General features: G+C 45.0%; 2 protein-coding genes across 3 annotated transcripts; both read right to left on the bottom strand.

Annotated features, from left to right (window-relative positions):
- Window positions 1-26,622: 26,622 nt before the first annotated feature.
- LOC119435789 (uncharacterized) lies at window positions 26,623-29,242 on the bottom strand. 2 transcript variants are annotated; one of them, XM_037702509.2, is made up of 5 exons: window positions 29,164-29,242; window positions 28,987-29,079; window positions 28,818-28,889; window positions 28,399-28,733; window positions 26,623-28,254 (listed from the first exon to the last, which is right to left on the bottom strand). In XM_037702509.2, the coding sequence occupies exons 1-5, from the start codon at window positions 29,225-29,227 to the stop codon at window positions 27,664-27,666; spliced, it is 1,155 nt and encodes a 384-aa protein (XP_037558437.1). In that variant the 5' UTR covers window positions 29,228-29,242; the 3' UTR covers window positions 26,623-27,663. The 2 variants fall into 2 exon arrangements, with proteins under 2 accessions (XP_037558437.1, XP_049515894.1); XM_049659937.1 differs by having other exon boundaries at window positions 26,623-28,733.
- A 22,355-nt stretch (window positions 29,243-51,597) lies between these two features.
- Window positions 51,598-56,869, bottom strand: LOC119435787 (DNA polymerase zeta catalytic subunit-like). Its single transcript, XM_037702508.2, has 2 exons — window positions 56,607-56,869; window positions 51,598-52,984 (listed from the first exon to the last, which is right to left on the bottom strand). The coding sequence occupies exons 1-2, from the start codon at window positions 56,852-56,854 to the stop codon at window positions 52,618-52,620; spliced, it is 615 nt and encodes a 204-aa protein (XP_037558436.1). The 5' UTR covers window positions 56,855-56,869; the 3' UTR covers window positions 51,598-52,617.
- Window positions 56,870-60,001: the final 3,132 nt, after the last annotated feature.

The following is a 60,001-nucleotide window of genomic DNA, read 5'->3' as shown; positions in this document are numbered from 1 at the left end:
CCAGGTGCAAAACCTGCATGCACGTTCAAGTGACCTTAGAATTAAAATAACGCAAATAGCTATACACACGAAGTGAAAACTAGCTTTACTTGCACTATCTTCGATGTAATTTATATGCTTGAGTGTTCCTTCTGTAAGGAACAATATATGGCGAAACAGGACAATCAATGAGCATCAGGCTAAGCGGACGTCGCGCGGACGCAGCTAAAAAGCTTCACAAAACCGTCGCCGAGCATTTCAACCAACCAGGCGATAACTTCGATGAACTTAAACTCTACATACTACAGTCAAATTTTCGTTCTGCGTGAGACAGTAAATATCGAGAATCGTACCTCATCTATAAGTTCAAGACATTGCAAATAATAGGCATGAACGTTTCAAAGGGAGCTTTAGAATATATTCGCTATGCTTCAAAGCATAGGCAACAGCACTTAGTTATTTTTTATTGAGTTGCTTAATTTTTTGTTTTTTGTTATTCGATTGTCAATAATATTCCAAGCTCCCTTTGCATTCACTCATTCGTTTCGTTCGTTTATTTATATATTTTGCCTTCCCCGCCTCCCTTTTTTTCCCCACGACCACCATTTTTCGGGCGCCACTTTTATTCTCTCTTTCAGACACGATAGTTTACTGACCTCCAGCGAAGCAGATACCGCCCCCCCCTCCTCTCCCCGTCGTCCAGGCCCCTTCCACAAAAAGCGGAACGTAAAATGACACGTCAACCGGCTAACACACGGCGCTGCCTCAAATTCCTCCACCGACTATCAGTAGCGCATTATCTTTCTTTTCAATTTTAACACACTCTCGCTCGTTACCTCTCCCCCCCCCGCCCTTCCTTCTCTCCTCCTTTAGAAGAACCCTACCTATGTATACTGTGCTGAGGAGAGCATACGCTGCCTTGAAGAAGACAAGTCCACGTGTCGAAACGCTGGCTCCTGCTCTTACCTTGTTCTCGTGCACACTAAGAAAAAAAAAAAGAGTATCCCTTACTCCCTTTCAAAGAGTCTGGACTCGTCACATATAAGACACACTTTGGGGGAGACACCCGAACTCTCTTTCGCCAGAGAGTCCCAAGACTATCTGTGATGTATATATACAAGGTGGTTACTTAACTCCTCATGCAGTAGTCTTGCACACTCTTTTCTAGTAGTCTCCTGGACCCTCTCAAGAGGGTCACATGACTGCTGCTGAGGGAGTCAGACGACTTAAGATAAAGGGTCACATGACTACTCCTTAGGGAGTCTGTTAACTATTCTAGATGAATCAGACGGCTCACGATAAAGGGTCACATGACGACTGTTGAAGGAGTCAGGTAACTATTCTTGATGAGTCTGATCACTCTATTGGTATGTGTCGCGTTACCTCTAGTGCGTTGTGCAGGACTCTTGCAAATAGAGTAAACTAACTAATCCATGCAAGTCATTCGACTCTTGCCTTGCAGTGTTTAGCCGCTTTCAAAATAAATCAAAAACTTTTGCCAACAGTGCAAAGTGACTATCGTGAAAAGACAACATAGAATAATAATAGAAGAATCCACTTTATTTCTAACACACAAGTTGGGGGCCCCCGAGGCAAAAAGCTGTCTCAGACAGCTTGACGGGACCTGGGGGCCTCCAGAGAGCAACATGCAGTGGATTTCACTAATTTGAACAATTATACAGTACACAGTACATACATACAATCATTATGAACAATTATTATAAACAATACATACAGTCATTGTGAAGAAGAAATGAACTTGCTCGATACAGGTACAGCATACATGGTGGACACTATCACAGAATGCATAAATACTGCAGGAAATGATACAGCCAGGAGAAGAAAAGACAAAAAGATCATTGCTTCATCAGGTAATCACGCACCTCTGATTTAAATGTGCCGACAGGGGCACTGAAATCGATGTGAGTTTTTAAGAGGTTGTATAGTGTTGGTATGCAGTAGTCCAGCCTAGATCTACCGTAATTTGTGCGTGTACGCGGAACTGGTATTAGCCTGTTACGTATGCTGTAGTCATACGGGCAATATTCTGTATCGCTTGGAAGTTTATTTTTATACATATAAAGATATAGTTTATAATCGTATAACTTAGACGCTTTCAACATATTATGTTTAATGAATAGGGGACCAGTGGGTAATTGGCTCGGGTGTCCATTAAAGTTCTCAAAGCTTGTTAGTACTTTCTTTTGGAGCCGCTCCAGTTTGTTATAGTTGGTGGTTGTTGTAGTACCCCAAACTAAAGTACAATATGAAAGACGTGAGTAAAAATTAGCATAATATATTGCATACTTTATTTTCATTGGAATTAATTCCCTCAGTCTGTAGAGGCAGCCAACTGCTTTGCCTAATTCAATCGTGAGCTTATTAACATGCATGTTCCAAGACATTGTTTCTTCGAACCAAACCCCCAAAAATTTTTCGGATGTAACGCGCTGCAGGGGCATTCCTTGAAAGTTTAGGGCGAGTTCGAAGCCACATTGTTTATTGAGCGGTATAAAAATAATGTATTTCGTTTTTTTAATATTTAAGGTTAATCTATTGGAGTTCAACCACTGTTCAAGGTTAATTAGGTAATTGTTTATCGTTGTGTTTAATTGAGCTAAAGTTGGTGCGGAAAAGAAAATATTAGTATCATCAGCATACATGACCAGTTTCGGAGAATTAGGCACATCACATAAGTCATTGATGTAAAGTATAAACAATAAGGGCCCCGGAATCGACCCCTGAGGCACTCCGTGTTTTGCCACAGCAGTCGGAGATGACAAGTCACCGACCTTCACGCACTGTATTCTATTGTAAAGATAATTATTTATGAGATCATGGGCGACGCCACGTATACCATAGTCGTGCAGCTTTGACAGTAGAATATTATGGTTTACACAATCAAATGCTTTCCTTAAATCGATAAACAAACCCACAGTAAAAAGTCTGTTTTCAATGTTGCTAAGAATTTCATCCTTGATTAGCAATAACGCCATTTCAGTAGATTTGCCTTTCTGGAAGCCATATTGTGAATCATTCACAACGCGGTATTTAGTGAGAAAGTTCCTGAGCCGTGTATTAATGACATTCTCAAAAACTTTGGACAAGATAGGCAGAACAGATATTGGTCGGTAGTTTGTTATATCACTGACGGCTCCACCTTTGTGAACAGGAGTTATACGCGCCAGTTTAAGGTCAGACGGAAATATACCAGTCTCTAACATTTGATTAATTATGAATGTGAGCGGTAAGGCCATGATAGACGTCACATGCTTAATAGGGACAGCGCTCAGGCCATCCAACCCGGCTGCTACATTGTTTCTAATTCTGGAAATGAAATTTGCGATTTCTTCTGCAGTAACCGGAGGAAGAATAATTGAATTAGCCAGTTTAGTACGTGCTAACAATGGCGTTTTAGTACAAACACAATGGCTACTCGGAGACACGTAGTCGCCAACACTGCGAAAAAATTCGTTCATTTTTGTTAGGGCATCTACATCCGTCCTGTCTTGAGCAAAAGCTGCAATATCAATCGAGCACTGAATCTTAGAGTTATTAGACAAATTATTGATTTCCTGCCATAATTTTCTTGGACTGTTGTATATTTTAGCAAACAGGGACTGATACTAGGATATCTTTGCCTTTTTTAATTCAGCGTTTAATTTATTGCGGTATGATTTGAATTCTGTGAGCAAGACAGCATCACGTGATTGAATGACTCCATAGCTAATCTGTCAAAAAGCACATGGCAGCTAGGTTACCAACAAAAAGTGAATATTCCATCACTTTGTTATTGTCTTCTGGAAGTGTCTTCTTTCTGGGCTTTTACATGCCAAAACTAGTTATGATTATGAGGCACGCCGTAGTGGAGGGCTCCGGATTAATTTTGACCACCTGGGGTTCTTTAACGCGCATCACAACGCAAGCACACACGCGTTTTTGCATTTCGCCTCCATCGAAATGCGACCGCCGCGGCCGGGATTCGATCCTGCTCCTGGAAATGTCAAATATATCGGTCAGCAGAGAATCACCATGAACACCAGACAGTTCTCTTTACTATTAAACTCGAATCAATGGCCAACAAAGCAAAACAGTTTTAAAGAAACACCCAATATGCACCTTGCAGCTGCATCTGCATGACACTGCAATGTCACTCTGAACCATAATGACACCATAAAATAGTATGTCACTCATGCAAAACTTCAATTCACCCTAACAGAAGTCATCATTTTATAATGTCAAAAGGTTCTTAAGCTAAACCTATTTCACTGTTCTCTCAGATGTATTTTTTGTAGAACTTAGGATGTAACCTCCTAAGCAAATACACATAAAATATAACAAAGGGCTACACTGGGGGGAAAAAGGAGAACCAGATAATGAAGTGCAATAAAAACAATCTCCCAACTTAGATTACATAATCTATGCAGTAAAAATGCAGACCGCAACTGGTTGGCAATCGATAATCCAATTTAACAGTAAAAACAGCTGTCTTACCTTATGGTACTCTTGTTGGCACTTTTCCCAGACAACCCGTGCATGTTTCTTAGCTTGAGTGGGATATTGATCTAAAAAACACCATAATAAAAAGTTGTGCACCAATTTTATTCTTTCGTACAATCTGCAACAGTGCATACAAACTTGAAAACTGACACTATTACAAAAACCATACAGCAATATTTAAGCTAAACATTTTATTTAAGTTGAAATAAACATGTTTTTTGAGGACTAAGTTTTTTTCAGCACTAAGTTTTTTAAGACACCAACAATTTCACTGATTGTAATAAGTACTAATACAAGATTTGCCATAAAGCAAACACTCTGGCAAAATATGTAGCGCAGGTAGCTGTATTTTGCACGACAAAGATAGCACAAGAATAATGAGGACAAGGAAAGAAGCAGACCAGGTGATAACTAAACTGTACCAAGCTACGCACATTCAACTGTAACAATACAATACACATGGTGCATGAAGAGCCAAAAGACACATAGCGAAAGTAGAGAAATGAGGAAGGCTTCTTTCACTCATCACAAGTCACCCTAAGAGCAGATTAGGTAACGGCTATAATTTACTCTCAGTAAATGCATTTTGTTACATTAGGTGCCACGCATTTGCATGTCACTCATATAATGTTCTTGTGATTATATAGAAGTTGTGTCGCTATGTTATAGTCTCCTATAACATAGCGACAGGTTCATTTCATTTTTTTTATTTACCCTAAAGGCCCATCGGGCATTACATAGGGGGGAGACATTTTTAGTACAATGAACACTAAAAGTTACATGCACACAACAAAGAATATAGCGGTGCTAATAACACTTGCATAAACGCTCTTGCATAATAAAGTATACATAGAATTCGTCCACTAAGGTGGGAATATGCAAAACGAAAAACGGAAATATTTACAGAAAGCAATACAGCAATTTCAACATGCAGATATTGAAGCGTGCGATGATTTATTTGATACATTATGACAAAATAACTGAAAAACACCGTAATGAAAGTTAGAAGACATGCCATTCGCACGTGTCAAAACTACCGAACATCTTTGTGGTTATGTCAATGGCTTTTGGTAAGCGATAAGAATTGATTTAGTGCTTCTGAAAATTTATCGGCATTTTCTTCTTCAGCTACTGATCTCGGCAACTGATTCCACTCCTGGATTGCCAAATGCAGAAAGGAAAAACGAAGTAGGTCGGTGCGGGCAAATGGTTGACGAACTTTAAAAGAGTGGTCCAAGCGTGGAAACATTGCAACTGGCGTTGTTATTATTGTGGCAGTGCAAGGTGTAGGGTTGTGATATATCTTATGAAAGAATATTAAACGAGACGCCTTCCGTCTTCTTTCTAGTGTTGCAAGGTCAAGGCTGTCTTTGATTTTAGATACACTTGAATAGGAAGAGTAATCCGACACGATGAACCTAGCAGCTTTTTTTTGTAATGATTCTAGCCTCTTCGTGAGGTATGCTTGATGAGGGTTCCAAATAACTGAACAATACTCAAGTTTGGATCGAACTATTGATTTGTAGGCAAGAAGTCTTGTGTCCTTATTAGCTTGGCGCAGTGTGCGTCGTAGAAAGCCAAGAGTCCGATTTGATTTTCCAATTACCCAGTCAATATGTGTGTTCCAGGTCAGATTAAAAGTTAAATCAACACCTAAATACTTAAATGACTCAACTGGTTCAATTGCCTCATTATTTATTGTATATGTGTGTGACACAAAGTTATTACAAGTAGTAAACCGCATTAGTTTTGTTTTCTTGGCATTAATATTCATCTGCCAATCACGGCACCACTCACTTAATTTCCACAAGTCATTATCTAATTCTTCACAATTGCTATACTCAGTAACAACATGATAAATAACGCAATCGTCAGCAAATAGACGAATTTTTGAATTAATACCAATGCGAATATTGTTGATAAAAATTAATAACAACGTTGGCCCCAATACTGAGCCCTGAGGTACACCAGACGTGACAGGCTCAAAGTTTGACAACCCTCCGTGGTTGCTCAGTGGCTATGGTGTTGGGCTGCTGAGCACGAGGTCGAGGGATCGAATCCCGGCCACGGCGGCCGCATTTCGATGGGGGCGAAAGGCGAAAAGACCCGTGTACTTAGATTTAGGTGCACGTTAAAGAACCCCAGGTGGTCAAAATTTCCGGAGTCCCCCACTACGGCGTGCCTCATAATCAGAACTGGTTTTGGCACGTAAAACCCCATAATTTAATTTTTTTAAGTCTGACACAACGTTTTCAATCACTACCGCTTGGTGCCTATCACATAGATACTCTTGAACCCAGTCAATGACTTTATTTTCTATTTGAAGAAGACTCATTTTATATATCAGACGTTTATGGCCAACCCTGTCGAAGGCTTTTTCAAAGTCAATAAAGACTGCATCAGTTTGTATTATTTCATGCAGGTTGGTGTGAATTTCAGTAGTTAGTTCGAAAAGTTGCGTCTCACAAGAGCGTCCCCGTTGAAAACCATGTTGGTTTGAAAATAGAATTTTGTTGTCGACCATATATTCCATAATTTGAAATATGTTCTAACAGCTTGCAAGTGACAGATGTCAAGGATATCGGACGATAATTTGTCATTTCATTCTTATCACCCGTTTTAAATATCGGCACCACGTGAGCAAGTTTCCATTCATCAGGGATTTGAGTCGTATCTAACGATTGTTGGAAAATAAGCGCAAGTGTAAGTGCCGAGTAATGCTTAGTAAGTTTTAGTAATTTTGTGCTAATACCATCGGGACCAGGACTCGAATATGATGGCAAACGTTCTATAGCTTTTTCAACTCCATTCGATGTTATAGTTATACGAGGCATTGGAGTGGCATCAAAATCAGGTGCACTATTATTGCTCATCCCGTCAATATTAAGGGGCTTTTCTTTCACAAAAACGCTGCAAAAATATGAATTAAAGGCATGCGACAAATCAGTTGCGCTCAAGGGATTACCATCCGATGAACATAGATGAGGTAATTCCTTCGAAGGCTCAGGGGATATCACCTTCCAAGATTTCTTTGGGTTGTTTTTCAGGAAGTTTGGCATGTCCGTATCAAAGAACTTGTCTTTGGAATCCTTAATTTTCTGCTTGCAAGTATTCGCCATGTTAAAGTATCCAATCCAATCGTTTTCTGCTTTGGTGCGGTATGCTTTTGCGTACAGACGTTTTTTCTTATTCAGGCAGCGTTTGACATCTCTGGTAAACCACTGTTTTTCTTTAGTCTCGGTGATCACCCTTTTTGGAACGTATATTTCCTGCAGCCTTTTCACATGATTTTGAAACAATGCCCAATTTTCATGAACTGAATGATCTTCATATGTCAACAAAAACTCTGAATAAAACTTCTCCATTTCGTTTTCTACCTTATCAAGATCAGCTTTAGAAAAGTCGTGTATTTCCTTAGTATGGGACTGTTGTTTATTGATTTTCGTTTTAATCAGACAGTGAATAACTCTGTGGTCACTTATCTGTTCCAGGACGTTTGCAGTAGCTTGATCGGGATGCGTAGTGATCAATAAATCAAGGATCACGTCACCACGTGTTGGCGTATAGATCAATTGCGTCATTTCAAAGAATGATAACATGTCAATGAAATCATTGCACTCCCGAGTTTTACCAGTATTACTTGGCGGTAGAGATAACCAATTGATACCAGGGTAGTTAAAATCTCCAGGCAATATAACCTGCGGATTAAATTTGCTTTGAACATAAGCAATGACATCGGTGAGCTCTTCAACAAAGTTTTCATGATAATTAGGGGGCCTGTAACAAGCACCTATTACAAGCGTTACATGCTGTAGATAGCACACGACCCATGAAGTTTCAAGAGGGCTATCAATAAAAACAGGCTTAGATCGAATGTGTTTTTTTACAGCGATCAGTACGCCAATTCCCTTCCCGTAGAGTCTATCTTTGCGAAACACGGAAAACCTGTTAGATATAAGAAGTTCACCGGTATCAATGTCTGGAGTTAGCCACGTTTCTGTGCCGATAATGATATCAGCAGAACACGTATGAACAAAATCATCCAGATAGTCTTGCTTGTGTATGATACTGCGGAAATTGGCATAGATTATCGAGCAGTTGGGCGCCTGCGTAGCTATTTACGAACGATTAAGTTGTCAGGGAGTTCGCTTTTCTGGAGGTATCGTGAAGACACTGTCAGTGACATCATCATATCGGTAACGCCTGTTGCCTAGAACAAGCGTATCGAAATGCATCCTCATTTTCTCGTTTGGGCCACGTTTCTCGCGCGCGTAGTCACGAAGTTTCTTTCGGGCTAACTGAACGCGCGGCGAAAAGTCTTCTTCAATCCAGACTAAGCTTGACTTTAAGTTTTTTAGTCTGAATGCATTGTCAAGGACTTGACTTTTTGTTTTATAACTAAGGAATTTACCAATGAGAGGACGGTTGTATCCTTCTCGACGGTGGCCAACACGATAAGCCCGCTCTATGTCACTGATTTCGACGCCCAGATGGTTCTTACAAAAATCAACAATTAATGACTCCGATACCTCGTAACTTTCCTTTTCTTTCTCAGGCAGGCCTTTGGATATCAAGTTCTTGCGGCGCATCCTATTATTCATGTCATCAACAAGTTGGACCAAATTTGCTTGAGTACCATTTTTACTCGAAAAAGTCGAAAGTTCATTTTTAATGGATCTAACAGATTCTGTGACATCAGGTATAGCAGTCGTGTTACTTCCAAATTCCCCAAGCGCTGTTTCCACCTTCGTAAGCCTTTTCTTGATGTCAGTGATACCCGTGTGGATGTCTTTAATCTTGGCAGACATTTCTTTCTGGAATTTATCTCCAGCTAAGTTAGCCTCCTTCAAAGCGTCAAGAACCTGGTCCACCTTATTGGGTCCTGGGTTCGTTTCCACGTCACCAGCACACACTACAAGTTGAGCGAGACAAAACAGCGCAACAACAATTCTACCGCGAGTACAGCACTTCAAGAGTAAAGTCGCAGCACTGCGAAATCGTGAGTGCGCTTTTCCCCGATGGAGCACCTTTTGGCTGAAAGAGCCTATGCGGCATCGGTACATGGCAATATCGACACCCATTCTATAAGAATTTCACACTAAGAAGAAAAAATACATCAGTGGGATTTGCGGCAAAAATGACACCCAGGGCCTTTTTGTAGGCTGGGCTAACGCCGGGAGCTGGTGCTCCCTCTTGTGGCCGATGTCGGACGTGATGACGCGCTACACTGCTGCTGGCTATCGCAATCGACGACAGCCACGTGTGATCCGTCTTGTGAAGGACCAGATGCGCGTGTGCGCCGGTACGTCACGACTCGTCCAAGAGCCCTACAAAAACGCAGACTTTGTTTAAGAACACGAATTGGCCGCAAATTCCGTTGAGTACAATCAGCAGGGCCTTTTTGTAGCTGGGCTAACGCCGGGAGCTGGTGCTCCCTCTTGTGGACGATGTCGGACGTGATGACGCGCTACACTGCTGCTGGCCATCGCAATCGACGACAGCCACGTGTGATCCGTCTTGTGAAGGACCAGATGCGCGTGTGCGCCGGTACGTCACGACTCGTCCAAGAGCCCTACAAAAACGCAGACTTTGTTTAAGAACACGAATTGGCCGCAAATTTTGTTGAGTACAATCAGCAGGGCCTTTTTGTAGCTGGGCTGACGCCGGGAGCTGGTGCTCCCTCTTGTGGCCGAAGTCGGACGTGATGACGCGCTACACTCCTGCTGGCTATCGCAATCGACGACAGCCACGTGTGATCCGTCTTGTGAAGGACCAGATGCGCGTGTGCGCCGGTGAGTGTGAAAAGCTACTGCTTTCCCACTCACCTACAAAAACGCAGACGTTGTTTAAGAACACGAATTGGCCGCAAATTACGTTGAGTACAATCAGGAGGGCCTTTTTGTAGCTGGGCTGACGCCGGGAGCTGGTGCTCCCTCTTGTGGACGATGTCGGACGTGATGACGCGCTACACTGCTGCTGGCTATCGCAATCGACGACAGCCACGTGTGATCCGTCTTGTGAAGGACCAGATGCGCGTGTGCGCCGGTACGTCACGACTCGTCCAAGAGCCCTACAAAAACGCAGACGTTGTTTAAGAACACGAATTGGCTGCAAATTCCGTTGAGTACAATCAGCAGGGCCTTTTTGTAGCTGGGCTGACGCCAGGAGCTGGTGCTCCCTCTTGTGGCCGAAGTCGGACGTGATGACGCGCTACACTGCTGCTGGCTATCGCAATCGACGACAGCCACGTGTGATCCGTCTTGTGAAGGACCAGATGCGCGTGTGCGCCGGTGAGTGTGAAAAGCTACTGCTTTCCCACTCACCTACAAAAACGCAGACGTTGTTTAAGAACACGAATTGGCCGCAAATTACGTTGAGTACAATCAGCAGGGCCTTTTTGTAGCTGGGCTGACGCCGGGAGCTGGTGCTCCCTCTTGTGGACGATGTCGGACGTGATGACGCGCTACACTGCTGCTGGCTATCGCAATCGACGACAGCCACGTGTGATCCGTCTTGTGAAGGACCAGATGCGCGTGTGCGCCGGTACGTCACGACTCGTCCAAGAGCCCTACAAAAACGCAGACTTTGTTTAAGAACACGAATTGGCCGCAAATTCCGTTGAGTACAATCAGCAGGGCCTTTTTGTAGCTGGGCTAACGCCGGGAGCTGGTGCTCCCTCTTGTGGCCGATGTCGGACGTGATGACGCGCTACACTGCTGCTGGCTATCGCAATCGACGACAGCCACGTGTGATCCGTCTTGTGAAGGACCAGATGCGCGTGTGCGCCGGTACGTCACGACTCGTCCAAGAGCCCTACAAAAACGCAGACTTTGTTTAAGAACACGAATTGGCCGCAAATTCCGTTGAGTACAATCAGCAGGGCCTTTTTGTAGCTGGGCTAACGCCGGGAGCTGGTGCTCCCTCTTGTGGCCGATGTCGGACGTGATGACGCGCTACACTGCTGCTGGCTATCGCAATCGACGACAGCCACGTGTGATCCGTCTTGTGAAGGACCAGATGCGCGTGTGCGCCGGTACGTCACGACTCGTCCAAGAGCCCTACAAAAACGCATACGTTGTTTAAGAACACGAATTGGCCGCAAATTCCGTTGAGTACAATCAGCAGGGCCTTTTTGTAGCTGGGCTGACGCCGGGAGCTGGTGCTCCCTCTTGTGGCCGAAGTCGGACGTGATGACGCGCTAGACTGCTGCTGGCTATCGCAATCGACGACAGCCACGTGTCATCCGTCTTGTGAAGGACCAGATGCGCGTGTGCGCCGGTACGTCACGACTCGTCCAAGAGCCCTACAAAAACGCAGACGTTGTTTAAGAACACGAATTGGCCGCAAATTCCGTTGAGTACAATCAGCAGGGCCTTTTTGTAGCTGGGCTGACGCCGGGAGCTGGTGCTCCCTCTTGTGGCCGAAGTCGGACGTGATGACGCGCTACACTGCTGCTGGCTATCGCAATCGACGACAGCCACGTGTGATCCGTCTTGTGAAGGACCAGATGCGCGTGTGCGCCGGTACGTCACGACTCGTCCAAGAGCCCTACAAAAACGCAGACGTTGTTTAAGAACACGAATTGGCCGCAAATTCCGTTGAGTACAATCAGCAGGGCCTTTTTGTAGCTGGGCTGACGCCGGGAGCTGGTGCTCCCTCTTGTGGCCGATGTCGGACGTGATGACGCGCTACACTGCTGCTGGCTATCGCAATCGACGACAGCCACGTGTGATCCGTCTTGTGAAGGACCAGATGCGCATGTGCGCCGGTACGTCACGACTCGTCCAAGAGCCCTACAAAAACGCAGACGTTGTTTATTAAATCTTGTGTTCAAGGGAAATGCTATTGGAAATGTGTTTATTTTACTTTTTGTACTACCAGGTTTGAAAATTAGGCCAATTAGAGAGTTCTTCAAGGCGATTTCATATATGTTTTTGTTTAGCTGCTACATTTATTCAGTTATATCTTAAACAATGGAACTTTCTTCTGTAGTAAATTTTCACAAAAATCATTGTGCTAACTTAGTTCTTTGTAGATGGCAAAGAGCCGATATCTATCGAAACATAACAACTTAGTGGGACTATGCAAGTAAAGCTCAGTACACTTTAATAATTTTTTCACAATCCCATGCAAATAAATTTGTGCCCTTACAATTGTCCGATACTAACGAAAGTTGGCATATATACTCTCCAAGGTATGTAGAATGCTAACATCTACTTGAAATTGCAATATCTTTCTAAATTATTTAAAGTGTCCTATTTTTGCATATTTTCAGTAATTTTACGTGCTGTTTGGGTAGATATCAGCGCTTTGCGGTGCACAACGAGTTGAATAAGATACAGCATGACGATTCTTGTGAAACTGTTTTATACATTAAAGTGCCCGCAGATACTTTGGCACTGTATAGGACATAACTAAAATAATTTAGCAACTACACAAGAACCACTGACATACTTAAAATCTACATATAAAACTATATAGAGCAGTTTTTTTGCAAATCTCCCGCACAAATAATTTTGAAAAGTTGTTTCGAGAAACATTTCGCCTGAATAAGTGGCTGCCAATGTATTATACCAAAGCGTTAGACAATGCCTTCAGGCAGACCAGACCGCAGGTAGTTTAGAAATTGCACACCAAAGCATCTGCATAGAAAGCCCCATGCCCTACTTGCATTCCTTTGTTCTTTCTTGCATTATGTTGTATGCCACCATTTGCGTCCCTTAACACTGAGTGCGCAAAAGCTTAAACACCCCATTATTACATTGAATTTTTTGCGTGTAAAGCAATGGCGTGTAAAGCAATGGCGACATCAACTGTGTTGAAAATAAACAAATATTTGTTGTCACAGTAATGAAACAAGTCATAAAATATATCACAAATTTGGAAATGAATGCAGAAAGAACCGTGCTGATTGTCAAATTAGTGTGACGAACAAGATATTTTGATGTTTATGATTCTTAGTTTAATTCACTTCCCGCTAATACATGGACTCTCAATGTAGTAGACTGACCCAGGCCTAGAAGGCAATATTTAAATCAGAAATAGATATACATCCCGCCACCACATGTCGGTGCTATGTCATCAGAAGCAAGTATCTATAGGCATATAGTCTGTAAAAAATATTTACACGATCTGTACCATTACTCTTGCATTCATAAATACTGAAAATTAGGTAATGTATTGGTCATCCAAAGCACTGCTGCAAACCTTCATGTTCGAGAAATGCAATTCTCAAAAATTGTAACACAACCAATGTGTGCATGAAACCTACAGAATTGTTGGCATTCGTAAGTGTGGCAAGCCTCTTTGCCACGCTGATGAATGCCAAGGGTATCATGGGTTTCGTGTCTCAAACGTCCACCAGTGCCACTGGTATCATTCCACTGAAAGGTAGTCACATTATTAACACACATATGATGGTCAGCCAGGTTTTCCTACTACAGTACCTGTTTTTTTTCACGCTCCTATGTTCTTTCCTTTTTCAAAAATAATGGGTGCTTGAAATAAAAGCTCAATTTTACTCTCGACCATCTGGGATTTCCTTTTGAATAATTCGAGGCCCTTCAATATCAGACAAATTATTATTTTCTGAAATATTTTTAGGTGAAACATTTTATTTACTGGCGCAAGTTGTATGTGAATTTTGTTCCAAGACACCAAAAGGCATAGCCAAGATACCGGCTTCATTAATGTGAGAGCAGAACAAATTTATCGTGCCATAGAGCGCTAGTTGAGTTAAATTTCTTGAGCGTTTTACAGCGCTGCAGATAAATAAATGCACAAAACATGATGTAACTCAACATTTTAGCCTTACGCATTACAAGAGTTAAGAACCTATCAGTTACATACACAATTACAAAAGAACTACGAGAAACTGGGCATACATACATATTTGATAGCAGGAGATGATGCTAAGAATTCCAAGAGAAAGGAAATATTAAAAAGTCGGTACTAAAAACACGTAACTTATAACAGGAGTATTTGCTAAGAATCCTAAAGAGCAAATAGAACATAAAGCCCAGGGAACACTCCATGCCAGTATTTGCCCATGGTTCGACAAGTAGGCACAGCTCGCGATGCTGTTTGGATAGATGGCAGCCGAGGTACAGCTGCGAAATAGGTGAAACACGTAGAAGGGTCACCAAACGTTGAATGCTGGGGCACAACAGGTTGCCTTGATCCCTGGCTTCCTCTGACACCGACGCGTAGAGTCTGATAATGCGTCCTTTCCAAGAGCCCTGGCTCAAGTGTGTGGCACAGCTCGGGTAAAACTTTACGGCAACCTCAAAAACAGAAGCCCACATCTATAAACACCAAAATATTCTTCACCATAGGACAAATCTGAAGCTTACCATCTACACATGGCAGATAATAAAAACAGACACAGGTCACCCGAGTGAAGGTACATAAATGTGCAAGAAGTATAAATAAATGTAAAGAACTACTTATAAGATGGAATGCTTGTCATTTTGTATTGTGTAAATCAATAATTTCACCTTGACGTAATGTCAAGTGCACATTACTTGGCCCTCCGTATGCCCCATTTCTATAAGAAGGCTATTGCATGCCAACTGTCCCAACCTGGCACTCGACCATCTGGGATTTCCTTTTGAATAATTCGAGGCCCTTCAATATCAGACAAATTATTATTTTCTGAAATATTTTTAGGTGAAACATTTTATTTACTGGCGCAAGTTGTATGTGAATTTTGTTCCAAGACACCAAAAGGCATAGCCAAGATACCGGCTTCGTTAATGTGAGAGCAGAACAAATTTTTCTCGGGAAAATGAAGAGGCCTTACACCTAAAATTGTATTCCTTGATCATTGGCTATTGTTCAGTTTATTATGGGCCGTTAAAAATGCAAAATGGCCTATTTTTATTTTCAGAGAAATGGCTTCTAGCAAAAGCTGTAAACTAACGTGATCCAAGTGCTCAGGACATGTACTGTGTACACAAAATGGTTTCAGAAATATATATCTCATGCAGAAGTGCACAAAAATGAGGATGCAATCGCAGAAAACTCAGTTTTGGCGTATGTTTATCCGCAGCTTTATCCGCAGCTTTATGTGGTAAAAATATGCCAAATATCATTTCTGAGAGCACACTGTAGTTCTTTCAAACTGGTAAAGCTTTATCAAAGTAGTTTTAGCGTTAGCCAAGGAAAAAAATTGTATAAGTGGCCTCCACTAGTATCAAAATGTGCATCGTGGTTCGTCTAATCCACATAGACGTTTAGCGGCTAAAATAAATAGCGTGGACTTCAGCATTGCTGCACTAATAGTGGGGCGTGGAATAGAGGAACTACTTCCAAGTTAATTCATTGCTGAGTGGCTACAAGCTGATTCAGTCAAGAAGACACTGCTGGAGGACATGTATTTACCTGCATCTTACCGTCTGCCATCGGCCTGCTTGGCATCACTAAGGCTGCCAACTCTCTAGTGGATGCAGTAGGGACAGGGTGGTGGCGGAAGGCAGGAGCAGGAGCCGCCAAGTTCTACCTGCAACAAATTTGCACAAATGTTCTAAGTCCTAACATGTCGTAATTTACAAATATGCAGCAGTTGTCCGAGTAATGTGGTTACCTATACAAATAAAGGTAAACAGTTAAGCTCCTACAACACAACTAGAACCCCGACAATAACAAAGCAGAACTTATGCTTATGAAAATGCCAGCAAAGACGAAAAAAGTGTGCAACCCGAGGTTGAGCTCATGCCATCAAGTGGTGTGCTAGTCAACTGCAAGCCTGCCATCTTAAAATGTCATTGTATACTTTTTAACCTGCATTAATCCAAGTTCAACATCTCTAGACATAAATACATTTTCAAGCTATTTCAATTAACTAATTTATATGGTCAATAATGCAATAAAGCGCAAGCAGCGAATGAAGCTGGCCAACCGAGTAGTGCTAACAAAGTGCTTCTCTAAATCTTATTCTTGTTTTTCTGCCTGTCTTGGCTCTAGCATTAGAATACAGAAAAATTTTCACATTCTTGACATTTTACCCTGCTACTTTTTATTACATAATGCATAATACTTCAGCAAAAGCAATAATGGTTCCTTTTAACGGTAAATTGTGGTATAACAAGGAATGTCACTGGAGCCAACACGCTGACAAGAGGACTTGTCTTATTCTCTTTGTCGAAACATTGGCTCCAGCAATGTTCTCCGTTCTATGACTCTTCATCATTTGAAGTCTGTGTTTTCCTGCGTGTGTACATATGTCCTTTCATTGTTGCATTGATGAAATTGTAATAACAGATAATTAGTAATCGTACCTGACGAAAAACTTTGGCTTGTTGGTAGATCAGGACAGAGTAACTGCGCAACATTGATACACGGACAAAGGAGGCTTGTTTGTCTTGTCTCCTCCAGCCATGCCTCGTCATTGAGTGATTACTCTGTCTCTATGTTAACGTATTACCGTTTGCACAATACTAAAATGAATAATGCAGGAATGAGGACAAAAAATTACAACATATAGCATCATACATCTAAGGAGATATGCCAAAGTGCCTGCTACGATTTCTCACCCATAATGTGCTCCACAAGATGGCTACTTCCTGTGGCTGTTGCCGCTTCTTCAATACCTAAAATAAAATACATTTCAGAATTACAAAAATATGCAGGACAACAGCAGTAGAGTAGGAGATCACACAACATTGTACAAGAAGGTACACTAATCTCTGATACATGACAGACGAAATTTTTAAAATTAAATTAGTAGAATACACCACACCTCATTATATTTCATTTACGCTGTCAGAGTTCCTTGGTACAAGAAAAAGTATTTCTGCATGGAAGCAGTAAAATTATACACAGAATTCTATTTTTACCACAAAATATCCTACAGCGATTAAGCCAACTACAGCTGTATGTACTTAAAATTGTTATACGTAATATAGCCTAGACAGGATTAACTTGGTTGGGTTCATATGCAGCTCACTGGGAGGTACAACTGTGCAATGAACTCATTTCTGCTTGCCAAATATACAAATACCAATATACTCGCATAAAAATACAAATGAAAGAACCCTTTGTTCCATAAAACGCAAGACAAAAAATAGAAAATGCAGTAATAATAACCTCCGCGTGCATGCCTAGGAATAGTCTGTGACTGCCAAGAGAAACGTCGCGCAAAATGTAGCCAAACCAGAAGGGCCGAGTACGCGCCGTTTGAAAACTCGAACAAAAGCTGATACACTCACCTGAGACGTTAAAAGGAAAATGGCACAGTCAGTTCCTGCTGGTAGGCTTTCGTATGCATCCGGCAGTCTGTGTGCGTTACGATCTCACACATCACAATGAAAGACGACGCAGTGCAGACCGCAACACTTCGGGTGCTTGCCACGGTCCGGCGAGCTGCACTTGTTCGATGTCGGCAAAGACGAAATCGGCGACACGCTGCTGCTGGCCGTTCTTGTCGTCGTAATCACGTAGCACGGAAAGAAGTTCCCACAGTGACTTGCCGTAACGTTTGGTTGCACTCGCCCCTAACGCAGCGCTTTCAGGGCCATTCAACAACGACAGCGAGCTCGCGCATGCATGTTGCAACACAACTACAAAATGGCGCCGTGCTTTTGATGGCTTCAGCTTTGGATGACTTTGGGGCCGCACAACACATGAACTAATTTCGTTTTTCTTTCCTCGCGTCGAAAAAAAAACGTTTTGCTCACCCATAATTTTGTTTCACGTACATGTTCACGAATGAAACATCCATGAATTTAAGCATGCGACTTGAGATACCCGCTACGTTCACTTTACAGAAGCAAAATTCGCTAGTCTGAGTCTGATTACGTTTGAAATATCTATTATAGGGCTTCGCAGCCTGCTCAAAGTGTGATAAAGACACGGCGTTACTCGATCTCTGTCGAGTGCAGTTTGCGCTAAAGTAAGGTAGACCTATTAAGACGCCCGTATTACAGTATATTCTAGTGCACATGAAGTTACCAGAACTGCATTTCCGGCACAAGTTCTTGCGTCTGTGTGCCGCTGTCACCTACTGCGGGCGTAAACATTCGGCGAAAATTACCCACATGTTTTCTAGGAAGGTTGACTCATGGCGTGAAAAACCAACGAGGTTGGTTTTTGAACAAACTAGCATGATATAATAAATTGTAGTATTTACCAATGAAAATGAAACTGTATACATTATGCGGCATATACAAAAAAATAGTTATGTAAAACTGGGTTGGTTCAAAGGGAGCTTCTTGATTTCTGTAATAAATGAGTGTAGTGTCAAATATTTTAAAACAAATGGCAGCGAGTTCCGTAATAAAAAGCGCTTGGATGAAGAGTTTGTTTGCCGTAGTTGGTTCGGACTTTGGGTAAGATGAGATTCTTGTGAAGAGCAACCAACGAGGTTGGTTTTTCATAAAATTTTCACGTTTATTGTGATAGCGATTATATGGACACAACCGGTGAAATTTATCTATTGCGGTTGCCGTGAACTTACGTATGAAGTCCAAGTGCGAAAAGATGGTATCCCGCGCCGTTGACTGCGCGCGTGAGAGCAATTGTTCGAGGGTAAGCCGAGATGGATAGTGGCTTGATGGGAGAGTAGCATAGCAACGACAGTAAAAATACAAAAATATAAACCACACAATAGAAAGACAGCAATAATACAATACAAACAGTAGAACAGAAGTTAAAACAATGAATCAGCATATCGAAACTTGAACCAATTTAACAGAAAATGGGCTTGATTAAATAGTTTCCTACGTGATTAACTAGCATGATATAATAAATTGTAGTATTTACCAATGAAAATGAAAATGTATACATTATGCGGCATATACAAAAAATAGTTATGTAAAACTGGGTTGGCTCAAAGGGAGCTTCTTAATTTCTGTAATAAATGAGTGTAGTGCCAAATATTTTTAAACAAATGGCAGCGAGTTCCGTAATAAAAAGCGCTTGGATGAAGAGTTTGTTTGCCGTAGTTGGTTCGGACTTTGGGTAAGACGAGATTCTTGTGAAGAGCAAATCCTGTGTTGTTAGTCTTGTCTAGTAAAGCAGTCAGAAAGAAAGAAAATGGGAATCTATCGTTCATATGCTTATAGAACCAGATACCTAGATTATATTTATTTGCGTCGGACACTGTAAGGGTATTATTGGCTTGTCATAAGTGTTTGGTGTTGGTTTAGTATCAGCTAAAAGTTATTATTTTGATTGCTCTATCCTGGACGATTTGTAGAGGCGCAGGGTGAGTACTGTACGTATTGCCCCATGTAATTATACAGTAGCTGATATGTGAATGAATGTATGCATAACGCATAGGACAATAGAACGGGATAAAAAGGGATGACCTCGAATGAGGATGCGTAAACCATAGGACAGTTTCTTTTTTACGTCAAAAATGTGGTGATGAAATTGTCAGTTTCTATCTAGTGTGACACCCAAATGCATGCACTCATCGCTAGCCTGGATGGAATACTGTGGCATGCAAATGGAAGGAACCGGAACTAATGACCGTTAATCTGAAGCAAAGACAATTAATTTAGTTTTAGCTGGTATAAATTGTATTTTGTTTAATTTACACCAGTGTACTATGTTGAGAAGGTCCGCACTAAGTTTATCTACTAGGCAGTTCATGCTTTGGTTACGCAGATTCTTTTTCTTTTTTTTTTGCCTTGTTGCATACCGCTGTTTTACGATGATGGAACCGTAGTTTCCCTTTACCCAATGCCTTCCTGAATGCCCTGTAAAGTACTCATTAAAAACATATACTTTCTTATAATAAACAAAAAAATATGCCATTAAGCAGAAACGGAAATGAGATGAGACAGGCGAACTTGTGTTTGCTGTAATAAACATTTCACTCATAGTGTTCATAAATCTGATATTGCCTACTTCAGCGGAAACTATATTTACGAGTTAATTATTGCATAATTTATCATTGCATGCTTCGCACACAGTTTCGCGATCCATCCAGCCTTGAAACTGTGGCGGGCATGCAGGCCACGGTACGCTGACGCACGCACGAGAACCCACGGATTTTCAACAATCCGCAATGAAACGTTTCTTAAATGTTGCTTAGCTTTAGCTAAAGCCTTCATTGTGTCTAGGCACGTTCAGTGATACTTCATCTTGAATATTTGCCATTGAACTGGCATGCTTATTCCTGCGAGCTAAGACTGTTCGTTGGCTAGAACAAAGCCAACACTCGATAAGTAGTTCAAAAGGTCGATGAAAGCGCTTAGTTGATGGCTGTTGATACTTTTAATGCGTAAGCATTCTTTGGCGTGTACCCCAGCGACATCTGTCAAGAACACGAAAGTGTCACACCATTTCTCTACAATATATTTGCATAAGTGGCGAAGTTAAAACATTAAATCGTTTTAATAGTGTAAATATAGATTTGTATTTTTAGAATCTATTAGGAAGGGATGCAAAATGAAAAAAAGTCACAGTGACGTTTCACCTCGTGAACGTGGGTTACACGCAAGCCGAGATGGGCGCCGACATGGACGCCGAGAAACGGAAAGGGTGCGAACGCGGTTGTGAACACTACATTGATCTCGATGGTGCGACGCCTGGCAGTGCTACAGCGACAGCGCATATTGCCACACATGCAAAGAAGAGACGCATGCACAGCGAGCACCACGGCGTCGAAGCACAAACGAAAAGGGCGCGCACGCCGCGATTCTTTTCTCCACATTCCGAAACCTTCATCCTCCGGTGCTCGCATACCTCGCAGCGACAAACATACTCTCGCCACTTTTATAGACTACTGATAGACTCGCCACTGATAGACTGATCTACGCTTGCGCGGGAAAAAAAATTTGCCGCGTATCTGCGTGCTTCGCTGCAAATGTCGTCGAAAAACGATAGTCTTCTGCCGGCCGTACTACATGAGTGCTGCTCTGATCCGCGGCCACCCGTAATGCTGTTCTCGTACCATTTCCGTCCTGGCATGAAGGTTTGTTTGAACAGATTGCATTTTACCGCATTATTTCATCAAGCGGCCATTTATGTTTTGCTCTGCCTCAGACAGCGCTTCCTTTATGTTGAATCGGCCGCATCTGGCTGGCATTGATAAAATTGAGGAGGCGCTGCGTGAGACATGGATGCCATCTGGCAATACATCGGGAAACATGAGCTTGTGCAGAGGGTTTCCTTCCTCCATGGCAGAGGGCGCTCGTCGGCGCGCAGTCGGGGAACGTCGTTCGTCGGCGCGCATAGCATGGCATTTTCAGCGCAGCTTAAGAAACTAGGGTCTTTAGAGTTACGTATCTATGTATTTTCTATAAAGGAACACACCTCCTAATACTTACCTACTGATGTTGCGCCTCAGATATGCGTAATATTTACTATGTGATCGATAACGTTCACAAGTATGAACAGCCGTACCAGTTTAAGTAGTGTGGACGGTAAGCAAGTGGTCCAACTTTGGCCGGGTGGCTGAATCGGGTGACAGACAGACAAACAGACAGACAGACCAAATTTTCAGCGTTTAAGTTCCCCAAGAAACACTATCGTCTTTATAAAAGAGATAACCCTTGTAGCCATGTCCACATGAACGCGCACTTTCCTTGAAAGCTGACTTTGTGGCATAACTTGTGTGCATGCAAAGAAGCCTGTTTTGGGTTTGCAGAATGAATGAATGAATAAATAAACCTTTATTTGAAGCAGTGAGTTGGCAGTCGAGGTGGGAGGGTCCCTTATTCCAGGAACCCTCTGGCTTGCATCGCCCTCCGGGCCCGGGCGACGAGTTCGCGCTGCTCGACCAGGTCCGGCTTGGAGATCGCAGCCTCCCACGTATCTGCGAGGAGGGTTTGCAGAGTATAAAAAACTGATGGAATAGTTATCTTGCAGATGTGATAATAGTGTAATAGTAGATGATTGGCAGCCTTTAAAATAGAAGAAACAAATTGGTTGCGTCGCCGCGTCGAGGTCGTACTACAAAGAATGAAAATAAAAATTGAAAAACCCTGTGGTGTGAAAAAAAAAACGGCTGTGACGGCCTTCCGGCTTATTTATACGATATTCCTACAAAATAATTGCATACTTGGTCAAGGTAACTCATCTAATCATTATAGTTATGTAATAGTAGATGATTGGTAGTGATGGGTAGGCATAGATATGCTAGCTAAATACGTAAGAATAAGCAAAGCAGGAGCCGGGTCAAACAATGTTTACGCATTAGTAGACAATTTTTAGAATTTCTGTTCCATTTTCTTTACTCATCTCATGACGAACTCTTGCCGAGATATACCACTTCTACATAACCACGTGAATGTCGTGAAAGTAAATGTGCAAAAAATGCGCATTTCCGAATCAATGGTCGCAAGCACGCGCTTTGCCCTTCGCATACCTTCAGACCATTTCCTAATCAGTAAGGACGCATGTAGCAAAGCCTTGCTTTTGTTGCCTTATCCGAGCCGCAGCAACAGTACCGGAGCGCGCGAAAGCCTCCCCGACGTGCGAAAGGCTCTCAGGTTCGAGCGCCGAGGTGCGGAGGGGGAGCCGGCCACGCCCACCACTGAAATTACGCTCTGTCCGTGCGAATGGGACGGCCCATAGAGTTTCATATTACTATAACTAGAGGGCAATGTGGCGCTGCGATCGTTCAACTATCATGGGAATGATGGGAAGTACAGGCTACGGATTGGTATTCTGTTGACTGGCGAACTAGTCTACACGTATTTTTTTGTCAGTTTTGGTTTCGCTAGTTTTGCTCCAAGCGCAGTTGCTACAATCAGTAGAACACGAACTTACTTGTGGTAGGAAAAGTTGCTGCTTCCTGGCTGTAGTCTGCTGTCGCAAAACGGGTAAGCGCAAAGCCACGACATAACAGTTGCTGGCTCGCACTTCAGAAGAAGCGGTACGTCAACATAAAATATAGGTGGTATTCACGTGACGTCACGGAAGAGCAGTCTGGCGGGCGCTGTAGCGGAAAGGGCAGAAGCTGCGTTGGCCACTATGAAACCGCCATATTTTTGGGGAGCCGGTGTCAACAAAGCCTATCTCCGCTGTTGAAGCGCTGACGATGTGTGTGTTTTTTTTACTTTAGGAGGAGTCACTAAAGTGCCTATCTCTTGCAACTTTGCAAGCATGAATGCCAGCCCCTCATTAATGCACTTAAGCACGTACGCGCAGAATTTAGAGTCCGGTGCGAAGGTGCGCTACGTCGAGAAAGTGGAGCTTTGCGGTGGCGTCGATCCACTTATGCTTACTGGCAAAGAGGCGTCATTTGATCTCGCGCTTGTACCCAAGGTAGAACTTTCTGATATTAAGGACTACCTTGTGCACGCTACAAGCTTCATAACTCACGAACAGCTGAAAGCAAGAAAATCCCTGGAGTCGCACAACTATTTGACCAGCGGCTTTGTTCAAGAACCCCAGCTGAGAAGACACGGCGAGCACGTCATTGTGCGCACGAAGGTAAGACAATCTAAAACGCTACATCAGCTAGTTGGTCTTTGTATTACCGGGTCGAATTGTAACGCTAACGGGTAATACTTGCCAATGTGTGTGACAGTAGTGTGATTCGTGTTCGGAATGTTTCGCTGCGCAGCGAAACATCGTAGCACTTTCTCAAGTTACTGCCAGCGAGCGGCACTTTTTTCATCGTTTATGTACCGTTGCTCCTTGATAGTAGATGAAAATTTCAGGAGTAGGCTTTCGCGCAGCGCAGCGTCCAGCAACGCAGTGCCTTCCGGAGTTAAGGGAGCGAAAACGATACCAAAGAAAATCGTTTGTACGCAACAAGTCAGCTACCACCATGCTGCACCTTTAGAAACACTTGCTGTTTAGCGGCTACTTCCAGCGGTTCACCTTGCTCCAGCCCCTCTCCCCCCCCCCCTTCCTTTTTTTTTGCAAATTCCCGTCACCTGCCCAAGCGTTTACTACGTTCTACAAATTATCGCTACCGGCGAGGCCGCGAGCTTTGCATACGTATGCGCAGTTGCGATTCGATTGTGCAAGCATAAAAACCACTCGCTGGTGTTTTGCTTATTTACACTCATGGATACACCTACATTAGTTTCACTCACTGCTGATTTAGTAACTCGCCTTGCTTTTTGTGCAGTGGGGCAACCTGTGTTCTCAGCATGCATAGAACCAGCAGCTAAATAGATCACTTCCTCCGTTTGCAGGTAAACCACTCCCAGGCAATTTCCACTCAGCCACTCGAGCCATGGCTTCTTGTCAAGCAGGATGGAATGGTCAAAGCTGCACACTGCACGTGTATGGCGGGTCTCGGCGAAGCCTGTTCACACATTGGTGCACTGCTCTTCTATTTAGAAGCAGCTTCAAACTTTCGTGATGGTCAGGCTTGCACTGATAAGGAAAATGCATGGCTGCCTCCATACTCAAGTACTGTGCCTTGTGCGCCACTTGCACACATCGACTTTGCGTCAGCTACCACCAAGAAAAGGCGGCTAGATGGACATCGATCATCATCCTCAAAGAAACCAGCCACCACTATTGAGAGGCCTTCACAGTGCGAATGGAAGGGCTTTCTCGACAGAATTAAGAAGGCTGGCAAATATTCTGCAGTGTTGGCACTGAAAAATGACTATTGCGAGGAGTTCATTCCTGTGCAAGTGAAGCACTCCACTGCTCTTCTCGGACACTTGGCAAGAGACAAGCCATTGTCAAGGGATGCGATGCTGGAGGAGTGCGAAATGTTTGCCCAGGCGTATGTTGTAGAGCCAAAGGTATTTATATTTCCATTGAAGGATAGCTTTATTGATATAAAGTAACTACATGTTGCATGACAGACAAGGCACTGCTAAAAGCTTGAAACTACCAGTGTTTACATTGCCCAACCTGCATGGTTGCTGCTAGCTAAGTGCAGTTTTGTGATCATGTACATTGAATTAGTGTGAAAAGTCATTGTATTGAAAATGCAGGTCTGTAAAGATGTGGAAGCGGCAACGAGAGGTCAGTCGGCCTCACCAACGTGGTTCGCCTTCAGAGCAGGCCGGGTCACAGCATCGACAGCCCACGCAGCTTGCCGAACGACCTTGACTCAGCCATCTGTGAGCCTGGTTAAGAAGATCTGCTACCCAGAGGAGAGCAAGTTTTCTTCTGCTGCAACTAATTGGGGCCTGCGCAAGGAGGACACTGCCAGGAACCAATACGTTGCTGAAGCATCCAGCCAGCACAAAGAGTTTGTTTGCAACAAGTCTGGATTGCATATTAGTTCACATGAGCCCCACATGGCAGCAAGCCCAGATGGCCTGATTTCTTGTGCGTGCTGCCAAGATGGAGTTTTAGAAATTAAGTGCCCATATTCAGCTGCTTGTGTAAAGGACGTTGTGACCCAGAAAAGTGGCTGCTTAGAAGTTGCTGCTAGTGATAATACACTAAAGCTGAAACGACAACATGCTTACTACACGCAAATACAAATGCAGCTTTTTGTTTGCCAGCGCAGCTATTGCGACTTTTTTGTGTGGACACCAGCAGATAGCCATCTTGAAAGAATCTTCCTGGATGCCGAATTTTGTCAAGGGGTCGTGAACAGGAGTAGGGATTTTTTCAAGATAGTCCTGTTGCCAGAGTTGTTATTTAAGACCTGGACAACATCTTCAGAGAACAAAAATGGGCCTGAAGACTCTTCTGATGACGGAGCACTGCATTTCTGTTATTGCGGTGGTCCAGAGTCTGGAGACATGGTAGAATGCAGTGGCCCAGACTGTGAGGGTAAATGGTTTCACTTTCAGTGTGCCAACTTGAAGCGCCCTCCGAAAGCGAAGGCTTGGTTCTGCAAGGGTTGCAAACCCCGAAAGTGATAAATATGCATATTTGTAGTCCTGTTATAGGTAATGTAAGTGCACACATGAAAGGACCTAGTGAACTTGTTCTGTGAAATTAGCCTTACAAAATATTGCTGCATACAAGGGGAAACTGAACAGAGTCATCAAACTGTTCACCTTATCACTGAATTTTACATAGCGAAGTACATTATGAAGGAGCAGTCTAATAAATGTGGAATCTTTGGATGACAGCAGGTATTTTTCATTCGCAGCAGTTTTGTTTCTATTGCAGTGTTTTCTCTAGCATGAGTGCTGCACACGTTGGGTCGCTGGGGTTCTTTGACATAATGGGCTCGGCATGTAATGCACATGGCAAAACATGGTGGATTAGGGTAGGAGCGGATTTCAAGGAACGAAAAGTGAACTTGTGCAAGACAAATTTAGGTGGAAAGATTAACTTTATTTCCAGTGCGACGAGGTTTATTGTTGCCGATAACGTTGCAATAACGTTACGTAAAGGTAGGCACTGCAAGGGCTTTTCGTAGCACGGGGCTCACTCGCGATCACGGCACGATACTTCGTCTTCCTCTTCAGTTGGCACATACACAGGGGCGGCCTCTGCTTCATTACACCAGCAGTTGTTTCCGTTGCAGTACATGGCAGATCCTTAGGTGTGGCAGGGCCCCTTCATTTAAAGGGGTTGAGACATCAAATTTGTGGCTTGCCCGTTGTTTGTTTCAAACGTTTCTTATTGCTCCATAAAGCATGATACACGCTGGAAGGATCATATATTCTCGGTAAATAATTTAATATCGCATTATTTATGTGCACCAATTTCGGTTTCTCGGCGCCGAGTTCGACAGTGACGTCACTGGCTAGGAAGCTTGGTCACGTGGGCCCACAAGGCTGTGACGCACGCACTGCTGCATCGTCTGCTCTCGCACACACGTTTTGTACCAGCGCAAGCAAACAAACCCACGCCGACAGTTTCCATCGCTAGCTGCGGCAGCTCCGATTCCGACTGCGTCTTCGTCCGATGCAGCTTATACTGCACTCTAGACTCGAGGCTTGCCCCGTGCTGTGGGTCACCGCTCATCGTACGTCGCTCTAATGTGGTATGACGTCACTAAAACATGTTACGCTTCCAACACAGTGACGTCGGTGTTAATCGCGCTAGCGATGGGTCTCGATCGCGAGAACGAGCATTTAGGCACTCTTTGGAAGCGAATTAAAATATATTTAACACGTTTGCTGTGTCGAACACTTCATGTTGAGTGTCCTTTCATACAGAGGAAGCCTGCAGCAGGCCTTTTATACCCTCAAAATTTGGTGTCTCAACCCCTTTAAGTAAAATTTAGATTTGGCGCATCCAGATCAGTCAACAGGCACAGCCGATTTGCTCAGATTTGTCAGCGCAGCACACACCGCAACAATTTTGTCAAGTTGTGTTAGAGTGTCCTCGCTTCGCACTGCTAGCAGATCAATAGGGATGGTGCTTGAAAGAATTTTGTACTTTCGCCTCAGCAAACCTATCACACGTTCGTTCCACGTGGATGCGCACATTCGCAATTTTCCTTGTTTTTTCAACCTCCCAGGCTGATAGCTGAGGTTTGCCCCTTGTGAATGCAGGAACCTCAAGGCGTGCACGATGAATGCCTACGGCATCACCAATCGTGAATCCTCTGTCGGCGAGCACCGTGTCACCTGGGAGAAGGTGGTTCAACATTCCACTCGACTCTGTTATAAGCTTGTCGCTTGTCCTGCCTCCCCACCCTTTGGAAATGAAAGTGATTGCTCCCTGAGGTGCTATTCCTATCAGATATTTTGCCGTGTTGTGGTGCTTATACCGCGACCACGTCTGTGACCTAGGGAGCATTGACGAAGGGCGCTCAATGAATATCTCGAAGCAGTCTATAATGACTGCCACACTCGTGCCAAATGCTTTTCTGAAGGCCATTGGCATGGTCTGCTGCAATTGTTCACGACTGGGCCAGTCCACCAGCTGTTTTAGTCGTACATGCATGGCCGCGATCCACCGGTTGACTACTCGTGTTGCTGTGGCTTGGCTGACCTGAAAGATAAAGCCAGTCACTATTATAAAGCAAACAGGGCCATCTTGCCACCAAATGTTAGCCCACGAGAGTATTATAACATATACGTGATGCCAACTGTAAATAAGTGCTCGCAACAATACAAATTCCACCAGTCCACTTACCTCAAATCTATACGCCAGGTCCTGCAAGGGCACTCCTAGTCGCAGCCTCACAAGTGTGAGCACAAGCTCTTCGAACTTAGTAAGCACATTGTTTGCGCTGTGCGACACACCACTCTCGAGAAGCGCGAACAGCGCTATCAAAACTGTGTAGCTTGGTAGGCCAGTGTAAAATTTTACACGGTTGTCGTCTTGCTCCAATGAAGCTTTAGACAACTGAAGTCTACGCAAAGAGCCCTTCACTTCGTTTAGCTCTGCACGTAGGGCCTGGTTGTCGCCTTCGAAGCTGTTTAATGCACTGCTTGTGATATCTGTTTGGGTTTCAGCGTCCTTTAGCACTGAAAGAAACATACAGACAATACATTACTACGCGTGTCATATTCAGGTGCAGGCTGCTATGAGATATGTGCCACTGTACTTACATGACGTGGTGTTCACTGAAGCTTCAGCCGTCGAAGTGGTGGCTTGAACACCAGCCTCAGAGAACTTCACATCTGATAAATAAATAAATAATGCAAGAATGTAACACTTGGACTCAGCATGTTGCTGAAAACCTCTGGTTTGCTGCAATTGCATGAATGCAGTACTCACAGGATGCGCCATCCACTGCAGCTCCAGCAGTAGAACCAGTTTCAGCTGAGACTGGGGCCCTGCCTACCTCAGGTGATGGCATGGATGGTGGGTCTGCGGTGAGGCATTAACAGTCATTTAAATTGTGTTCTTAAGGTGCTCAGGCCCTTTGCAACTGTGCAAACAAAGATCACTCACGAAATATGTCAGCTGCAGTATCAGCAGCTTGTGGTACAGTTGCAGCTGGTACTTGTTGCAGCATTGTTGGGCCTGCATTAAAGTGTTATCATTGGCATTTCGCAACCATCAACCTTGTTTCTGCAACAACTCGGGCGCATCAAAACTGCACATATCCTGTATACACACAATAAGGCGCCTACAGCTCCAGAAAGAGAAGCACCCAATAGGTCATGCTGGGCGACCGTCGGATATGCGACACTGCTTACTGCAAGAAATGGGGTAGATGATGGGCCACCTGCAGTGAGGTTGTTCTTGACAGAAAGACTAATCATGCAACAATTAACTGCATGAGACATATGTGACTCATTGCCTTGGTCATTTTGTACTGCAATGGGACTTGCAAGTGGTGTGCCTGCATAAAAACAAAGATGTTAAGACGCTGAATGTCATTAAAGGAAATATTCCCCTTGTATGAATCAGCCATTTTACTTGTGACAGTACTGTTCACAGCACTCTGCTGTGCATTCAACATTGTAGTCAAGGGTCGCAGCACTCTGCTATCGGCCTTTTGGACCACCTTTGGAGTCGCAGCCCTCTTGCAACGTCGCTGGTGCCTGAAATAAAATGTACCTCTCTGTAAAAATGTCTACGTTGTACTCATTACCACTACTTGCATTGATGATTCTACCTCTACAACTGCTTGCTCTTTGTCACAGTGCTGGCACCAGTTCTCACAATTTTGTATTCTCTTGGAAACTGAAACCCGCCTACTCTCTGCAGACACAACTATTCTCAAAATAATGCTAACTTGGAAGTAACTGATTGGAATGCATTACTTGATGACTATGTAACTTATACTACGTAACTGCAGTCGGGAGTGCAATATAAAACATAGCTGCTGTATCAACACAGTGTCCGCCAGCACCTCTTAGGTCTCAGCTATTTTTAAAGTCTGGGTTTGCTGTGCGCTACCAGAAAGAGCTCATACATACATATCTTTCTTCAGATCGAGTTGTTGACTTTGTGTCATACCCTAGGTGCAAGCTTGGCGCCCAGTCCGGGTTCGTCAGATCCATTAAGTAGGATGGCCTGCCTGCAAGTATGAACGAGACTGCGTTTGCACAACAAAACAAGTTCCTTGAAAACTGACGCATTTCTAACAAGAATAGCCACTGGTTGCAGTAGCAAGAAGTCTAGCCATTACTTGAGGCCACAACTGCACGACAACCAGCTTTTACACAAAAATCACGCAGTGTGCTAAGGGCTCTCGGGCAAAATAACTTCAAAGAGCAGAATCAGCAGTACGACAGGCTTCGCTCGTTTCCGGAACAATTACGCCAGCATCATAAACACGAACAGGCATGATGTCATAGCATTAGTTAATTTCTGGGGTTTTACATGCCAAGACCACTTCGAGTTCTTGCTTTAGCGCAACTCAGTTTGAGTATGAAGGAAAAAAGGGAACAGGTGACAGAATACGATGCACCAACTTGCCCAATCTACAGTACTTCTGAACCACTTCGAGGCACGTCGCAGCGGGGGACTCCGGAATGATTCTGACCACCTGGGGTTCTTTAACGTGCACCCAATACACGGTACACGGGCGTTTTTGCGGTTCACCCCATCCCATGAAAATGCGGCTGGCGTGGCCGGGATTTCGTACCGCGAAATCGCGCTTAGCTGCGCAACGCTCTAGCCGCTAAGCCACCACGGCGGGTGTCTTGGCATTTAGTGCAACTCAGTTTGAGTGAAAGGGAACAGGAGAAGGCGGCAGAGTAGCAACCACCGTGTTGTCTTTTACTACAGTTCACTACCTAAAGCAAGCCTTCAAACGTTATGCTAACCACATACGCTACAGCATCACTAGCATCGACCACGTGCAAGCCCTACCCTTCAAATTCGCGCTGCGTAATTTGTAGCAGAACGACAAATATGCACTCACCAGAAACGAAGTGCTCGCTGCAGACTTTGTAGTGGGTAGCGTCTGTATTAATGTCACCCCGGTAGAGGCGACGAAACCATTCCGCTCGACGCTTCGTTGAGATCTCTAAGGTCTGTCTGCATTGCCAACGAACAACATTCGGCACAGAAAAAAAACTAAGCTTCTTCGTGTTCTCACCAGAGTCAGTTTTCCGCCGCGACTCGTTGTTGCATCCGAACACAGCGCAATTAACCATGATTAAAATGATTGCCGAGGTCCTTGAGATTGCAATGCCTGCTGCTGCACTTCAAAGCACCACGAAACGAAAGCATTCCCCCAAGGATATGGCGGCCGGAAGCGGAAAGCTCGCCGCGCCGGCCTGAGCCCTTCCGGTCATGCTGCACGGAATCACAGTGTTGCTTACGCGTGAATACCACCTATAGGAGGGCAAGCGCATTAGAAGCACCAGTGGCGGCTACCTCATCTGTGTTTCCTCACTTCAACATTTTTTTAGGTGCGAACACGGTGGAAGAATATTTAGGTGTTGACACTGCTCGCGAGTGAGCGTCCAGATTATGTTCGGCCGCGCGCGGGCGCACCGAGTAGCTCTGCTGCGAGCAGATAGAGGGCGCCGCGGCCAGCGGTCCCAGCTTAGCGGCGCCGGCGGCTTGGCATTCCTCTGCCTCCGCTAAATTTTCGTTCATAGTGGAGCGAGTAAATCTCAAAGCGCGCAGGAAAATCGTTATTTCACATTAAAGTTATAAGTGTACCAGGCTTCGCTAACATGAAGTTCCTTGTGTAGGGCGTGGATGACGTGAACACGGAGCAATCGGGCAGCACTCAAAGCCCACTGAAGTTACCCCAGCGCGCACAATTTGTTTCGTCCGGTCTAGCCGTTCATCCAAGCATAAAAAAATGAAAGTGTTAGCCCACGTGCTACCCCTCGATCAGAAGAAAATAGTGACTGCACCAGAAAATGTATTTCATGCTTATCGCTGCTTCCATTCACACTCAGAAACCGTTCAATCATCGTTGCGCGAATTCAATGTGGCCGCGATATAAATTAAAAAATGAAACGGCGCAAGCTTGCGATATGCAATGCACTAGAGCAAGTGGCTGTTCATGGCTAGAACTTAAGATGAGAATGCACATCAGCTGTGTAAAAACTCTTTCAAATGAGAATTTATTAGGCGGGACGAAGGCAGGCGTCTATCTTGAATTAGAGCATCACTACCACAGTTTACTGATGAAAACCTGAGCAAATGCCTTTTTTATTCCAATTCCACTTAAGATAGACCGTGTATATTATTCATTGGGCTTTCTTCCATTGAGGACCGACTGGCTCTTGCAAGATCTAAAAAAAAAAAAAAGAGGTTACTTTCTTTTTTCTTAGATTACATATGAGAATGTGCCAATGTAAGCGTGTTTGACAATGCATGCTACAGCTTGTTCACAAATACACTTACACCCACCACACAATAATCCCATAGACCTTTTTTTTTTTTTGCATGGACACAATACGAAAAAACTTGTGCATGAAGCTGCTCGATAATTTTAATAGGGGATAACCATCCCAGAAGCTTGCGGTCTCATACACTCCCACAATGGAAAAATGTTGTACAAAAACATGCAAGCGTGTAATATACACCGCACGCGCATTGTAAAAGAAATTCAGTAGCCAGGATGGAACAAATTTGAAAATCAGGCACACATCTGCACAGAAAACAGCAGTATTTTACAGGGTGCACAAATATTTCAAAATATGCAAATGTCGCGTAGCTGGACACAATCATAGTAATGTTGTTGCCGTCCCTTGGAGATACTCAGTTATTTTTACATTCCGCCTAATTAGATAATTAGTCTTATTTATTGATCAACTTCTCAATTATTGCAATTAGATTAAAAGTGTCAATAAAAAAATTGTAGAGCAACATGAAAGTCTCCCGATACAGCTTTCTATTGCTCAATACGCGCTACGTAGAAGTGTTTTTCCGAGCATGAAAGAAGCTCACGAATACACGCAAAGTGCCTCGAGCGGCCAGTCGCGCGGCAATATTGCTGTATTCGCGGGTTTCGTTCACGCTCGGAAAACACTTTTATGTATCACGTTTTGTGCAACAGAGAGCTATATTGGGAGTTTTCCATGCTGCTGTACAATTCTCTCGTTCACACTTTTTATCCAATTATAATAATGTAATTAGGCGGAAAAAAAAGAATCTGAGTATCTCCAAGCGACGGCAGACATTACCTTGGTTCTGTCCAGTTACGTGACATTTACATATTTTCAAATCTTGGTGCATGATAGTAAACCACCCAGTATATATCTTGTACATGCAGCAAAATTTGCACAAACTACTGTGGCACACAGGAGGTTCTCTCTTCCGCAGCGGCTTTCGAGGTTTGTTTGACCGTGTGAGGTTCTTTGGACAGTTTGGAAATAAGGTGGGAATCCTTTTATCGAGCGCTCCGCGTAATATGCCCTCGATATCGTATCCTCTGAAAAATGGCTGGTGCAGACATGGTCGGTAGGCGTTAGAGTTCGGTGTGCCCTCAGATTTGCACGTCGCCACTGCTCTAGACGACCGCTGTCGGACGGCGCTTTGAATAAAGGCACACGCTCCGCACAAGTCAGGTATCCAGAATCCGCCTTTTGCATTGCGCTGTGGCGCCACCTTAGCGGGGCTCCGCGCGAAACAATATGTACGGCGTCGGGGCCCCGCGGGAGCTGAGGCACGCTGCAAGAAGCGAGCTGAAATGAGTTCGTGCATTTGTCAGTCGTTGTAATTTTCGTTTTGTGTGAGTGACCGCTTATTGGACAGGATGCCTAGGCCGGCAATGACTCTGGTGCGACTTAAAACCGCAAGTCGTCGATATATGATGACGGGATTTCGTGCAGCTACGCCGACAAAACCAGTCACCGTGCGATGTGCCTCTGAACGGATACATCGCACCGTAACGCGATTAACACAGCACCTACGCTTGTATTCCTGTTATTCATATTTATTCGTACCGAATATGAGTCCAAACATGCTTCGGAAGTTGAAATGCACGAACGTGAGCACTCGCCAGCCGCCCACATCAAGTTTAAGCTGGGGTCGATTCCGCTCAGCGGAGGTTAGCCGTATCCTATACAGCAGCCGAGTTCATGCATTTTCCACTGTTAGACCTGTACTGAACGTACGCTAATAGGATGATAAAAACTGCTTGTATAGCTGAGTCTTGACCACAGTGGCCATAGCTCTTTGAAGGGGCGATCGACACTGCGCCCAGAGTATTTATGCAACGCAAGAACGGTGCATTTGTTTACATCGGCACGCGTACGGCCATCGCTCGCTGTTGACTTCAAGTACAGTATAAACTGTGCACGCTCACACGAAATAATGAGGAAATGTTGAAAGCATATATGAACACTTCTCATGCACATATCAGAAGCGATCACACTGAGACGAGAAAGCATGAACGTCCCGGGCACATCGAAAACGGCGACAACGACCACTTAGCCGCACTGGCACGCGAAAATGCCGATGTCCGCCGTACTCGCGTGGCAACGAGCGGTGTTGTTGCTTACGATGCAGTATCGAAAGGGCCATCACTTGTTGCCTGTTTAGCAAACTGTGTTTTCGGTAACTACTAAATCTGGCAGCATAAAAATACACTATCCGTAGTTGTACTTCGTTCATGGAAGCGCCAGCGACTGCGACCGACAGCCTTCGTTCAAGAACGGTGCCTGTACCGCGGTATTAGCACTGCGCCGTGTCGCCGCTTCCCACTCTGTGAGTGCATCGTACTATGCTAAGAGTGGTTCACTTCAAGTCGGTAAGGTCAGTACCGAACTACATAAGCAGTTTCCTTCGTCGTACTTGCTTATCCTATATTTCAGGTCCGCCGGTAGCGGACGAACTCTTAGGCTGTGTTAGGCCTAATGAAGCTGCCTGAACGAGATCGACACCGCCTCAAACTTGATGTGGAGGGCTGTAAATGGCTGGAACTCGTGCATATCAGCGTCGGAAGCACGTTCTGACTCAATTTGAGCGTCAATAAATACATACACGAGCGCATTTGCGGCGATATTCACGTTGTCGGTGCGATGTTCTCACTCGGCGGCCGCTCGCACGGCGATCAGCACACTGGTTTTGTCGGCGTCGTCGGCACGAAATATTATCACACTACGATCACTCGCTGTCGTCGGTCGCGTCGTCGGTCGCTTCTTCGTCGTACTTGTATGACAATATATGTCTCCCACTGGCACAGTATCACAACTACCGCCGACCGAGTGTTGGCGCCGGCGTGAGGTCCACTTCTGACCGACATCGGTGCCGTGTCGGCATATATTGCGATGTACCGGACGTTAACCGAACATCGCTGTGAACAGCTGAAGTTTCTACCGAAACACAGCGCAAATACCACGTCGTCAACCGGCACAGCGCCGACAATAAAGAGTTCGCGTCCTCGACGACTATGCTGCATACGCGTGCGTCGTCAGCTGCACGAACCACCGACGCCGTACAAAACGTTTTCGGCGCTCGCCGCTAGCTTACAGCGCATGCGCACTCAGGACATGCAAAAGGCGGATTGCAGTTCGGAACGAAGCACTTTCTAGCCATTTCAAGTGCCCCTCAGAAGGCCGCTGCCACCTTCGTCGAGGGCCCGCGGCAACAATACCCAAGCACAAGCTCATGAAACGAACGCGAACAAAAATCGTGCCTTCAAAACAGCGCAACCGCACATGCAAGCAGGAAGACGAAGCAGCGGCAGCACGCGCCTTGCCGCCGAGGCGGGGACCGCATACCGCAGCGCCCTCTACGACGGCCGAACCAGCTGCAACCAAGCCGAACATAATCTGGACGCGAGCGAGCGGCGCTTTCGCGCGTGTTGGGGGGGAGTGTCAGCACCTCTCCTTATTCTTACACCGTGGGTGCGACGCATGTTATGGTCGGAGCTAGAGTGTACTAGACAATGGTCATATTCTAGTACACTCTAGTCGGAGCTATGTCACTCCCTCCCTCCATTCGCCGTGCGGCGTCCACACCCCTACTGTGCATGCGCATACTCCTCCCCTTCCTTTCCTTGTCTCATCTCCTCTCCTCTCGGCATTCCTCGTCTCCTCTCCGACGCTCCTCTCCTCTCCGGAATTGCGCAACGAATGGCAACACCTGCGGCTCCGCGCGCGATAATGCGAAGCAGCTTAGGTTGGAGGCGCGACGGTAGGCGCTGCATACTCCGCTGGGGGGCGCCACTGTAGCTCGCGGTATAATGACGCGCGCGCGCGCTCCGCTCCTCTCATTCTCCTCCCGCAACGCCGCGATCAGTGCCACGGACAGCGTCAGCGTCAACGCCCGTGTCAGCGCCGTGGACAGCACCGCGGAGAAGAGGGCTCGAGCCGCTGCCACGAAACGGCAGCGGCGGCAGGCCGATCCCAAACTTCGGGCTCGCGAAGCCGGTAGCTACGTACCTCAACCTAACGGAAACGACGAACTGAAAACTAATGGGAACTTGAGTCGACCCCATGGCTGCTTCGCATACTGCTCAGGGTTCCCCTACGGGAAGATGGTGTAATGTTTTTTTTTTTTCAATTCCGCTGAGAACACTATGCACAGACACTATATTTAAATATATACACAGGACAAAGTTTATTATATATTTTAACGAGAAGGAGGTAGCCAACTAAATGGATAGCACATGCCTGGAGAATGAATATGGTGATGTATGTTCACCTCACTTCAAATTACTTTGCGTGCTTTTCTGACCCTAAAAAAACCTGCAGACTTCAGTGACCACTTCGGCAGAGTCTTCTATCAACGGCGTGTAAAAAGCACGTGAGTGATACGTGTCTCAATCAGTGTTGCGGAGTTACCGTCAGTGACCACTTCGGCAGAGTCTTCTATCAACGGCGTGTAAAAAGCACGTGAGTGATATGTGTCTCAATCAGTGTTGCGGAGTTACCACTCCGGCATTGGAATGACTCCGGAATCATCCCACATTTTCGCGACCCCGGAATGGAATGGAATTAAGCGCATTTTGCCCGGAATGGAATGGGAATGGAATTACGTGTTTTTCCGAAAATAGAGCGCTTTTCCGTCTACGCGCTGTTTTAACAGCAAAGCTGTTTAAGCCAGCCCTAATTTGTGGTTCGTGGTTCGTATCACGAAATAAAGGAAAATAAGCTTTCTTGCCGAGGCCCGGGATTCGAACCCGTGTACCCCCGGTCAGAAGGCGAGCGTCGTAACATCTAGGCTATATACAGCCATGCTTGCAGGTAATGCATTTATGCGAACCATATGATTGCGTTCGAGCCTCGCTTGTCTTCGTCCACAGCTGGTGCGTTCGCAGGCTCGTGCTCTGCGAGGTGAAGAGGTTTGGCGCGCTATGAGATGGAGAGAGAGGGACGCATTCACGGAGCGTGTCTGCTGGAACGCGTGGTCGGCATTGCAACGCGGTGTCGGTGTTGTAAGCTGCGCTATGCAACGCGCAGTGACGGCCCTAAGTCCGAGACGCGCGAAAAGAAATTATCATCATAATGAGTAATAAGATCAAAATTCGCGCGCACTTCCGGAAAATGCTGGGCTACGATCGCCCAGCTTCGCTGTTTCAAGTGTTGCGCGGCTGAGTGCAAGGTTAAGCGTTCTTTTTTTTTTTTTTTTTTTTGTAATGAATGCCGAAGAACCAATCAGCCCATGTTCAAACATTAGTTAGTCAGAGCCTCGAATTTAACCATAAAGCAGTATTTTTTAAATGGCTTGGCTGATGACAAGCACAGCACGTTATAAGCAACGCGCCTACAATTCTGCCCTTATAGACTGAGTTGCTCCGTCAGAGGCGTACCAACTATTTCTCGAGCGGGGGGGCAAACCACAGATCTGACTCTCTCTCTCTCTCCATATATATATATATATATATATATATATATATATATATAGTAGTAACTGGATTTTTCAATGGGCCAAGCGTATTTAGGAAAATCAGAAGCACAACTTCGCGGTTATCTAGGGTTTATTATTTTCCCAACAGTTTCGGTCGGTGGACCGACCTTTTTCAAGGAATACAGGAAAATCTTGCAACAGTCTTTTTATATCTTCAGGTAGAGAAAGAAGGCGCCAAAAAAAGGTGAGAAAGGAGAGATAGAGAGATATATAACAAAGTTGAACATGCAAAAAAAAAAGGGGGGGGGGGGGATGGAGAGTTAAAGGAAAGACCCCAAGACCTGGTCGTGCCAGACAAAGCAGAGGGCAAGGTCGCTGTTAAGCGTGTTTCACATGCACAATTGACGGACACGCCTGTCATGTTAAGTTGAACATGCAAAAAAAAAAAAAAAAACAGCGCGACAGTCAACGCTTACATGAACGCAAACACGCCTGTAAGTCTAGACGAGGACACGCTGTCAACGCTACTGCGGTTAGTACTAGGATACAATAACATTGAATTTGACGAGAAACACTTCCTCCAGATAAGCGGAACGGCAATGGGCACGAAGATGGCTCCTAATTATGCGAATATTTTTATGGCATCACTTGAAGAACCTTTTCTTGCGGCCAGACCTTTGAAGCCGCTCATCTACAAAAGGTTCTTAGACGACATATTCTTTATTTGGCACCACGACGAAGAAAGTCTCCTTAAATTTGTAGCAGATTTTACTTCAGTTCATCCGTAAATCGCTTTCACTTACAGCTATTCTTAATCAGCTGTAAACTTTCTTGATGTCACGGTACAAATTAAAGATAATCGCATATTCACAACCTTATATAAAAAGCCAACAGACCGCCACCAATATCTTCATTTCAAAAGTAGCCATCCACAACATTGCAAGAAAGCCATCCCGTATTCACAGGCCCACCGATACCGCCGCATCTGCTCTGACGAGAAAGACTTCCAATGTCATGCAAAGGAACTCAGAACGGCCCTGGTGGCGAAGCACTACCCGGAACGTATTGTTGATGATGCTATAAGCCGAGCACAAGCCTTAGACAGAAACGAAATTTTGACGGGCTCAAAGCCCCGCCATCCGAAAAACCAAACCAACCTTATCCTCACCTACTCATCTACATTACCGCACGTGAACAACATCCTAGCCAAACACTTTAATATCATTCAGCAGAGCACACGTTTGTCTTCAATTTTCACAGAGCCACCCCGAGTTGTCTATCGCCGGGGAAGAAATCTAAGAGATATCCTCGTCAGAGCTAGGACAACCACGGTTCAAAACATAGAATCAGGCTGCAGACCTTGTGGTAAACCCCGCTGCAAGGTCTGTAAGCACATGACTTCAACCTGTCTTGCTAAGGCTACTTCCTCTGATTTCGCATTCAAAATTAAGGAACCTCTAAATTGTGACAGCAGCAATGTGATCTACATGCTCCATTGTGAAGTCTGCGACCAACAGTATATAGGCCAGACTGGAACCGCGTTCAGACTCCGTCTAAATAACCACAGAGCTCACACCCGCGCACTACCACATCTCCCATTCTCAAAACATATCAGTCTGCCTGAGCATTCATTTGATAAAATACGTGTCACTCTTCTCCAGTCAGGCTTCCGCTCTTCTCGTGAACGGGAACAAAGAGAGTCATATTTTATCCACAAATTTAGAACAATCACGCACGGCATAAATGAACACATGGGAAACCTCTCGTTTCTTTGTCCATAAGTTAAATTAGCTAAAATCAGAACTTAATCCCCGCATAGGCAAGCCGAACACGTGTGTGATGTCGAAAGAATGCCCACTACCCCAGTGGGGGAGCGGACCGAACCACCCACATTATTGTGCCTTGCTTTTTAATTTCATGCTTGTTTTGCCACGCTGTTACTATTATATTTGCAGGTTATTTCTTCTTGTTTCGTGTTTCTCGTGTTTTGCCCTTGCTTTTCAATTTCATGCTGATTTCGCCACGCTGTTACTGTCATATTTGCAGGCTGCTTCTTCTTCTTTCGTGTTTCTCGTGTTTTGCCCTTGCTTTTCAATTTCATGCTGATTTTGCCACACTGTTACTACATTTGCAGGTTATTTCTTCTTCTTTCGTGTTTCTCGTCTTTCGCCCTTTACTTTGTCTGGCACGACCAGGTCTTGGTGTCTTTCCTGTAACTCTCCCTCTTTCGTTTTTTTTTTCTTTGCATGCTCAACTTAACATGACAGGCGTGTCCGTCAATTGTGCATGTGTAAGACGCTTAACAGCTTAACAGCGACCTTGCCCTTTGCTTCGTCTGGCACGACCAGGTCTTGGTGTCGTTCCTTTAACTCTCCCTCCTTTTTTTTTTTGCATGTTCAACTTAACATGACAGGCGTGTCCGTCAATTGTGCATGTGAAACACGCTTAACAGCGACCTTGCCCTCTGCTTTGTCTGGCACGACCAGGTCTTGGGGTCTTTCCTTTAACTCTCTCCAGCCTTTTTTTTTTGTTTTTTGCATGTTCAGACTTAACATAACAGGCGTGTCCGTGCAATTGTGCATGTGAAACACGCTTAACAAGCGACCTGTGGGGGGGGTTGCCCGCTGCTTTGTCTGGCACGACCAGGTCTTGGGGTCTTTCCTTTAACTCTCCAGCTCTTTTTTTTTTTTGCATGTTCAACTTAACATGAGCAGGCGTGTCCGTCAATTGTGCATGTGACCACACGCGTAACAGACGACCCTTGCCCTACTGCTTTAGTCTGGCAGCGACCAGGTCTTGGGGTGCGTTCTTTAACTCTCCATCCTTTTTTTTTTTTTTTTGCATGTTCACTTACATGGACAGGCGTGTCCGTCAATTGTGCATGTGAAACACGCTTAACAGCGACCTTGCCCTCTGCTTTGTCTGGCACGACCAGGTCTTGGGGTCTTTCCTTTAACTCTCCATCCTTTTTTTTTTTTTTTGCATGTTCAACTTAACATGACAGGCGTGTCCGTCAATTGTGCATGTGAAACACGCTTAACAGCGACCTTGCCCTCTGCTTTGTCTGGCACGACCAGGTCTTGGGGTCTTTCCTTTAACTCTCCATCCTTTTTTTTTTTTTTTGCATGTTCAACTTAACATGACAGGCGTGTCCGTCAATTGTGCATGTGAAACACGCTTAACAGCGACCTTGCCCTCTGCTTTGTCTGGCACGACCAGGTCTTGGGGTCTTTCCTTTAACTCTTCCTCTTTTTTTTTTTTTGCATGTTCAACTTAACATGACAGGCGTGTCCGTCAATTGTGCATGTGAAACACGCTTAACAGCGACCTTGCCCTCTGCTTTGTCTGGCACGACCAGGTCTTGGGGTCTTTCCTTTAACTCTCCATCCTTTTTTTTTTTTTTTGCATGTTCAACTTAACATGACAGGCGTGTCCGTCAATTGTGCATGTGAAACACGCTTAACAGCGACCTTGCCCTCTGCTTTGTCTGGCACGACCAGGTCTTGGGGTCTTTCCTTTAACTCTCCATCTTTTTTTTTTTTTTTTTTTGCATGTTCAACTTAACATGACAGGCGTGTCCGTCAATTGTGCATGTGAAACACGCTTAACAGCGACCTTGCCCTCTGCTTTGTCTGGCACGACCAGGTCTTGGGGTCTTTCCTTTAACTCTCCATCCTTTTTTTTTTTTTTTTTGCATGTTCAACTTAACATGACAGGCGTGTCCGTCAATTGTGCATGTGAAACACGCTTAACAGCGACCTTGCCCTCTGCTTTGTCTGGCACGACCAGGTCTTGGGGTCTTTCCTTTAACTCTCCATCCTTTTTTTTTTTTGCATGTTCAACTTAACATGACAGGCGTGTCCGTCAATTGTGCATGTGAAACACGCTTAACAGCGACCTTGCCCTCTGCTTTGTCTGGCACGACCAGGTCTTGGGGTCTTTCCTTGAACTCTCCATCCTTTTTTTTTTTTTTTGCATGTTCAACTTTGTTATATATCTCTCTATCTCTCCTTTCTCACCTTTTTTTGGCGCCTTCTTTCTCTACCTGAAGATATAAAAAGACTGTTGCAAGATTTTCCTGTATCCCTTGAAAAAGGTCGGTCCACCGACCGAAACTGTTGGGAAAATAATAAACCCTAGATAACCGCGAAGTTGTGCTTCTGATTTTTCTATATATATATATATAGAATTACTAGTATAATAAGTGAAAAAGCCTGGAAATGCATCTGTCAGGTATTTTTATTTGTACATAACACATGGTGAACCATCGAGGCCCGAAAAATTATTTGAATTTGCATTTATTTCTTGTCGCTATAAAATCTATATGTGATGCAGGGACAAATGGCATTGAGTGCCCAGAGGTCCCTGATCCACCCAGTAGCAGCAGTGCAGCTCACAAAAAAGAAATGCACATTTGTTGCAGTCAATTTTACTAATTAAAATTTTTACTTGGTGTCTACAGCATAAATGTATCGCTAGTTAAGCTAATAGTACTGTCGAGGTTATACAGAACGAAGTACAATCAATATAAATTACTCTCAATACTAAAAAGAAAAAGACGGCAGAGGTGTGCGAACTTGGTGAATTGCAACCCGATTTTTAGGGAAGCTGTTTTTTTTTTTTTTTTCGAACAGTTGCACTAAATGTTTCAGTTTCCTGTAATTACATCGCATACTTTGAAAAGTTACCCATATATTAGTGTTCCGTGGTAAAACTTGTCCCCGTGTAATGCTTTGAAGCACTTCTTGCTGGAAACTTAAAAAAAAACAGTAATTCATCAATACACATCTTACTTGATCAGAAAATTTCATTATCCTCAGATATAAACAAGATGTCGTGTTTAGCTCACCGAGGACACCGGAGAAGCAACCTATACGCATCCCGTATGGTGCACGGGAACAAATGGGAAAACAAGGGTTTAGTAATTATCTGCATCACTTGCATTTAAACCAGAAAAGTGACATTTTCGCAACGCACTGGGCTTAAAATTCTCTCTATTTTCATGGAAATTCAAGTCCATATCTCATGCAATTGTTTTAGGAGTCGGGGAAAGCGGCGGTATGGCACCCTGGAACACTTGCATATGTAACTTTCTACAAAGGCTTGCAATGAACCTACACAGAAAAAACATTTATCGCTCGTCACTCGGGATATTGTTTCGTACTTCGAATAAATACTCATACCGTGTCCCGCATAGTTTACTGAGGATACCGGGATCAACAACTAAATGCCGTGTATAAAGCATAAAAACTGGGGGAAAGCGAGTATTCAGTAGCAGTTTTTCGAGTACGTAAGCAACCACCGCAGTTCAAATTTTCGGAACACGTCACAATAAGGTGGTCTTCATTTCTTCAAAATATAAAATATCTGCTGTTCTTGCTCCTGCCGAGAAACAAGTAGTAAAGCCCTTATTCAGAAACCGCCTGAAAATGAAATCGATAAAAGCAGAAGTGACACAGGCCTTTAGAAAAAATTCAGTTAAGTGTTCTATTGGCACTGAAATGGCTCTGCACGTTCGACCGAGGTCACTTTCACGAACATATCACCTCGCAGACCCTCATGTAATGTCCCTTTCTGGGACCTTTGAGGTATCATGAATAAATGAACTTGCATATAAAATCCTAATCCGTTCTAAATCAGAATATGCCAGTGCTATCTATGACAACCACCAGGTTAATAGGATTAATTCCCTTTAATGATTAATTGTATCTGACTACTCCCATAATACAAGTGTCTCAGCCTTAAAATCCCGGTTGTGTCTTCTCTCGCTCACCTCCTGCCGCAAAAGTGCTCGTATTTTTTTATTTTTTTAGGTTCTTTCATTTGCTGCCCACAGGTAACCAAATCATGATTCTAGCGCGTCGTTTCTCCCGCCATACGCATCCCAATGTTGTGTATCTACCACGCGCCCATTCCACCACCGTATCAGCGTTCTTTTTTTCTGCACACCGCCCGAGAATGAAATACCCTTCCTTCTGGCATCGCCCTCATCACCGACATTTCCCGTTTCAAAATTAATGATATTGAAGATCATCTTTCAAGTCACGCCACCTAACCTGTCCCGTCATTTTTCTACGAGCCCAACCCTCATGTAATGTCCCGTTCTGGGACCTTTGAGGTATCATGAATGAATGAATAAATAAATTAATAAATAAATTAATAAATAAATATACAATAAGTCGTGATTACACAAAGAAATTCGGCAGTTACACCTGTAAGTCGTTCGATTAGATTTTTGATGGTGATAAGATATATATTTATACTGCAATCCTACGTAGACTATTTCTGGACGGAGATTCAATGGTTCCAGCATTTGATAATCCAACCATTTCACGCAGTAAGGCACACCCATCGTTGGGCGCGGCTGATTAATATACTTTATCCAGACCTCTCCCCTCACCCGAAGGTTAAATATATCAAGCCGATTTTTTTTTTTTCAAGTATGGTTAGGCGGTAATTTGTAACTGCGGGAACTGTCTAACGCCAGGACTTCTGCGCAATGCAAGCGTGTACGGCGAATCTCGCGCGTCACGAGGAGGCACAATACTCGCTGCCCAAACCGGGGATACGTAGTAAAGAAAAGCATTATTAACGTGGTGACTCTATTAAGAAATAAAATTTAGCTTCAGCTGTAGTTTAGTTTGACTTTCCAGTGTGTAGCCGAAACTGCCCGCTTTCAAAAGTGGGGGGGGGGGGGCAAGTGCCCCCCCCCTGTAGATACGCCTATGTGCTCCGTAGTTTGTTTCGATTCTTCGCGTAACCATGGCTCCATGTCGTTGGTATCCGTCGTGCGGAACTACGGCGGTGGCACATTTCCCCCCCCCCTCCTCCCCCTTACGCCTTGAGATTTTTATTGCGATAGCAATTATATGGACACTTCAAGCGGATTTCTGCCATCGGCGTCGTCGGCGCCGTGAGGTTTCATATAAAGTCCAAGGGCGATAAAATCGCCGCCGCGCGCCGTATGTGCGAGTGAAAACGCGGGGGGGACGCGCGCCTTCACGGAGAGCGAACGGACATCCGAGAGAAAACGCGACTTCCGTCGCGCGAAAGGCCGTGACGGTATAGGAGGAAGCGAGGGGGGGGGGGGGCGACGTTGTGCTGCGGCACCAAATGCGTATCTTGCAACCGGGCGCAAGGGTAACTGGCGAAGCAATCTCCCACGCGAAAGGAGCAAAGCGGGAAGGCAACGCAGGCAGTGCAGGAGGGAGGGAAAGGGGGAGGGCGGCTTCTACTCTGCCAACACATCCGTTCTTGTACTTTGCGCCTGTGCCGGCTGTCGGTGTTGTCGCGCGCACCGTATCTTGAAAGCGATCTCCACACGGCTCTGACCTTTGTATGCGCTGTGCGTAGGCCGCTCAGTTTCCGTTGAAGCGATAGACCGCACGAACCTTCGCTCGCTGCGGCGGCCGCGCTTCCCCACGCCCCTGTTTTGACAGTGGTTGTCTCCGGTCATTGAGTCTATTCATGTTTGCTTGTGCGCGCTGACACCACGCTTGTTAATTCAGTGAGTAAGCGAATGTGTCAAGTTTGTGCAGCCGATAAAACTACTATCCCTATAGTCCTTATAACTCTCTACTAATTTGCTATCGCAATTGATGCTTCGCCTTTCGGGCGAAACTGCGACATTTTTTTAAGCACTTCTATAAGTTGAGATGCATATTGATGTACGCTGGCGTGATGCTTGCGTTCACTGCAAGCTTTCGCATACTAGCTTGCGCGCCTTCTCACATCGTACGCCCTTGTCATGCGTGAGTGGTGACGACCATTGCGGCCCAGTGTTCCGTCTTTGATGCAAATAAGGCACGACAAGGTACTCGAGCGGTGCGCCGTTCCAACTAATACTCGCAGATCTGGAGGGTTCTGTTCCCCATTAACCAAATCTTAGTTTTCTTCACATTCACGACCGCTGCAGACGCGTGGCAAAACTGCTTAGTGAAAATAAGGTCTGTCTTGAACACTACTTTGGTCAGCATAAAATACGCTATGTCGTCATTTTAGCATTAACACACTTAAGCTTAAATAATATGAAAGCATCACAAGCCATTGAAACATGCTGACCATGCAAATACTATAGGTAGCGGGAGAACTGCCTCTGTGGCAATTAGTAGGCTGGTTGTACTGCGCAAGATATGTCACCAAGCTATTCATTGAACTTGATAACGTGTTTTGCGTATTCTTGCAGTTCATAACGCGTCTGATGACATCAGCTTTATGGTGTGTTCATCGCTAACTCAATAAAACTATCAGATGCCTTTCCTACGTTGAAGAATTACAGGAATAGAATTGAACTGCCCGTCCATTCCCGGAGTGGGAATGGGCTAAGTTTTCTAATTCCAAGGAATTGAAAACAATGGAATTGCAACAAGTTCTAATTCCCCGGTATGGAATTGGAATGGAATGGGAGCGCCCAGTGCGCAACAGTGGTCTCAATATTGACTCTCTTTCCAGTATGCAATGCTAATGACTGGCGACAAAAAAGCTCTTCTAATTATTTACAACATTTACGCATTAGGGATGGAAACATCGCCTCTTGCATGCAGAGGCCATAAATACGGGGTGTTTCAACAAATACTTTCAAAAAAATTTTAAAGGTTGCGTGTGGCAGATAGCACAATTCTAGCTCATGAGCTGGTCTACTCGAAGAGGCGGAGATTACTTGCACAAAAAATTGACATGCATAATCGACTAATTAACAAAAATTCACCAATTAGGTTTTTAACATATTAACTTATGGCCTATGTTGCAATTTAGAAATTAAAATAGCAACATGGGCCGTAGTTAATATGTTACAAATTAAAATAGCAAACATAGTGTAATTAATGCACAGATCATGTAAACCTGTAAATACCTCACTGGATGACCTCGAGCACACGCTTTCACAACGGAAGCATTATGAAGAACGCCGGCAGCAGAGGCAAACGGTTCGTACAGCCGCGCGATTCACCGCAACTTCGAAAACAAGATTCATAATTATCTGCCTATTTTTATGTCCACTACAGACGATCTCTGTCATTGATCTACAATGATCTCTGTCTCCTAACTCTGCAACACTAGTTGCGCGGAAAGACAGCCCGGCGAGGAAGACAGCGCGCATGAAGTTAGCAGCCATCCCTGCTTGCCTTTTATCATTGCACACACCAATGATTACCAACAATTAGATGTGGCACGCTGGCCACATAAGCGTCAGCAGCGCACAGTCATTCACAGCTACGGCAGGGATAGAGAAGACGCATGATCTCCTTCCCATTCCTTCCCATTCGTGTTTGATTACGTGACCTACAACTAACCCGAATATCGAGCGCGTGGGAAAATAATGCCCATCAAGCCCCCATCCTTTTCGGCCCACTGTTACATGCTTTTTCCTGCACCCACAGTGTATGGGTGGCTCATTTATATGGCTTTTGGAATTAATCTGGAAAATCACGGCGACAACAGCTAAAGTTTGCCTGGAGTGTCGCCATAAAGCGAGAAATAGAAAATTGTTAGCAAAGGGTATATATATATATATCTATATAAATGTCGACAGTGGGGGGGGTTGTTGTCGGAACCTACCCGTGTATATATATATATATATATGTTGTCGGAACCTACCCGTGTATATATATACACGGGTAGGTTCCGACAACAACCCGTCGACATTTTCAAGAAGTACTCCCAGGTGAACTTCCCTACAATTTTATTTACAGATATACAAATGACCACATGAACATCAAGGTCTCATTGTTGCAAGTATTTCGTTGTTGCTAATTTTGCCTTCAAGAATTCTTTAAAATTTAAATTCTCGCCAACGAAATGCGGCCGCGGCCGAGATTTGATCCCGCAAGCTCGTGCTTAGCGGCGCAATGCCACAGCCACTAAGCAACCATGGCGGGTGTTCAAAAATTGTTCACATAATGATTGATTGTAAAAAATTCTATTTCTTTCACATTTTGCGAAGTTGACGTTTCCCGGCGACTTGAACGAGCGACACATGGACGAGCGGCATTGCGTCCTCGTATTTTTCACGATGTTAAATTACCGTTCGCAGTCTGCATTGCTCCCTGGTATCAACAAAATTCCCCAGCGTCACTTCGGCTGAGCACTACATTAAAAATACTTTTTGCGCTAGCGCTCCTTGCTTTTAACGCCATGCCTAACCGTAGGCCTATGTAATGCCAGAGCGGCTGACGCCGAGGAGAACGATGGAGAATCCAGCGTTGCTAGTGGCGAATGGCGGCATTCGCTGACTAGCTTAATGAGACTAGGACCACTAGGGCACCCAACAACCCCGTCAGCGTAAGGAGCGGTTCTGTGGTTAACGAAATAGCGCATGTATAGGGTTTCCCTACTACTTTCTTTATTTTGGGCGATGAACCTCCGACTGGATTAGATTGGGTTTGATTTTTTTTTTTTTGCCAATGTGGCCTAACAAAGCGCTAGAGGCGGGTACAGGACACAACAGCAATTTCCGGGAGATTTTCCTGTCAACCATACAACCGAAAGAAATGGTCCAAATCCAGCAGTCTCCCGGGTAATCCGGGAGACTTGTCAGGTATGTAGATTCTGTTACTGTTTCAATATGGTGGCAGCAGCAGCTCCACATTTCCAGTGGTGACAATTTTAAACGGCAGCGCAAACAGTAGCAACTAATAAACCTTGGCAGGTCAGGCAGTACCATATTTCTGCGCATATAACTCGCACCAAAAGAATTTAAAAAATTTAACAGTAAAGGTGAAGTGGGGTTGTAATCAAATTTCGCCTTCAGGTGTATTTTCACAGCAGTGCAAATTTTGCCTTATGGTGTGGCTCCAACGCAGCGCAGTGCGCGCTACCGTGAAGTCACAGCTCAAGGCGAAATCCATACATAACTCGCACCAATTATTTTGATTGTTCCAGGGGCTTCCAATCATTAAGGCGAAAGCCTTACATGTCTCATCGTTCAGTTGACCTTCAATGTCCTTGAGCGAAAATCAGGTCATCGACGCGAAATCGTACACAACGCTGACTCGGTGTAGTAATTTATTTACTACACCGAGTCAGTAATTTATTTAATACACCGACCCGTCTTAACTAGATACAAACGCTCACGCAACAATTTTCATGGTGTGCAGGTCACCGCTGTCATCGTTTTCTATGAGTAAGCAAGCAACGCTTGCACTATTCTGATGGTGTGCGGCTCACCGTCGTCATAGTGTTAAGATAAAATTAATTAAGGCACTCAAACCCACCACCTTTGGTGTTAATTAAAGCAAGGTTTATTAAGGCACAATTAATTAAGGTAGCATCAATTAGGGCACTCGAACCCACGACCTTTGGCTGTACCCCTGCCTTATAATCATGGCCACCTTATAATCAAACAATACAGTAAGTAGTGCAGTCAGGTAAGTCTTGCACCGTGTTTCGCAATGCATCTTTTTTTTCCCCTGCAGGACTTTCTACAAGCACTTCATATACTACAACTACCACTTGTGGATGTAAGGCTATATATTTATGCACCTTTGAGCATGCGTGTTATGCCACCAACTACGTTTGGTTGCAAGTGCAAGTGGTATGTGATATGGCTGCTGGTAGCAGAAAAGTTCCACTCCGCTCATTCAGTGGTAAATAGGTCTGCTACGCTTACCACGTAATAATTACATCATATTATATATGGTATGGTATTAAGGTCCTTCGGAATGCACGTCAGCACGTAGCGGACCACTCCCACATCGGTACAGAAAGGCTGAGCCTCTCTGCTGTGTCGCGGGCCCGATGGACAGCCCATAGCTGTGCTTCAAGATCAGGGCTGCTTTAGACAGCCTTCCATTTGTATGACGTGACGCCGTCGCCATCGCGTAACGCGGGGCACCGCCAGAGCATCTGTTCCATGTTAGCTAGGTCTGAGCATAGCTCGCAAACATTGGTCGATTGTATCTGTGTAACAGATTCTATGTAACAGTGTGGGGTTAGGGTATGCCCAGACTTGGTGTAACCCGAGTGTTAACGCCTGTGGTCTGCCTAGTTTCTTATGTGGCGGAGGGTATCGTCTCCACCCCATGTAAAAATGTTTGGTAAGCTCGTTATATGAGAAGGGAGGGTCCCAATTGTCCATAACCTCAGCGCTGCGCCACCCGGTAGCTACACGGACAACTCCTCCTCACGCAGCTCTGTGGGCCGACTCGTTGAGGTTGGGCGGGGCGCCGTCGATCTGCCCCATGTGTGCGAGGAATATTTTTTTTTAGCAGTACCAAATTTTTTTTAAATTCCTGTGGCCGACGGCACAATTCTAACCCTTGAGCACTCAATAAAGCGGCCATTACTTCTACAAGAAATCAAAATGCTTAATTGACTAATTAATAAAATTATGCTAATTAACTTAAATACCGTATTTTTACGCGTATAACCCACCACCGCATATAACCCGCACCCCCAATTACAACAGCCGGGAAAGAAAAAAAAAATATCCACGCGTATACCCCGCGGAAATATGTAACTGCATGCAACAACGCTCAAATATTTGCAAAAACAGTCTATCCACGGATGCATGACACGTCCACCAAGTATCTTTGGCTAGCGGCTCTGTGCCACCCTCTTCGGCGATGCTGATAAAGCTGGATTCACATACGACAGACGTGATCGCGGACGAATCGGTCACGTGACATCTGACGTGAATCGGATCGCTTAGCAGGCGCAGCTAGCATTCACGCAATAGAGGATGACAGTGCGGCCAGAGCAAACCTCGCATGGACAACGGCAATTTCTCTCTCCACCGTATCGCGAAGCACTTCGCGTCGACCGAGGGTACGGTAGCGAGAGAGCGCCGCGGGGACGGGTGACGTACGAGTTCGCCGGCGCCACATGCACTATTCGCAAAATGCCGACCCGTAAAGAGGAAGAGAATGGGCGACCATAAAGGAAGAGAGAAGGGAGCTTCAACATGCAGTGGTGGGCAGAGGGTGGGATTCCCTAGGAGATAACGAAACTAAATGGCGGAGAACTTTGCCTCGAGTTGTGGCACAAGGCAGCGCGCGCCGCGCTGCCGTGAAGCCACACCTCCAAGTAAAATTCGCGTATAACCCACACCCCAACTTTGCTGTTAACGTTTTTGAATTTTTGGTGCGGGTTATACGTGCAAAAATACGGTAATTTCTTTACGGCACATATTTCAATCTACAAATTATAGGCAGTGAGTTCGCAAGACGTATCTACTTGGAACAAGTTCTCAAGACTGCACCAGCTTCAAGTATTAATTTGCTAAGTGACCGACCAAATGCATTGGCATTCCAGTTACTCCTGTGCTTCAATGTATAAAACTGCATTTTCTTAAAAGAAGTAACTGTGAGCGCCAATACATTTCGTCGGACACTTTGAAAATTAATACCTCAAAACTGGTGTAGTCCTGAGAATTCAAGTGTATACGCCTTGAGAACTCACTGGCTATAATTTGTAGATTGAAATGTGTGCCGTAAAGAAATTAAGAAGTTAATTAGCATAATTCTATTAATTATTCAATTAAGCATTTTGATTTCTCATGGAAGTAATGGCCGCCTCATTGAGTAATTTTTCTGAAGGGTTAGAATTGTGCTATCTGCCCCAGACAATTTTTTTTTAAATTGGTGCAGCTAAAAAAAGAAAACTGTACAGAAAAAGCATACAGTGGTGTCACTGCCTGACAGTGTTGGATTACTAAGGAATCACAACAACTTCAGCTTGTGAAATATATTTTTCCTTTTAATTGAAAACAATGAGGTCGCTCACCTCAGCCAGTATATGTACAGCGCACACACACACAAGGAGAGCTGCCTTGGCTCCTCACCTGTGGAATAAGAGAGGGCACACAGCCTACGCACCCACCACTCACCCAACGCACTCAAACAGTTTACACACTTTCCAACACAAATGAAGAAACAATATGAACAAATGTGGCTGACTATGCTGCATCCCTTGCAGATGTTGATGTGGCTCCCTGCCACCATGACTGATGATTTGCTTCCTCCACCAAGATCACAGAATACAAATCCGGAACTTCGAACCTGAGCTCACTGCTGCGCTATTGCCAAGCAGACGCGCAAGTCAGCGAATCTTGTCGTCTGCTCCGAAAGAGGGGGGGGGTTTAAAAAAAAGAAAAAGAAAGCTGCACATGTGGGCAAAAACGCACATCCTCACAATTGTGTAGGCCTGATCACGTGGCTTCTCGAAAATGAACCCCCGAGTAAAACATGCACGATCACAGAGCTCAGCAGCGAACGTTCAGTTGTACACGGTTTCTGTTGTCTGCTCCTTCTGCAATGACTAACTCCCACACTGAACCGGGCTTGCATGAGGCTAGACAGTTTAGTGAGTCTACAAGCCTGTCCAAATCCACCACGGCTAAGCATGGCTGTGCTTGAAGCATTCACACTTGCAGTGGCAAACTTGCGATGAACACAATGACTCTGGCAAAATCCTTGCCAAAAAAGCAATCTTGGAGCAAACTCAATATCCTCGTCTGCGCTAGCTTGTCTGTTGTCCTGCCAGACTGACGTTGCCAGTGCGTCCATCGAAGACACTTATGCTGCACGCGCTGGAAAGAAGTCCAGCTCACGGCCATGGCACCCCACTCATGCTAGAAATGTCAGATCATCCCCTTCGGGACATTAATACTGTGCACGGGAATGATGAACGCAACTGCCGAGCCATGGTGTAGGACTTGCACTGAAACACAGGGTCGGCCAGAAGCGGCCAACGCTGCTACGACGACGTGGTAGATACACTGTTCCGTGCGCTGTTCCAGTCGAGGGCCTGCTGGGCCTCGGTAGTGACACGCGATGTCTTGAAGAGGACAGGGCAGTCGACTGACAAGCAGACGCTGCCGGCCTGAAAGCCCATGCAGCTGTGGCACACCACCTGCAGCTCGAGCAGCGCCTTCTGGACGCGCTGGACCTTGCCGCCGAGGACGAGCGCTGCGTAGCCCGGGTCCGCCTCGCACGAGGCACAGAGCTGCCGCGACTCGGCCTGGCCGCCGCATGCCAGGCACAGCTGGTTGACCACCACGTAGGCGGCCATCGTGCCTGGACGGGGAGTAGCCACAAAGCGGGGCCTTGGAAGCTCCTCGTACCTGAAAGAGAAATGGGGGCATCATTCGTGTGTCATGCTCATCAGGGCAGGGAATTGACCTTTGATTGATCAGTTATGGCTCTAAATTGCGACTCAATTTTTTTTTCATCGGAGTTTAATAAGTTGTAATCGCATGAACGAAAACAGGCATACGCTTGACTTGCAGGAAGGAAACCACGGACTGAGCTACAATGTTATGACTAAGACAGCGCCTGAGTGCACGTCTCTCAGACATTAAAACAAAAACCACCCGCTGCATTTCAAGCCTGCAGGACAAGTGGTCAAGTGAATACACTCACTGCATTTGGACATATATCTCTGTCTGTGAGTTTTATACACTTGATACACAAGCATATTTGTGTGTGTATGTGCCTTTTTTCTGTGTGTCCAGTTAGTGCTTTATTCTTCTTTAATGGAATACCAATGTGTCCAAGCAACCACCCTTGTGAGCTATCCATTATTTAAGAGCTGAAATTTCCCATGGTGCAGACTATGGATGTAGGCTATACAGGGATAAATTTTTAAAGGTCGTGGGCATGCTTGTAAAGAAATTACGGCAGCCTGCGCTAAAGTTCTTTACCATGCTAAATCACATAGTGAAATCAACTGTATACTGCTGAAACTGACTGCATACCGGCTGCAGAGAATCTAACAAAAAAAAAGGACCTTATTTAGAGCCAAAAAACTGTCCCTGCAGACTTTTTATTTCATTCGCAAATTTGCCCCTGCAAATTATATACCAGGTGCGGACTAAGTGTGGAAAATATGGTTAGTAGACATGTTTTCTTTGCACCTCTTCCAGAGAAAGGCATTTCATAAGATGCAATATTGCAACGTGCTCCTCAAGATGAGAGCAGTGGCTGCTCTGCCACATGTCTTGCATGTCATCGCCACATAATGATGCATGCTCTGAACATCATAATAACCACACACTGCTGCTCAGGTCCTTCTCAGTGCATGAAAAAACTGCGTGCAACAACCAAAAAACAGCAAACTCGTACAAACATGCACCTCATTTGACTTTCGGTTTTCGAAAACGCATCAGTATTACGGTCTATGCCTTTGCCCATTAAGGGGGGAGGAGGGGACGAAAAATAACTTTTGTTTCTTGCCAGAAAGGGCTGAAATTTGGCACACACACAGTACATTGCAATAGAAAGGCAAATCTAAAATTTCATTAAAGTATCTTTATTAGTTTTTGTTTTATAAGAGTTTACAAAAGTTTACAAGTTCCTTGCTCATGGAAAGCCTGGCACAGTAATGAAACATGGTACGGAACTGGGAATACTTTGTATGTTTGCCCAAATGTATGTTGTGATGCATCTACATCAAGACATTGCTAGATGTTCTTTTTTTAGTGCCCTCATAATTCTTTGCTCAGCATGACATGCATGTGACTTGTGTTTCACTGCACAGAGCCATGTAGTTATTCTGAAATAATTACATAATGGAAAGATAAATTAACATTTCAAGACTGTCTTCATGTGCAGCACAGTTTATGGATCACAGCAAAACAAACTGGATCAAAATCGGTCCAGCCATTGTTGTGCTATGCTTTCCACGAGCAAGGTAACCGACAAAAAAAAAAAAAAAAAAACTATTGAGAAAACGGGCTGCAAAGTTTTGCAAGCAGTGCAGGTTTATTAGAATGCATCAGGGCGGTAATTTTTTTGCATCATTGCTGTTAGGCATCTTCTTGCACCTTTGCCTCTTCGTTTGGTAAGCTTTGAAAATTTCATAGCCTGACTAGTCAATCAAATTGAACTTCCGTTCGGTTGCGGACACCGCGTGAAGGGAGTCGCGAACACTGCATGCTCTCGCTTCTGCCGTCACTGCTGACACGAAACTCGGCTCGAGGTGTGTCTGAATGGTGCGACGTTTGGGCGACTATTTGTCCGGTGAATCTTCAGTTATCACACTGTAGCTCGTCGAGGGTCGGGGCTCGCTCGGAGGCGGCAGTGTCCATGTCGCACGATGCATCAGAAACTGAATACACAGTCTTTGCTCGCGATGGTGACCTTCAACCCGCGTCGCCTCCAACGATGCGATCTCAGCTACTGATTCGCGTGGCCACACGCTGAGGCGCGGGAGCCTCTGTTGGCGCGTCTTCTGTCAACAGCGTTATCAGTGCCGATGGCACAGGGCAATTGTCGGTTTCGCTGCTGGAGTCACATGGTGCAACACAGAATCCACGGTGCAAGGTGGCACGACACGTTCAGTCGGGTGCTCCTCCGCTTCTCCCGCTAATCGCTGTAATTTTCTCGCCGTAGGAAGCTTGTGCTTCCGTATTCCGAAGGCGTGCTTTGTCCAAAATTTCTTCTCGAACGAGCGACGATCCATCACTAACCTAGGAGCTCTCAGAAATCCGAATTCTGTGTGCCAAGTGAAGACGTTGGTGCGGTTTGCAAAGCAGACAGCTGCGGTTGCCATCTTGCCCGCTGCCCCAGCAGTAACCAATGGGGAGACACCTTTCATCACGACAGCCAATCGGAGGCCCATTTTCATTGGAGGGCCTGTGTGGCTACCTCCAGCAAACCCGCGCTTCTTTTGTGTTTGTGCGTTTGTTACAAGATGGCGACGACCAACGAATTGAGAAGCAGGGCAAAACTGAGCTTTCGAACGACACCAAGATGGCGGCGCTTGGTGGCGGGAAATACAAGATATGGCTCCGTGAACTGCGGTGATTTTGCGTGATTTAAAGCTGTTTTCTCGCCTTGCGCACTGCCGAATTAATTTCTTTTTTTTTTACACTTTTAGTGCGTTTTCAGCCAAACCATTTTGATACAGCATAGATTAGGTGATGCAGATACCGAAACGCGTGTTTTCCAAAAATCTATTTTTCTCGCGATTTTCGCGATCTGATCCCTGCGTCCCCCCTTAAGGTCTGAGCTGGAAAGAAAGGTCTTTCAGACGGGTTTTTCCACTGCCTAAATCTCGGCTAGGCAGCAGTACGGCAGCAAGTAGGACAAGACCAGCAATAGCACATTTTTTACAGACCTTTTCCAGAATTTTCACTAAAAAAAAAAAAAAAAGTGCCAAGCGTTAACTGTGGTGCCAGTACCAAGGAGCATCACCTGGCACATGTGTTCATTTTCCTGGCATGTCTGCAGTGTTGTGGAGGTGTGTCAGGTTAGCCAAGCAGCAAAAATGCCTCCACAAGCTCAGTGTCACTCAAACAGAAGGCAGTGTTGCTCTCAAAAGTGAAAAATGACTTCCTGGGGTAGAGGCTAGAGTGCCTCAGCTTCTTGAAGCTTGAACGCTGACCAGTGAATCAAAGCCACTATGACCATTTTAACGCAGTGAGTAAGCCACATGCTGTGTGGGCTACCAGCCACCTCACATGGTCAGTGAGGCATCTATGAAGTACTCTATATATATGGCACACCAGCTGGCTTCTTTTGGGAAGACAACCAAAGATTGATTCTTTTTTTTCTGGTTTCTCTGCCTTGTGCAGCATGTCGTTTTCTCTACAAATCTGTAATTTTAGTTTGACTTAATATTTGCTTTTAGTGACCCTTCAAGGCATCAAAGTGCTGCCCTTTAAGCAACTCATGTAGACAGTGGTACCAGATCCCCCTAGGTAGTACAGTGAGAAATGCTATGGCAAGCGGGTTAACACTCACCACTGGAGGCAATCGGAGCCAAGCAGCCGAAGAACGCGGTTGAGCGCGGGTCCAATGACGCGTGCCACATAGTAGTGAGCGTTGAGGCGTAGCTGTCCTGAAAGCAGCTCTAGGGGCGACCGCACCAGCTCAATCAGCCGCTGGCCCGGGTGGCCGTAAACCACCACATAGGGAACTCGCTCGCCAACCAGTGGCTCGGCACGGGGGTCACGCCGCAGCTGACGCCTGCAATGGTGAAAATGCAACATAGTGTCATGTCTGCCAAAAGAGTGACCATAAGTCCTGTGGTGTCGTTGTGACACTACTCTGCTAGTAACCCTAATGGCAGTGATGACAATGGTATCAGAAACAACTGAGAGGAATTGGCTATGCCAACAAGAAGCGAGCTTGCAAGCACTTTCGCAAGGACTAAACAAACACGCATTGTAATGGTGTTGTAGCCCCATGTCACTGTCGCTGTAGTTACCATATTGTTACATGGTAAACTATTTACACGGTGTGCACAGGCCAGCATGGAACCAAGCCAAAATCAAAACAAGGCACATCGTCGTCCTCAGATCAGCCAGCAACCGCTTATGGTTCGTCCCACTAAATCCAAGTGTCTACATCATCTCTTCGAATAGCACGCAGCAATATTTACACGCACACCCAATTTTCATGGGCATAAAGTAAGAAAAGAAAAATGCACCTAAATGTATGATGCACCTGAATGTAACATGTGCCAATATTATACATGAAAGATATATAAAGTAAAATCTCGGTGATACGAATCTCGCGGGGTTGCATGAAACATTCATATCACCCGAAATTTGTATCATCAAAACATACACAATATCAAGAAAAAATGAATTTATTTTTACCAGAAAAGATTTCTAAGAGTCGAACCCCATTGATCCCTTCCTCACTGCTGCATTTTCCCTGCTACTACGTCACGTTTTCATGGTCCCAACCTAAATCCCATTTACTTCCACGTACAGTGGAACCTCGTTGATACAATTCTGCGTAATAAGCTTTTCGGGATGATACATCTTTTTTTTTTTTCGTTTCCCGGCTAACGGGGCCCCATAGGAGCAACATATTTTCATGCGGTTGATACGATCCCGTTTTCACCTGAAATTGGATGATATGACTGCAAACTCGTATTTCTGAAACTCGTAGCTTTATATTCAAGTGTACTAGATTAAATTACATTCCAACGACCCACGAACAACGTGTTAAGGAATGGCAACACTAGCGGAAAAAAGCGTGCTGCGAGCCGGCAGCGGTAAAACACGTGCCACAAAAGCTACCGCGATGCAGGCTTTTCATGCCGTGAGAGGGATCGGTCCTGGAACGATTTAAATTGTTGCGCGCCCCAGCGGCAAACGAGCCGCGAGCGAAGCAGACCAATGAGAGCTGCCCCCTTCGCTGATCACACGCGGGCACAGCCGGTCTGGAGGTATGCGCTCGCTCGACGGAAGCATGGAAGGAAAGGAGTGCGCGCCGCGCGCCCCTCCAGACTGGCTGTAGCGCGGGAAACTGGCGTCATGCGGACCCGCCCGACCGCTATTTTCGCACTCGTAGTATCATCTGCTTGCGTCAACTTTCGTTTTTTTTTTTTGGCTTTTCAAGCGAGATCTTCATGCGGTCACGTGGCTGAAAGAACCGCCTGCCCTCGTCCGCCAGTCGTATCGCTCGTTGTGTCATGGTCTCTATGATGTTCCTTTGTTTCGAAATTCTTGGCCACGTGGTGCCGCGACCTTCATAGCTATGTCAAGGAACTTGTTATCTTTCAAAATAACTTGTTTATAGACTTTGAACAAAAGAAAGTTCAGCGAAAACTCCCGAGCTGTTATAAAGTTGCGCAATAAAAGTGCGTTGACTGCAGTTCGTGCGGTGTTGTGATGCTGCTCCGCATAACACGCGTGTTATGCAGAGCGGTATTACTCGACTCCACAGGAAGCTTTGCCAGCGAGTTTGTCACCAAGTAAGCCTCTTTTCTTACGTTTTGGGGCTTTCATTAGATGATACGATTTTTGCATGATACGCTTTAATTTCCGGTTTCCCACGAAGATCATATCAACGGGGTTCCACTGTATTAAGTTCCCCGTGATACGTCACCAATCTGTAATGTTCCTGCATCTTGCATTGCGTTTGAATGTGGTGGTCACGTAAATTTTACATTGCAACAAGCGACCGGCACATTGCAGATAAGACACAGCCGCGTAGGTGTCATATCTTGAAAGCGATTTGCGAAGCGTGCAAAGTGCGTGCCCGCGCCGACTTCATCGTCAATACGATCTGTGATGTTGAGAAAGTGCGCCTAGTGCTGGTAGCTTTGTATGCACTGTGCCTTCGACGTTTAATTCGCGTTGAAGTAAGAGACAGCGCAAAGGTCAATTCGCTCGCTGCTGCTGCTGCGCTTCCTCACGACAGCGTTTCGATAGCGAGTGTCCGCGGTCATCGAACGAGATGTTTTAATGTTTACCTGCACGCGTGACATTGTGCTTGTTAATTTTGTTAGTAAGCGAATGTTTACAAGTTTATAGGGTCGGTACAACTACTATCCTTACTTCATACAGCTGTCTAATTCGCTATCGTAATCGTTGCTTCACCTTTCGGGTGAAACTGCGACTTTTTTTTTTTTTTTTTCGCAGCCCTTTGAAAAACATACAAACGGGGTTCTACTAGCCATGTACATTTTCTTCTTGCCCAAATCGCCAACGACCTTCTTCTGAAAGGCGTATAAGTGCGTGCACATGATCTCGGGAATGTTTTTCGCACGCCACTGGTTCGCCTGAGCACGTCGAGTGCAGGGAGCGTTTTGGCCGTCGGGGCTGTGCCGCAGTCGTCGTTGCAGCAACGGTCCTCGTCTACTTTCTCGCTAAGCATCGGCTAGGCTGTGATGTGGTGCGGTTTGCTCGACGTGGGGACCAATGAGAGATTGCGCAGCCGCGTGATGTAGCCGGTTGCTTGGCGACTATAGACCCCGCCAAGATCCCGCTGTGCCGACTTGTCTGTGCCGGTCGCTTCCACTAGCTCGGCCTCCGCTGCTGTTGCTCACACATTCGTACGATCAGCAGCGGCGTGGCAACGCGTTCTGAACAGCCGATTTTTTTGCGTATCGTGAGCAATGTATTTCGGCTAGGGAATGTTATGAATTCGTATCATACCTAAATTCATACCAGCCGGGATCGTGTCACCGGGGTTTTACTGTAGCATGTTGCTACGTTTGCAATCATAAAAAAACAAGAGGTGCATAATTTACCTTCACAGAAGGGAAACATTTTCTTTATCAACAGATTTCATAATAAAAGTGACATGTGATCGTCGTCCTTTGAGCTTCATTGGCCACAGATATCAAGCACACAAGGCAGTATTCTCGAGCGATAACCTTTAGAAATACTCTTATCACT

Source organism: Dermacentor silvarum, unplaced genomic scaffold, assembly GCF_013339745.2.
Source record: "Dermacentor silvarum isolate Dsil-2018 unplaced genomic scaffold, BIME_Dsil_1.4 Seq906, whole genome shotgun sequence".
Classification (NCBI taxonomy): Eukaryota; Metazoa; Arthropoda; class Arachnida; order Ixodida; family Ixodidae; genus Dermacentor; species Dermacentor silvarum.
This window is presented reverse-complemented; position numbering and strand designations above follow the sequence as displayed.

Bases quoted from the DNA above. Each gene is read 5' to 3' on its own strand.
- LOC119435789 (XM_049659937.1), bottom strand. From the start codon at position 29,227: ATGCTGCAACAAGTACCAGCTGCAACTGTACCACAAGCTGCTGATACT. The intron at 29,080-29,163 runs GTGAGTGATCTT...GCCTCACCGCAG, and splicing joins TACTGCAGCTGACATATTTC to ACCCACCATCCATGCCATCA. The intron at 28,890-28,986 runs GTGAGTACTGCA...TTTATTTATCAG, and splicing joins TGCAGTGGATGGCGCATCCT to ATGTGAAGTTCTCTGAGGCT.
- LOC119435787 (XM_037702508.2), bottom strand. From the start codon at position 56,854: ATGTTGCATTTTCACCATTGCAGGCGTCAGCTGCGGCGTGACCCCCGT. The intron at 52,985-56,606 runs GTGAGTGTTAAC...TTTCTCTTTCAG, and splicing joins GGCTCCGATTGCCTCCAGTG to GTACGAGGAGCTTCCAAGGC.